At 42.9% G+C, this 72,089-nt stretch overlaps 2 protein-coding genes across 2 annotated transcripts; one reads left to right on the forward strand and one right to left on the reverse strand.

Moving 5' to 3' along the window:
• The first annotated feature begins 17,969 nt into the window (after positions 1–17,969).
• On the forward strand, positions 17,970–22,359 carry LOC123155867 (transmembrane protein 120 homolog). The gene is made up of 10 exons (XM_044574012.1): positions 17,970–18,416; positions 18,858–18,936; positions 19,054–19,145; positions 19,480–19,584; positions 19,684–19,763; positions 20,082–20,172; positions 20,243–20,350; positions 20,629–20,715; positions 21,640–21,708; positions 21,787–22,359. The coding sequence occupies exons 1-10, from the start codon at positions 18,213–18,215 to the stop codon at positions 21,967–21,969; spliced, it is 1,098 nt and encodes a 365-aa protein (XP_044429947.1). The 5' UTR covers positions 17,970–18,212; the 3' UTR covers positions 21,970–22,359.
• Positions 22,360–23,246: 887 nt separating this feature from the next.
• Positions 23,247–27,573, reverse strand: LOC123155866 (sphingoid long-chain bases kinase 1). The gene is made up of 8 exons (XM_044574011.1): positions 27,307–27,573; positions 26,134–26,505; positions 25,769–25,862; positions 25,651–25,688; positions 25,248–25,394; positions 25,016–25,115; positions 23,915–24,372; positions 23,247–23,679 (listed from the first exon to the last, which is right to left on the reverse strand). Exons 1-8 carry the CDS (start codon positions 27,334–27,336, stop codon positions 23,530–23,532), a joined length of 1,389 nt encoding a protein of 462 aa, XP_044429946.1. The 5' UTR covers positions 27,337–27,573; the 3' UTR covers positions 23,247–23,529.
• Positions 27,574–72,089: the final 44,516 nt, after the last annotated feature.

Consider the following 72,089-nt stretch of genomic DNA (forward strand, 5'->3'; position numbering starts at 1 on the left):
GTCGGTGTCAAAACCGGCGGATCTCGGGTAGGGGGTCCCGATCTGTGCGTCAAGGCTGATGACCTAAACGGGAGTGACACAAGTATATTGCACTATCATTATCAACTTTGCATCTTTTGGCATCAATATTATGAATATGTGTATCACTACGATCGAGATTCAATAAACCATCAACATTGGGTATATGACCATAGAAGGTTTTATTAATGTAAATAGAATAACAATTATTCTCTGTATTAAATGAATAACCGTATTGCAATAAACATAATCTAATCGTATTCATGCTTTAACGCAAACACCAAATAACATTTATTTAGGTTCAACTCTAATTCCAAAAGTATAGGGGTGTGCGATGATGATCATATCAATCTTGGAACCACTTCCAACATACATCGTCACTTCACCCTCAACTAGTCTCTATTTATTCTGCAACTCCTGTTTTGAATTACTAATCTTAGCAACTGAACAAGTATCAAATACCCAGGGGTTACTACGAGCACTAGTAAGGTACACATCAATAACATGTATATCAAATATACCTTTGTTCACTTTGCCATCCTTCTTATCCGCCAAATATTTGGGGTAACTCCGCTTCCAGTGACCATTTCCTTTGTAGTAGAAGCACTTAGTTTCAGGCTTACGTCCAGCTTTGGGCTTCTTCACGGGAGTGACAACTTGCTTGCCATTCTTCTTGAAGTTCCCTTTCTTTCCCTTTGCCCTTTTCTTGAAACTAGTGATCTTGTTTAATCATCAGCACTTGATGCTTTTTCTTGATTTCTACCTTCGTTGATTTCAGCATCACGAAGAGCTCGGGAATCGCTTTTGTCATCCCTTGCATATTATAGTTCATCACGAAGTTCCACTAACTTGGCGATGGTGACTAGAGAACTCTGTCAATCACTATCTTATCTGGAAGATTAACTCCCACTTGATTCAAGCGATTGTAGTACCCAGACATTCTGAGCACATGCTCACTAGCTGAGCTATTCTCCTCCACCCTTTTAGGCGAAGTAATTGTCAGAGGTCTCATACCTCTGGACACGGGCATGAGTCTGAAATACCAATTTCAACTCTTGGAACATCTCATATGCTCTGTGGCATTTCAAAATGTTTTTGAAGTTCCGGTTCTAAGCCATAAAGCATGGTGCACTAAACTATCAAGTAGTCATCATATTGAGCTAGCCAAACATTCATAATGTCTGCATCTGCTCCTGCAATAGGTCTGTCACTTAGCGGTGCATCAAGGACATAGTTCTTTTGTGGAGCAATGAGGATAAACCTCAGATCATGGACCCAGTCCGCATCATTGCTACTATAATCTTTCAACTTAGTTTTCTCTAGGAACATATCAAAAAACATAGGGAAGCTACAACGCGAGCTATTGATCTACAACATAATTTGCAAATACTATCAGGACTAAGTTCATGATAAATTAAAGTTCAATTAATCATATTACTAAAGAACTCCCACTTTGATAGACATCCCTCCAGTCATCTAAAATGATCACGTGATCCATATCAACTAAACCATGCCCGGTCATCACGTGAGATGGAGTAGTTTTCAATGGTGATCTATGTTGATCATATCTACTATATGATTCACGTTTGACCTTTCGGTCTCAGTGTTCTGAGGCCATATCTGCATATGCTAGGCTCGTCAAGTTTAACCCGAGCATTCTGCAAGTGCAAAACTGGCTTGCACCCATTGTATGTGAACGTAGAGCTTATCACACCCGATCATCACGTGGTGTCTCAGCACGATGAACTGTAGCAACGGTGCATACTCGGGAAGAACACTTATACCTTGAAATTTAGTGAGGGATCATCTTATAATGCTACCGCCGTACTAAGCAAAATAAGATGCATAAAGGATAAACATCACATGCAATCAAAATATGTGACATGATATGGCCATCATCATCTTGTGCCTTTGATCTCCATCTCCAAAGCACCGTCATGATCTCCATCGCCACCGGCTTGACACCTTGATCTCCATTGTAGCATCGTTGTCATCTCGCCAACTATTGCTTCTATAACTATCGCTATCGCTTATTGATAAAGTAAAACAATTACATGGTGATTGCATTTCATACAATAAAGCGACAACCATATGGCTCCTGCCAGTTGCCGATAACTCTGTTACAAAACATGATCATCTCATACAACAAATTATATCACATCATGTCATGACCATATCACATCACAACAAGCCCTGCAAAAACAAGTTAGACGTCCTCTACGTTGTTGTCACAAGTTTTACGTGGCTGTTACGGGCTTCTAGCAAGAACTGTTCTTACTTACGCATCAAAACCACAATGATTTTTCGTCAAGTGTGTTGTTTTAATCTTCAACAAGGACCGGCCGTAGTCAAACTCGATTCAACTAAAGTTGGAGAAATAGACACCCGCCAGCCACCTGTGTGCAAAGCACGTCGGTAGAACCAGTCTCATGAACGCGGTCATCTAATGTCGGTCTAGGCCGCTTCATCCAACAATACTGCCAAATCAAAGTAAGATGTTGGTGGTAAGCAGTATGACTATTATCGCCCACAACTCTTTGTGTTCTACTCGTGCATATCATCTACGCATAGACCTGGCTCGGATGCCACTATTGGGGAACGTAGCATGCAATTTCAAAAATTTCCTATGATCACGCAAGATCTATCTAGGAGATGCATAGCAACGAGAGGGGGGGGGAGTGTGTCCACGTACCCTCGTAGACCGAAAGCGAAAGCGTTATGTTAACGCGGTTGATGTAGTCGAACGTCTTCACGATCCAACCGATCTAGCACCGAACATACGGCACCTCCGAGTTCAACACACGTTCATCTCGATGATGTCCCTCGAGCTCTTGATCCAGCAGAGGCTCGAGGGAGAGTTTCGTCAGCACGACGGTGTGATGACAGTGTTGATGATGTGATCCGCGCAGGGCTTCGCCTAAGCACTATGATGATACTATCGCAGGAGTAAACAGTGGAGGGGGGCACCACACACGGCTAAGACAATATAGTGCCTTTGGAGTGCCCCCTGCCCCCATATATAAAGGAGGGAGGAGGAGGCTGGCCACCAGGGGCGCGCCAAGGGAGGGGGGAGTCCTACTAGGACTCCACTCCCAGTAGGACTCCCCCCCCCCCTCTTTTTTTCCTTCTTACGGAGGTGGAAAGGGGGAAGGAGAGGGAGTAGGAGAAGGAAAGGGCGGTGGCGCCCCCTTTCCCTAGTCCAATTTGGCCTCCTCCCTTGTGGGGGGCGCACCAGCCCCTTGTGGGCTGGTTAGCCTCCCTCCCATGGCCCACGTGGCCCATATCTTCCATCGGGGGTTCCAGTACTCTGGTTTGTACCCGATACACTCTGGAACCCTTCCGGTGTCTGAATACCACCTTCCAATATATCAATATTTACCTCTCGACCATTTCGAGACTCCTCGTCATGTTCGTGATCTTATCCGGGACACCGAACAAACTTCGGTCACCACAACACATAACTCATAATACAAATCGTCATCGAACGTTAAGCGTGCGGACCCTACGGGTTCGAGAACTATGTAGACATGATCGAGACACATCTCCGATCAATAACCAATAGAGGAACCTGGATGTTCATATTGGCTCCTACATATTCTATGAAGATCTTTATCGGACAAACCACACAACAACATACGTTGTTCCCTTTGTCATCGGTATGTTACTTGCCCGAGATTTGATAGTCGGTATCTTCATACCTAGTTCAGTGTCGTTACCAGCAAGTCTCTTTACTCATTCCGTAATGCTTCATCCCACAACTAACTCATTAGTCACATTGCTTGCAAGGCTTATAGTGATGAGCATTACCGAGAGGGCCCAGAGATACCTCTCTGATACACCGAGTGACAAATCCTAATCTTGATCTATGCCAACCCAACAAACACCTTCGGAGACACCTGTAGAGCATCTTAATAATCACCCAGTTACGTTGTGATGTTTGATAGCACACAAGGTGTTCCTCCGGTATTCGAGAGTTGCATAATCTCATAGTCAGAGGAACATGTATAAGCCATGAAGAAAGCAATAGCAATAAAACTTATCGATCGTTATGCTAAGCTAACTGATGGGTCTTGTCCATCACATCATTCTCTAATGATGTGATCCCGTTCATCAAATAACAACATGTCTATGGTTAGGAAACATAACCATCTTTGATTAACGAGCTAGTCAAGTAGAGGCATACTAGGGATACTTTGTTTTGTCTATGTATTCACACATGTACTAAGTTTCTGGTTAATACAATTCTAGCATGAATAATAAACATTTATCATGATATAGTAAAATATAAATAACAACTTTATTATTGCCTCTAGGGCAATATTTGCTTCAATTTTTGGGGTCAGTTTCACGCCAGGGGGGCACGAGGAAGTGAGAGCTCAATAGCCACTCCTTGGGGGGACCCGCGGCCTGTGAGCTTGTGTTCTCGTGGGTCTTATCCTCCTTCCACAAAGCTTCGAGGGTCTCTTTTTGTCCATAAAAATCACCATAAATTTTTAGCCCATTCCGAGAACTTTTATTTCTGCACAAAAAACAACACCACGGTAGTTCTATTGAAAACAGCGTCAGTATGGGTTAGTTCCATTTAAATCATATAAAAGTGCACTAAAACCATATAAAATTATTGTAAACATGGCATGAATACTTCATAAATTATAGATATACTGGAGATGTATCACTGCCTAAATTGGATACATTTGTTTTGCTTACAAATGAAGGGCCCAACATGGACAAGAAGGATGAACATTGGAGCATGATCAAGCATGGAGATGATGGCGCATGCAAAGGGAACCAGAACGGAGTTTCTAGTGGATTTTTCAGCACTTTGGAGCCACCATGATGACATACGAGTACATGGACGAAATATACAAGATGGCCTTCCATAAATCTCGTCCATAACTTAATATAGGTGTTGTGTCACCTTATTTTTGGGCCAGGCCCATGTAATTTTGAATACACTGAATATGTTGGTTTTAGACTCAGTATTAATAGGGAAAACGACTTAGGAAATAATTTAGTTCCACCTTGCCAAGGATGGATGAAATTCCTCTCAATCTCCCTATAAATATAGCCCTTAGGGCATCATTTTAGACTTGGGTTTCGTTTAGGTTAAAGTTCGCCATAGCTGCAACTCGCGCCCTTTGTTTGTGTGAAACGACCATACCAAGACGTCACATAACCCCACTTGATTAATAAAGCTTTCCTCTTATATTTGCAATATCCAGATTGCAATCTCAGTTTCTTGTTTGTTCTTCGTTTGCTTGTAGGAAATAGACCCTCGTGGTCAGGTTGATCGTGCTCCGGCATGGTCAATTACCTCTCGGAGATGGTTTAGCGATTGCTAAGGCGCGATGTCTTCGCACGTTCATAGTCGGATCTTTCAAAGTCGACTTCCACAGAAAATGATAGCTATCTCATCGAAACATCGGGACACCTTTGCACCTATCAATCTGAAACAAATTCACTCAACCAGAAAGCGAAAAGAGACAAATAGCTCTGAATGAGTTGTTCATGGAGAAAACATAAGAACCAATGAAAGGCACGAAGGGAAACAGAAAGAACTATAAACGAGAGAACAAACCAACACAGAAAGAAAACCGAACAAGGAAAACAAGCACCAACAATAAAGTCACGAGGCTAAGGATAGACATTAGATGTTCCTGAGACAGTTCCTACAAGAAGGATTAGTTGGATTTCACCACCCACACTTTTGTGGGAAGTGGAGACTCATTTGTCTCAGTCGAACAGGAGATGTTTTCTTTCGGTTTCCTCTGGAGTTCACCTATGTAGTGCGAGTGTAATCATATAAATATGCATTAAAGTTGTTTCCAAAAACATGAACATAATGATTTGAAGAAGTGCGCATTTAATCCTTCTGATGATAGTTCAACCAGTTCCCTTTTGAAGGATATGTGGCTTCGCTCTGTGAGTGATATTCATCACTTCGAAGAGAATTGCCCTGCATGATCAAGTTAGCAGAAACAGAGAGATTATCGATGATGGATTTCTTCAACCAGATTAGCTTCTTGGATGAACCTATTCCTCAGTTAGTTCTAACATACCGAGCAAATACCTTACCATTCTGTTGTTTGAAGAATTTGTAGTTTGAGTCGTTAGACTCATCAATGTCAACGGGAATGGAAGAATCATATCCCAAAAGTAGTGGAGGTTCGAGAGTTTTGATCTTGGAAAGAACCCAACTTGTTTGAGAATATTGCTCGGTGGTCTAGTATGTTCCATCTGCATGGAGTTTTCTCTTAAAATCCAATCCTTCCTTTCTGGGATTTTCGTGTGGAATAGACTTCTTGAGCACATCACATAGAGTTTGATGCCCCTTGAGGATTTTTAGCATGCCTATCTCAAGCAAGTTCTTCAACCTGGAATTTTCATCAGATATTGCAACAAATTCCTCCAAAGAGGAGTTAGATTCACCATTCATTGCAGTTACACCTCTTTTGGTGGTAGCAATAGATGTTTCAGCAGTGGAGTCAACATTGTTGCACTCTAAACACTTTAGGCACATAGACACAAAATCATCAGGAAGTTTTTTAGTTTTCTCGGTGAAGAGAGAAGCCTTTTCTTTCGCAAGCTCATCATAAGAAATTTTTAGTTATTTGAGTTCTTGATTCCTAGTTAGGAGATCATCCGATGAACTCTCATAATCGACTGAAAGAGAATTATAATGATTGTAAAGTTCATTGAGGGCTGAATAAAGAGCTTTGTGCTCTTCATTCAACTCTTGGTTCTTCTCCATCTCTTCGACCAACAAGGCTTCAGATTTCGTAAAGTTTTTATCAAGTCTCTCAAGAGCATCTTATTGAGATTTAGCCATTTTAACATTCTATGGAGAGAATGTATGCAGGTCAATGGATTTTTGGCGTTTTGATGATATCTAATCTCTTGAAGCTTTTTCCATGAGGCAGAGTGCAATAGGCTCATCACCACTTGACACATCGTAATTGATATCTAAATTGTTTGATGATTTAGGTGACTCATATGCTACAAATGCATTGCCTTGGCCTAGATTTTGGTAGAACTCATCTTCATCTGACTAGAACTCTGAGACTTCATCTTCGGAGTCCATTTTCATTCCAACATATACACCAGTCAGCTGAGATATCCTCTTCATGTTGGATTCGATCATAGCTTTGGCATGAATATCAGTGAATGGTCTCATTGAAGAAAATGTGGATGATTCGCTCTTCATCGAGAGCTTAGTATGACGGTTTGTGCGCACAAATCTTGAGCAGTTTAGTGCATGCCATCTTTTGCTGCGCTTGACATCCAACTCCTAGTTGGGAAAACAGACAATGTAATGATCATATAGTTTGCACTTATAACACTTCGTATTCTGAGGTGATAATCTTCTTGAAGATCTTGATGATCCATCCTCAAGTGCATTTGATAGGCACATATTCTGTATCCTGATGTTGTTGAGGCGCTCATTGAGCATTTCAAATTCTCTGTGATGAAGTGTTGATTTTCGACATCATCTACTTCTCTTGTGAACTACCATAGTTAGGAAGGATTTATCTTCTACTTTTGAAGAAGATTCAGATTCGCCTTTTTCCTTCTCCATCATTTCTTGATGTATAATTGCTACTTGTGGAATGCATTGGGATCTCCCTAAAGAAGACGGGGGAAGTAATATAGTAGGTAAAAGTATTTCCCTTAGTAAAGAACCAAGGTTTATCGATCCAGCATGATGATTATCCAAACAACCTTTAGCAGTACCTACACACAAAAGCAAATACTTGCACCCAACGCGGGCAAGAGGGTTGTCAATCCCCTTGTACTCATTAATTGCAAGGATCAAATATGATAGTAGGAGATATATAAATTGCAAAGTAAAATAAAAAGTAAATAAATTGTAGCAAGGTATTTAGGGTTTTAGTAATATGACTTAAATAGAACCGGGGGCATAGTTTTCACTAGAGGCGTCTCTCTCATAAGCATAATGATACGGTGGGATTTTTTTTACTGTTGGGCAATTGATAGAATACCGCATAGTTATGATGTTATTCACGGCATGATCAGTACATAGGCGTTACATCCGTGACAAGTAGACCGACATCCATCTGCATCTACTACTATTACTCCACCCCTCGGCCGCTTCCAGCATGCATCTTGAGGTATTAAGTTCGTAACAAATAGAGTAATGCTTGGAGCATGATGACATAATGTAGACAAATTAAGATTAACTAATATGATTGAACCCCATCGCTTTACCCTTAGTGACAAAAATACAAATATGTGCCTCGCTACCCCTTCTATCACGAGGTGAGGACACCATTTCCACTGAAGATTTAATCATTAACTTGGCCAAAGATAACTCATAAATCGGAAAGCATTACATAGTGATACGTCTCCAACATATCTATAATTTTTGATTGTTCCATGTTATTATATTATTTGTTTTGGATGTTTTATATGCATTAATATGATGTTTTATATAAATTTTTGGGACTAACCTATTAACATAGAGCCCAGTGCTAGTTCCTGTTTTTTTCCTTGCTTTGAGTTTCGCAGAAAAAAATACCAAACGGAATGAAACCTTCGTGATGATTTTTCTTGGACCAGAAGACAATCAGGAGACTTGGAGATGAAGTTGGAGGAGCCACAAGGCAGCCACAAGGACGGAGGGTGCGCCTCGGGGGTAGGGCACGCCCCCACCCTTGTGGGCCCCTCATGCACCTCCTGACCTAATTCTTTTGCCTATATATTCCCATATATCCCAAACCAACAGGGGCATCCACAAAAACACTTTTCCACCGCCGCAACCTTATGTACCTGTGAGATCCCATCTAGGGACCTTTCACAGCGTCCTACCAGAGGGGCATGCGACCATGAAGGGCTTCTACATCAACTCTATTGCCCTTTCGATGAAGCATGAGTAGTTTACCACAGACCTACGGGTCCATAGCTAGTAGCTAGATGGCTTCTTCTCTCTCTTTGATTCTCAATACCATGTTATCCTTGATGTTCTTGAAGATCTATTCTATGTAATACTTTATTATGGCGTGTTTGCCGAGATCCGATGAATTGTGGATTTATAGTCAGCTTATCTATGAATATTATTTGAATCTTCTCTGAATTCTTATAAGCATGATTTGATATATCTTTGTAATTCTCTTTGAACTATCGGTTTGGTTTGGCCAACTAGATTGGATTTTCTTGCAATGGAGAAGTGCTTAGCTTTGGGTTCAATCGTGTGGTGTCCTTTCCTAATGATAGTAGGGGCAGTAAGGCACGTATTGTATTATTGCCATCGAGGATAAAAAGATGGGGTTTTCATCATATTGCTTGAGTTAATTCCTCTACATCATGTCAACTTACTTAATGTGTTACTCCATTCTTTATGAACTTAATACTCTAGATGCATGTTGGATAGCGGTCGATGTGTGGAGTAATAGTATTACATGCAGGCAGGAGCCGATCTACTTGACACAGACGTGATGCCTATATTCATGAACATTGCCTTAAATATCGTCATAACTTTACGATTTTCTATCAATTGCTTGGCAGTAATTTGTTCACCCACCGTATTATTTTCTATCTTGAGAGAAGCTTCTAGTGAAACCTATGGCCCCCAGGTCTATTTTCCATCATACAAGTTTCCGGTCTACAATCTTAGTTCCTGATCTACTATTCTTGCAATCTTTTACTTTCAGATCTATAAACCAAAAATACCAAAAATATTTACTTTATTGTTTATCTATCTCTACTAGATCTCACTTTTGCAAGTAATCATGAAGGGACTGACAACCCCTTTATCGTGTTGGGTGCAAGTTCATTTCATTGTTTGTGCAGGTATTTGGTGATTTGTGCGTTGTCTCCTACTGGACTGATACCTTGGTTCTCAAACTGAGGGAAATACTTATCTCTACTTTGCTGCATCACCCTTTCCTCTTCAAGGGAAAAATCAACACAAGCTCGAGAAGTAGCACATAGCTATAACAATCACACATAATAAAGTTCAGAATACAACTCAATTAGTTTCAATGAATAATCTGATCATAAACCCACAATTCATCAGATCCCAACAAACACACCGCACAAAAGGATTACATCATATCGATCTCTGAAGAGAACATTGTATTGAAGATCATAATGAGAGAGAGAGATAGAGCGAGCGAGAGTCATCTAGCTAATCACTATGGACCCATAGGTCCTGTGGGGAACTACTCACAAATCATCGGAGGTGCAGCAAGGTTGATGTAGAGGCCTTCCGTGACAATTCCCCCTCCGCCAGAGTGTCGGCGGAGGCCTCCAGATGTGATTGTGGAAGAATAGAGGCTTGCGGCGGAGGAATAATTGTTTCGGGTCTTGCTCTGGTGGTTTCAGGAATTTAGGGAATTTATGAAGTTGGAATTACATCAATTGGAGTTACGAGGGGCCCACAAGCTCAGGTGTCGCCCCCTAGGGGTGCACCGTGTGAGCTTGTGGCCCTCTCGTACATCTTCTGGCCACCTCCTGAAGCTCCCAAGGTCTCTTCTGGTCCAGAAAAAATCACCGTAAAGTTTCATCGTGTTTGGACTTTGTTTGGTACTGTTTTTCTGCGAAACAATAAAAAATAGGCAAAAACATAACTGGCATGGGGCACTAGGTTAATAGGTTAGTTCCCAAAAATGAGACAAAATTGCATATAAAGCATACAAGATTTTTTTTTTGACACCTGAAACAGTAGGAGAGTCTCCTACTGTATATATTGAATTAAAGTATCAAAAAGTTTTTTACAAGGTCATAACCTTACATCCATAGCCATGTTAAAATAAAGGGTATAGAAAGGTAACCAATCTAAGTACTAGACTATGGTACAACAAAGGATTGGACAAAAGTGGAAAGAAATTGTTTGTGTTTCTCTTTAGCTCTATGTATGAGTAAAGAGAAGTCCTCTTTGAATCTTCTTGCCCATGAGCCAACCGTGGGGTCAATTCTTCGGAAGTGCTTGTTATTTCTTTCTATCCACAAACTCCTGGAGGCATATAGAAAGATCTCCATAAACATATGGTTGGTCCACACTGATTTGGCTTCCTTGATCCAGTTTAGGCGATCTCCATTAGTTGTCCAGTGGATGTTCAAAGTGTCCCAACAGGCCAAACTAAATTGGCAAGTAAAGATCATATGTTCGACCATTTCCTCCTCGGTGCTGCCACACAGAATGCAACCATGATTGTCTTTGATGTTATAATGTCTTCTCTTTAGCATGTTTCTGGTGTTGAGACGATCAGATAGAAGAAGCCAACCGAAAACTTTTATTTTCATTGTGGCTGAAGATTTCCAGAGCCATTTGTAACTATCATGTGCAGTGACCTCTCGAAAATAGAATTTGTAATATCTTTTGGCAGTGTATATCTCAGAGCCCCACTCGTATACCCAGGAGTCCATATCATCGCCCTCATCATTGCCAACATGTGTTGTGATCTCCTGGATATGACGTAGCTCATTGTGTGCTTGCATGGAGAGTGGTAGGTGAAAGGTTTCATTGAGGTTGGTGCACCCAAGAAAGTCCCTGACTGAAATATCTTCAAGTTTAGCATAAGAAAATGCATGGGGGTGTGAATCAGCAATAACCTCATCCAACCAAAGATCTTTTCACATAAGCGCAGTATCTCCTCTGCGAATGATCACATGTGATATGCCTCTATATATAGGTGTAAGTTTGAGCACATCTTTCCACCAGAACGACCCGCATGGGTCTGAAGTGTGTGGGATTTTGTCACCGTAGTGTGTGGACCAAATCAAGTCAACCCATGGCAGATCCCAATGGTTATAGAATTTGTGGAGATATTTCATGAGCAAAGCATCACTTTGGGTTTGTAAGTCAAGCATCCCGAGACCCCCACACTCTTTGGGTCTGCAAACCATTTGCCATGAAGCTAAGGAATTACATTTTTCCCCATCATCAGTTTTCTTGGTCCAGAGGCATTGTCTTCTGATTTTATCCAACAGATCAATAATCTTCGATGGCAGTTTGAGGCTGCAAAGGGCAAAGATTATAAGGAACGTGATTACCGAGTTGAGAAGCGATAACTTCCCTCCATAGGAGATCATTGACAGCGTCGCCGAAAGTCTCCATTGAACTCCACAGACCAAGGGCATGAGATATTGTACTGTAGGTTTAGAAGTGCCAATTGGCAACCCAAGGTAGGTAAAGGGTAACTTTCCCACTACGCAACCAAAATTTTGCGCGATATGCTGAGCGGTTGAGGCATCACAGTTCATGGGCACAAGAGTTGACTTGTGGAAATTAATCTTTAGACCAATCGAAGTGGCATAATCAGTGAGGATTTTTTTGACAAGAGTAGCTTGGTACGTACACGCAGGTAGGAGCATGATTGTGTCAAAAATTATAGATACGTTAGAGATGTATCAATAAGAAATATCTCCATGATTTCTGGTGACCGAAGATCTTCAAAATCAGGTCTTCTTTTAATCTCACCAACTATTGGGTCGAGGGATTCATCAAGTGATCAGAGTAGTTTGTTGACCACCTCTTTGTTAGTAATATCTCCAACTCCACGCTGATGTAGTCTATCGAAAATATTGCTCGAGCGACCAGTGAGTTCCATGACACTTTCCTTTCAAAGACTTTGGAAATGAGCGAACATGGCACGAAGCATATCAGCATGAGCATCCGTTCTTGCAACATATTCCTCATGAATGTTTTTTATGGCATCCCATATTTGTTTGGCTGTTTCTAGCTACTGAATCAAATGAAAATGTTTCTGGAGATGTTGTCACATACGATATCCTTTGCTTGTGCATCCAATCGAATTTTAGCTTCATCCTCAAGTGTAGGTGCTTCTGGATGCGGAATGACATAACCATTCTCCACAATCTGCCACAGTTCTTCGCTGATAGCTTGCATTTTGATCTTCATTCTACCTTGCCAATAGAGATAGTCATTTCCATCAAAGATGGGAGATCAATTAGAGTGTGGATCTACCTGCATGCAACATACTCAAAACTCCAAGGCGGTTAGACCTTTACTAAATATAGACAAGGAGGCCTTCCTCTGATACCAATTGCTAGGACCAAGAGTATATCGACCAGAGGAGGTGAACTAAACCCAAAAACAGCAAAAAAATAACTAGGTACATCAACCACTAAAGATAAATGCACTGAAAAGATCTGAAAGATACGATGCTACGATGGCTAAGCAAATCTTTCAAGGAAAGACAAAATGATCGAACGGGAATAGTAGCTCACTACTTTAACTATAATGATGGTAACACGGTATGCTGACAGACTGGACAACATGAGAGAGCGAACAATACACATACATATGGACTAAGATACATACGGACAAGTGGAAATACAAGAGAGATAAGAGGCAACACAGAACAACTGCAAACTATTGCGAGATGTTGCTCAGAATATAGCTAAGTTGAATGACCATGTAAAACCACATAATAAAGAGATGGGCATACAAGCAAACAACCTGGAGAACAATGAACTGAAATATACTGAACAACATGAAGAACACAAACGAAGAAAAATTACAACTCATATTAGATCACAGATATCTATCGAGAGACTAAGCACTGAATGTAAACCACAAAAAGGAATGTAGTAGTATAGAATGCACAAGTGGTGCTCGATGGCGACAGATGATTTGGTAGACCAATTCTCCCTTCTACAAAAGGACTGCGTCTAGTTGGAGGGACTGGTGATTGAACACAGGAGCAAACCTCTCTCCGTCCTATTCTCCTTCAACTCAAAGCTGACAAAACTCCGGTTGATTTCACTCGTGGTAGATACTTGTCAGTGATATCCAAACCTTCAACAGACTTCTTCATGAACCATAATTACTCTTGGTTGCTGAAGACTTTGTTTGGTGAAGACAATTACTCTTTGACACTCATGTCGACACCTATCCGTCTACAGAGTATGCAACCATCAAGAGTAATAGTTACAAGAACTCTAACTCAGATCTACTATGATGCTCAACCACTATCTAAGTTTTGGCTCTTGATTTTCTCTTGGTGGATCTTAAACTCAAATATCTCAAGAGGGGATGCTTAATCAATCTTCTCAAAATCTTAAGTGGAGCAACCAATGGACAACGTTGGTGCGGGGTGGCTATTTATAGTCGGATCCTTCCCTGATGGGAAATGACAAAATTGGACACGCGGATCAGCCAATGACCGAACGACATGTTCCCAACGGTCGGATTTTGAGCATAACCGTATCATTCCTTGCGGAGCAAGAAATGCTAAGTCCTCGGTCTGAAGGATATCTCATGTAGGACCGAAGAACGTCGTCTTCTACTGACAAGTAATCATTTGGAGAACAAAGATATTTCTCTCAATCTTTCATAGGTTTCGGCTAAGCATCATAGCGGACCTAAAATTCGAGAACCTATACCCCTCTTAATAATACAATGGTCCTATGACTCAAATAAGAGAGAGAAGAACAACAAAAAGAATGCTACATCTTCATTTCGCCTTCAATCTTCTCGATTGCAGTCATTCTTCCTCGGACAAACTGAACAAATATTGCTCTGCGTCAGCAATATTCTTAAGGGGTCAATTCCTTCACTACAATCTTCTCGCTCTCATTTCTTCTGGAAATGTAGATCTTCCTTCTCTGCCATGCAGATAATCTTCGGTGAACTTCTTTGAACTTTAACACTGGACATAGTATTCTCCTCAGACTTGCATGGACTATTTCTCTCTATGTGCGCTAGCGAAAAAAATCAGTCCATGCATGTTTCTGTCAACAATCTCCAAAACATACGGAGGCAAATTATTACACCAACAATTACTCTCTCCATCCGGGTTTATTGGGTCCCTAAGCCAAAGCAGCGGAACAAAGAGGCGTTTGATTTATTCTGCGGTAACTGCACACTCTCCCTCGAAACACGGCGAGCAGCTCCGCTTCTCACACTGCTATCTTTCTAACGCCTGCATGCACCAAGCTTGCCCAATCCCAGCCCACGCACGCATGCATGCATGCCTAGTGTAATTAGTGTGGCATTAAAGATCCTACTTTTTAGATGTTCTAGAGCTGTTTTCTAGGCGAGGGGCCTTATAAATCCAGATCGTACTTAGTTACTTAGGGGCCCAATAAATCCGAACGAAGGAAGTAGTTACTAATGCTTGCCTTACATTTGACACAAAATCGTACAAGTGATAAATAGAAATATGGTAAACCATAGAGCCTTTACTTTCCTAGCAACTGTGACAACCGTTTGTTGTGCTTCGTTTGAAAGTATCTATTTTTACACTTTTCTTGCTTGCATAGTTAATTTTTTATCTATTTTATTTTTGTTGATACAATGTGACCATTCCTCGTAGAGGAAATATCAAGGAGATCACAAACAAAATGGAAACATGTCTTGTTGGTGTGTGATGGAGGACGAAGATAGCGCATGACAACCCAAGTAAAGCAAAGCAAAAAACTATTGTGTCATGATTTCCATTTTCATCTGTAGATCTATCCATGATGTGCATGATTGCTCACATATGTATGACGTGAGGACATCGATAAGGATGAAATAACGTGTCACGGGCTTCTTTCCACGTCAATATCTGATGACGTGCACGGCTAATGATACAAACATGACAATCTCTTAAAAGGTAAACCGTCACGTGAGAGCATAAACGGCGTGAAAACATTGTTAATTACGCTTGCTTGCCTTACATTTAACACAACATCGTACAAGTGATAAACCTTACATTTTTTTTTTTGTTTTTAGGAAAATATAAACCTCATATGTCCTTCAGTAAACCATAGAGCCTTTACTTTCCTAGCAACCACGAGAACCATTGTTGTGGTGCGTTTGGAAGTAATTACTTTTTTCTTGCTTGCATAGTTAGTAAAAATATGTATCTATTTAATTTGGATTGGTGCAAATATGACCATTTCATAGAACAGAAATATCAAGGAGATCAAGGAGAAAATGAAAATGTCGAATTGGTGTTCAATGGGAGACGAAGATAGTGCATGACAACCCAAATAAGCAAAGAAAGAACCATTGCCTCATGATTTTAATTTTCATCTCTAGATCTGTCCGTGTTCACTTCAATGATGTGCGCGACTGCTGACACATGTATGGCGTGGGGATACCGATAAGGATGAAATATCGTGGCACGAGATTCTTTCCACATCGATATCCGATGACGTGCATGGCTAATGTCACAAACACGACAAACCATAAAAGGTAATCCGTCATGTAAAGACACAAGCATCATCGCACCACATCGACACAGCAAGGGCACGCGTATATTTCATGCGATCAAACCGCACATCCACACTCCACGCCATCCCACGATAAACACTAGCTCCTTCGAAAGAATATCTGAAAACAAACCAAACCCCTAAAAATAAAATAAAATAAAATCAGGTGCTAACCTTAGTCATTTGAAATTTGCATGTATGTTGGTCTCCTAAATATGAACCTCACATGTCTTTCAGTAAACCATAGAGCCTTTGCTTTTCTAGCAACCGCCAAAACTTTTTGTTGTAGTGCGTTTGGTAGTATCTATTTTTACATTTTCCTCGCTTGCATAGTTAAAAAAATATTTATCAATTTTTTATTTTGGGTTGATGCAAATGTGACCATCCCACATAGAGGAAATATCAAGAAGATCGCCGACAAAATAAAATCATGTTGGCGTGTGATGGGGGACGAAGATGGCGCATGACAACCCAAGTAAAGCAAAGCAAAAATCCGTTGCGCCACGATTTCCATTTTCATCTCTAGATTTGTCTATGTTCACTTCAGTGATGTGCATAACTGCTCACATTCATATGATGCGAGGACACCGGCAAGGTTGAAATATCATGGTGCAGGCTTCTTTCCACGTTGATATCCGATGACGTGCACAACTAATGACACAAACATGACAAACCGTAAAAGGTAATCCAGCACGTAAAGACACAAGCATCATCGCACCGCATCGACAGAGCAAGGGCACGCATGTATTTTATGCAATCAAGCCGCACATTCACACTCCACGCCATCCCACGATAAACACTAACTCCTTCAAAAGAATATCCGAAAACATACCAAACTCCTCAAAAATAAAACAAAATAAAATTAGGTGCTAACTCTTAGTCATTTGAAATTTGCATGTACGTTGGTCTCCTAAATATGAACCTTGCATGTCCTTCGGTAAACCATAGAGCCTTTGCTTTCCTAGCAACCGCCAAAACCGTTTGTTGTAGTGCGTTTGGTAGTATCTATTTTTACATTTTCCTTGCTTGCATAGTTTTTAAGAATATTTATATATTTTTATTCTGGGTTGATACAAATGTGACCATCCCACATAGAGGAAATATCAAGAAGATCACGGACAAAATAAAATCATGTCGTGCGATGGGGGACAAAGATAGCGCATGACAACCCAAATAAAGCAAAGCAAAAGACCATTCGTCACGATTTCCATTTTTATCTCTAGATCTGTTCGTGTTCAATTCAATGATCATATGATGTGAGAACACCAGTACGGATGAAATATCATGTCACGGGCTTCTTTCCACGTCGATATACGATGACGTGCACGGCTAATGGCACAAACACGACAAAACCTAAAAAACAAAAAACACTATCTCCTTCGAAAGAATAACAGAAAACATACCAAACCCCTAAAAAACAAAACAAAACAAAATCAGGTCCTAACTCTTGGCCATTTGAAATTTGCATGTACCTTCGCCCCCTAAATTTGGCAGTCAGGGGAGTGATATATTTTTTTTCTTGAGAATAAATGTTACCGTGATCTTACCGTAGAGATACTACTAGATAGTTTAGTATCCATCCACGTGTGCTTAGAAAGTGATTGAGATCGACTCTTTGCATCTGAGGGACAACTTTTGTCGACGATAGAAAAAGGAAAAGGAAAGTAGAAATCTAATCGCAACACCCTCCAAATCTACTCATCTCCACTGCCCCTATATAAACTGAAAAGGAAAGGAAAGAAAGGCAAAGGGGTCTATTTAAGAAGACCTGAAATGGGCAAATCGCATCTCGTCGCACCGCATTAATCTAACCGGATCACAAATCAAACCAACCCACACCTCTCTCTGCCTGCCCATTTCCTCTCTCCCTCTTCCTCCCCTCGCCGTGGGCCCCACCCGTCAGCCTACCGCGTAGTAGAGACTAGAGAGAGAGAGCGACAAGGGAGGGAGGGAGGGAGGGGGCTAGCAGCAGCTAGAGAGAGAAGAGAAGGAAAGGGCGCCGGAGGAAGGAGATGGGAGAGGAGAGAAAGGCAGGGGAGCAGGCGGCGGAGGCGGCGGCGCGCGCGGCGGAGCAGGCGCGGGAGCTGCAGGACGCCGCCGCCGCGCTGCTCTCGCGGACGTGGGCGGAGGAGGAGGCGCTGCGCCGCCGCGCCGCCGCGCTCAGGGAGGACGTCGCCCGCCTGCGCAAGGCCGCCGCCAACGCACAAACCGAAAAGGTAACCAACCTTGCTGCTCCCAGGCTGCCGCGCGGGTCATCCTCCTTCTCCAAGTGTGCGTGCGTGCGTTGCGTGCGCGTGGGTGTGTCGGCGGGTCGCCGAGGAGATCGCCGCGCGGGTGTTTGCTGCGCCTAGGATTCCTAGCGCCGCTAGCTCGGCTCCGCGCCGCTGCGCTGCGCTGCTTCCCCGCGCCGGATCACTCGCTGCGGAAGATCTACGTGCGTGCGTGGAACTGCAATTTGGTGGGCTGTGGAAATCTTGACTTCAGGCACTGCCAAGACGTACCAGTGGATGCCTGGGGAGCCTTTGGGACCCTGTCTCTCTGAATCACCGCGCCATTATAGGCGTCTGATGCTGCTGATTCATTGATCGTCACAATGTGCATGCAGCATGCTTTTCTGCTGGTGATGTGACTGTGGCCTCTTTGTGTGCTTGTGGCAGGTCCACGAGGACTTGGATCGAGCGTCATGCCTCATAAGTGATGGTGACATTGCGACGATTCTCCCTAGCAAGGCGCATGGTGATTGCTGCTCTTCTTCAGCTTGAGCTTGTTATTCATTTTTGTCATGTTCATATATACCTCTCTCTTTTCTGAGGTTTTGTTCTTCTAATATTTTTCTGTCTTGGGGGTTTACAGGCACTTTTTTGAAGCTGTTATTGGGACCAGTGAATCTCCGCGCGAGGAAGGAGGTACAGCTCAAGGTGAAGGAGGAATACAATAGCTACAGGGTATGTGTAAAATTGTGTTATCATTGGTGAAAATCTAGTCCGCTATTCGTATTTTGAAATGAGGGCTTAGCATGAAGCTGGCTGCAAGTGTGTTTGAGCCACCAATAGATAAACAGCTCTGAAATTTAGTTTTCCATTTGATCCGAGTACTCTTTTGGGGGGAATACTATCCTTTAAACCTTCTACAAAGTGAAAGATGTACCTGCTGAGCAATGTCTGAGTTGTTTTGCAGATATAGATGTTAGATTTGTGGAGAACCGTGTACTGATATAGATAATAATCATTAGCTGGAAATACTTTACACTTATTAATCTTTATTCCTCTCTTTTTTCAGGATAGGACTGCCATAGTGTTTCTTGGTTTTCCGATGATTCTGTTGTTTCTTCGGTCATGGCTATGGAATGGATGCTTTCCAGCATTGCCAGTTCAGCTATATCAGGTATGCTCTGATGCTCGTTCAGGTAATCTGGTAACAATATGAACTGATGCTATGTTCTGAAAGATAAACTGACAGGTCAACTTATCTTATGTTTAACAGGCCTGGCTGTTGTTGCTCTATACAACTTTAGCTTTGCGAGAGAACATATTGCGAGTTAATGGAAGTGATATCCGTCCTTGGTAAGGAACAATCTTTAACTACTGTGGATCCATTGTTTTTTCTTAATGGTGATTCATTGCATTTAGTATCGACCAGTATTTTCATCTCTCATTTGAAGGGGATATTATGTTGCTTTGCCTTACCTGACTAAAAGATAACAACAATTCTATTCTCCAATACCTGTTTATCCACCTCTGACATGTTGTTTGCTGGCCTTCACTTGTTATAATTTTGTCTGTTCTTTTCAAAGTCATTAACTCATTATGCATATAAGCACCAGTAAAGTTAGTTCTTTTTGGTGCATTTGGCACTTAACAAAAGTTCATTTTATTCTTAAGGTGGGTATGCCATCACTATTGTGCCATGCTGATGGCTCTGGTGAGCCTCACATGGGGGATTAAGGGACAACCTGATTGTGCCCGCAAACAGGTATGCTTATAAATCTTTCTCTTCTGTTCCAAACACGGAAGCATGTGCTTAGCCTGTGCTCTTTTTGCAGAGAGGTGTCGAGTTGTTTCTGTGCTGGGCTGTGATGCAAGGGTTTGCCATGATGTTGCAGAACAGATATCAACGTCAAAGACTATATACTCGAATTGCTTTGGGGAAGGTAATACATTTTGATAGAGAAGGGCAAAAAAACTGGTTCTTTCTGTATTTACTCTGGTAGTTCTAGCCTATTATTTTCCTTATCAGTAGCTCCTTTTGTGAATAACTTCACGATTTTTATGAACTTTATTCAACTGAAATTATCTTTGCACCATCTATCTTGTCGCATGGCATGTTTAGGCACCATATGACTTCTACTACATCCATTTACCGGTGCAATCATCTGCTGAAACTTTAGTCGAAGTAGTTTTCTTTAACTTGAATGTTTCTTTCCGTCAGGCTAAAAGGATGGACGTCGTGTGGGGCGAGACTGCTGGTGTTGAAGGCCAACTATTGCTGTTGTGTCCCATCCTCTTTCTCTTGCAGGTATGCTGTTATCTTTAAGCCTTTGACCAACAATTACTCTGTTAGTATATACTTTATGTGGCATAAAATGATGTCATTAGATTCGTACTCAAAAGTACTTGTGTGAGTTGTGGTTATGATTTTGTATCACATAAATCTCTTCTCTCCTACTTAAAAAACACATAAGGTTTTGTCGTACACTCGTCCTTCGTCCAACCTTACATACGTTCCCCCTCCTCTTCCTATTTTGATTTATCCCCTCCCATCTCATGGTTTTTCCATCCTATTTCTTAAAAATCGCCTCAACTGGCTTGCCAAATAAAAAACTGTTTTCTTGGGTAAGCTAATAAATACTCCCTCCGTCCCAAAATAAGTGACTCAACTTTGTACTAACTTTGTACTTACCAATAAGTGCTTATCAAATTAAATCCTATTTTTTCACACAATCACATTAATATGGACAGGTAAATCATAGGGTAACCTACTAGAATGTTTATGCTCCCACTATAACGCATGGGCAATTATCTAGTTACATACTAATAGTGTAAGTGCTGGTCAAATGCTCGTCTTAACGAAACAAAATACACCAAGGGGTGGGAGAAAAAAGGGAAGGAGCGAGTAATGTAATCTGGAATGGAGGGAGTATTAAATATGCAAATATCAGCCCAAGCTCATGAAGGATAGACTAGTTTTGTATTCATAGTTCACATTTGATCTTGGCATGATGTGCTAAATTTTCCTGTTTTACCTGTCTGAATAATAGTATCAGGTTATTTATCTAGATCCTTTTTTACCTGTTTGAATAATAGTATCAGGTCATTTATTTAGATTGGTTTTTCTGTGCGATCAAGTGAGCATTCTCGCCTCATAACATCAAGTTATAATATTTCTCTCACAAATGTACAATGCCAGAGGCAATTATCTTGACTTCCCTTCTATTTATAGGTCTTTGAGGGTTATGTTGGATTTTTACTTCTTCGGACAGCTCATAGAGGGATCATTCCTGAGTGGCAGGTAAGGAACTTCTAGCTATTGATGCAACCATGATTTATCATATTGGACCCATTTTATAACCTATGCATGCTGTCACAGGTTGTGGTGTGTGGGATCCTGCTTATTGCAATGGCAATTGGCAACTTTGCAAACACAGTGGACACATTGATGGTTAAGTCCAGATTCAAAGCAAAGATGAAGAAGTCCAAGAGCAAACGAGATCTTGCTGCATGCACGTCACCGACTCGCTCATCGCTGACAAATTCGGCAGCTGGAGCTTGAAATGGAGACGTTCTCATCATATGAACATTGCCCATATTCAATCAGGGGCTATCAAAAATGTAAAGTATTTAGTTTTTTGGCCACCAGCTCCTTGTGCTGACAGTCTCTGTCAAAGCTCATACCCATGTAATCATCAAACGACTCTGTTGCTGATGGTGTCAGGTTGAGGGTAACTAAGAATAAACTGTTCATGTTTGTTTATTTTTTTTATTATGGACATCGAGTGGGCTAGATGAACTTAGGATTGTAAGGGGTAGTTAAAAAAATTCCTGGTATAGGATAGTTATTTGCGAGACTTAGATTGTCTGAATCAAACATGCAAAGTTGTATACAAACTGTGACCCTGCCAATTTCTTTCTCGTGAGACTGAGGTTTTTTCGTTGTTGATAAGCTCTCGTATCGGTTTCTGGATTTAGTTGAATTGTCCGTTAATCCTGTGTCACGTTTGTCTAGGAGTTATGGGTTGCAATAGATAGCTCATGATGGCACTACCACTCTGAAAAATTATCCATGGGGGCATCTTCTCATTTCAAGCTGGTGATCAACTGAAATCAGAGAACAGGTTTGCTCAGAAGTCATGTGGTGGGTTCATGATAGCACAAATATAGGATTGAAGATGAACATCAGATATTTGGTGGATTCACCTCTCTGCTCGTAGGTATATATTACCTCCCTCCCAAAATTCTTGTCTTAGAATCTAAAACAAGAATTTTAGGACAGAGGGAGTATTAGATAGTGGTTCACTTTTGTCCTCTTTTAGTTGATTTCATTTATTTCTTTTTAGATGATTTCATTTCGTCTTTTAGTTGAGAGAATTGCAAGACGAGTTGTTTTAAATTTGAGATGTTGGAGCGAACCGATTGACAACATTATCCACATTTTGGTCTGAGGTTGCATGTATGTATTCAGCTTTACTAAAAGGTTATTATACACGAAAAAAAAGAGTTGGTTGAGGTCCCACAAAGTTGGAAGCTATGCAAACCCTAGCGTGCCACCGCTGCGACCAGACAAATTGATTACTATGGAATTTCATCTGTCAATGTTAACATAGCTGAGCTTTGTTATCTTTATCTTGGGAGTTTTAGTGAAATGTACATTAATGGTGCATAAAAACGAGAGTTTCTCATAGTCCACATTTAGTTGTGGTCCATTGAGCTAATAACATTGCTTATTTTGTAATGATGCCTAGATTATGCAATCAAACAAATTTTGTACATCTACATATAATATAATAAAAAACATGGTGTTCAAAGGCCACTTTAAACAGACAATCAGAATAATGAATAAAACTAAGCTTAACATTCCATCTGCATTGTACTTCCATGCAAAGAAGAGAAGGAAGCCTCACTTTTCCTGGAATATACACTTGCCCATCAATGGGGGCCTACAAACCTGGAGTTCATCTGCAGATCTACAACCTTAAGAGAATGGGTGAAAATAATGGAAGAAGACACATTTTTACAGTGCAACAATACTTTGTTAACCACTTAATTTAATGGGTACATTGTAGTATTGCTCGGAACTGTCAGCACGACTTCTGGATGAGTCACAAACCTACTTCTATGTTCTGGGATGCCGGCCAAGCAACCGGCCTTGTACTGGGAGCAGAGAGCACTGCCATTCTGGTTGGCCTTCCGCCTGAAGAAGCTCGCCGTCGACACCACAACCACTGTGGGTACTGCCCACTGGCCTAATCTTTACTTGTTTTACCTGCAAGAAATGGTCGCAAAATTGAGTGTCACAGACCGACAGAAGTAATTATTACTCAACTCAACAATCTACAAAGTGAGTCCGTAGAGTGAGAGGAGTCATGAGATGCAATTAATTTTAAGAACACAAAAGATAGCTCTAGGTCCAGATTCAAGATGCCTGCCTGAAACAGCCATCACAAGCCAAGTGAAAGAGGTGGTTAGATTTAATTGGGGGAGTACAAAAGTTTCAATACCTTGACATATTCCACAAAAGGGAGTAGAAGATGCCAGCAAAACTGATAGGCAACAAAGAAGCAAAATAATCTGAGTCTTCCACTTCCATGTACAAGAATCAAGTCCAGACTGCCATCATCATGCTGAGCTTTTGGTGCAACAACTGGAGAAAATAACCCCTGGGCAGGCTTGCAGAAGTGGTTGCAGACCAAAATGCCAAGAAACTCCCCTTTCCTCTTAACCCAATTATCTCCAGTGCTACTATCCATATAAGTACCACTCTTAACCTTGCTGTCATCAGAAAGCTGGCCATGGCATTTTTCAATCGGTGACTCCAAGTTAGGATTTTTCTCTGGTGATAAAGGCAGATAATCCACCTCAAATTTGTATTGGGGCAGGGACAAAAACTTAAGAATGCCAGCGATGACGTAACGGAAGGGCCCAAGCTGCAGGCGGAAGTTTTCAGATAATTGCAGAACTGTAAAAAAGAGAGAGAATAAATTCGAGATCATAAGGTGACTAAAAACATATCATAGCTATGGTTATGTAAAACAGAAGACGGGATGCATTAGTGCAGTAAAATCACACCAATCTGGAACTGTGGCCTAGTGGATATTATCGTCAACCAATAAGAGGTAACAAGCATGAGTGGATCTTTAAAGCAAATTAATCTGATATCTTCTTCAATGTCATCAAAATCATAAAGTAATTTAATCTTGTTCCTATTCTCAAGGATACAAACAGAAGTGTTCAGAAGAACATTTCAAGTTCTCAAATATCTAGATAAGAACCATGAGCATTTCTGTAATCCCAGATAGTTAGCAAGATCATAGTAGAAGTTCTGTCATTCCTTCTCGCTCTTGCTGTTGTTTTGTATTATGTATGATCTCCAAACATCACAAACAAAGTCTCTTCTATTCATAGTTTTTTACCAACAGCCAAACCAAATAAGAACAAAATATAACTTTGTTGCCGAAGACAATACCTTCCACAAGGTTGTCTAACTAGGTTATTATACCAAGTTTTAACACAGACTAGCATCATTCGAATCAGCTATGCAATAAGAGTCAATCATCACATGCACTACTACAGAGCTACACGTACAGAAGAAGTAAACTTACCATCAGCTACAAAACCACAGTAGGAAGCCGTCAAACCGAAATGAGTAACTCCAGCTTGGATCCATTTTACAGCAAACACATCAATCGGTGTGAAACCACCCTACAGAAATATGAACTTACATATTAATATGCAGAGTCACATGTAAAATATGACAACAACACACCATATGTCAAATTGTCAACAGAACTCATGAAGAAAATTATCACTTTCAACATAACATCACAAAATTACCTTAGCTAAAGCAGTTGCTGCTGACACAGGATCCCTGATGCCAAGAACACTCCATACTAATGAATTATCGGAACCAGCAGGAACTATACCAATAGGAAGTTGAAGCGCCTCTTTCAAATCGTCTCTACCAAGTAAACCATTCACAACCTGTTTAATGTATGGAAATATGTAGTTAGCAGAATGGGTACTGATGCTTCTATTTGTATATTAATAATTTGACAGGCCTGCAATACATGACAGTGGTGTGTTGTTGTCCAAAACAAGTACAAGGTGTGGACAAGTATGAGTGCTACGCAGTTCAAAGTTCAAACTTCAAATAATAACCGATGGAGATCAGCAGAAAGTGAAACAGGTTACCAGTTCAGTCCAGTGAGAAACATATGGAAGGAGATGAAAACAATACCTCATTTACGACTCCATCACCCCCAACACAGATAATGCCTGTAACGAATGGAAACATCAGTGAATTGAGCAATGAAACGAAAGCACAATTGCAAAAACAGATACGCGGTTGATATTACCATCAGGGCATGTACTGAGGTCAACAGTAGAAGCAAGCACCTTTGCATGACCAGCATATGCTGTTTCAACAACCTCCATCGCGAAGCCTGAAAGCTGCACCAGATCAAAATTCAAACTCAAAAGCACTCAGGTAGCAATATATATATATTAACAGGCATATGCGGCCAATTAAAAACAGAAGGAATTTTTCGCTGCTGTCTTGTGTAAATTAAGTATTTCACAGAACTAAGTAGAGGGCAATACACTCTCAATGGATAATGACAGAAACTAAGACGATCAGTACCATGAAACTGAAAGGGATGTTTTTTGGTAGTTGAAACCAACATAAACATTTTCACTTATAGCAAATCTAGAAACATCTTACCTTCAGTGTTGATTGCACTTTCTTGTAGAAAACCTCACGAGAGCTACGGAATCCAGAATTAGGATTCAGGATGACAAGGACTTTACGAATATTGTTTTGTTTCGCATTTGATTGGTCTTGCAAAACATTAAGTGCTAAATAGCTGGGAAGTTGCTCTGTGTAAGTGGTACTAAGGTCAGAGCAACAGTTTGATACAGTCCGCCTCTGGATGAGAAGGGTGGTCTGCAATCGAGTAGATTTCCATAATTTGCGAGGCAAAAGCATCTGGCCAGCTTGCGGTGTCTGTAGCTTCATGGTATTAGAATACTGATAGTAGCTTCTTGGGCGGCGTGAATTGTAGGAAAAGCATTCGTTTACAGCACTACAGGATACCTGCAATATGATGAATACATAATATGAGAGCAAGATCTAAAGTCAACTAACATGCTCAAAAAGGAGTATTTCCGTGCCCATGTTAAGATGAAAACTTAATGTAGTACTCACGTGCAACAATATAGCAGTACCCTAATATCTCTCAATAAGATGCTACATTAGTCTTAGGGAAGTATTTCCCACCGCAGCACTATGAATCAATACTCCCTCCGATCCAAATTAATTGACGCCACTTTAGTACAACTTTGCACTAAAATTATTCTAAAGCTGTGTCAATTAATTTGGATCGGAGATAGTACTATACTTGCTTAGAAAGGAAAACAATGTAATACTACGATGCATAGAAAAACAATGTAAAATTCAGCAGGAGAAAAGTTTGTGACCATAGAAAACTCTCCATTTGTAATGAAAACTTGAAAATTCGTGATTACACGACAATGATCCAGCTCCATTAAAGATTTAGCCCACGGAGAGGAAGGAAAGCCAGCAACTAGACACAAGAAACAGATCTCAGAGCTAGTGGTAGAAAGTCTGGGAAAAGGATCACATTCCACATGCAAAATCAAGAGTTAACTACCCAAAATGCAGAGCAGAAGAGGAAGAGAGGAGAAAATTTTAAAAGAAAACTTGAACAACCCCTCCGTTTCTTCCCCCGTTCTTGGAAGCCTCGAGAAAGCAAGGACATTTTCACTCATCTGCACGCTCCAGTTCCCACTCGGAAACTAAATAAATTCTAAAAGACAGCTACGCCTAGGAGATACAACAAGGAACAGGCTTAGTGAAGCGGGAGGAAGGTTTTACCGGGGATCGGACGAGGCTTCTGGAGCTCATGATCAATCTGGACGCGAGGCAACCGCCCACAGCTCCAGATCAAGAAGCACCTCCCAAGTCTCAAGTTAACAGAGGGAGGGGCCGCGGCGGTGCTGGGGACTCAGCGGCGAGCGGCGGCGACGGAGAGGAGAGGGGAGAGGGGGATCGCGGAGGAGAGGGGAAGCACGGGGTGTTTATTTCGTGCCCCTTTCCTTTTGTTCGTTTGTTTTCTCCTGCCGACGATTAGCGGCCGTTGGATGAGGAAGATGGATGAATAAGACTACGATGGTTTGATTCTTTGGATGAGTGGATGTACTGTGTAGGAGAGCGATTTGGTTCATGTGGGTTTGGACTCCTGCACGTTGTCCAACGCTTAATCAGTGAGAACATATCTTCTCTTTTTTTTTCGAGAACTTCCAATCTGCTCGTCAACCTCGTGGTAGTACAAAGAACACCATAAATAATAATTATTACATCGGGTCCATTGACCACCTAGCGACAATTACAAGCACTGAAGCGAGCAGAAATCGCACCGCCGTCATGGCCTCTTCTTCATCGAAGCCTGACAAAACTTGTTGTAGTAGACAGTCGGAAAGTCGTCATGCTCATGCCCCATAGGACCAGCGCATCAAAACAGCAACCTTCACCGATGAACAGAAATGTAGATCGGAAAAATTCAACCTGTAAACGCACGAACGTAGATGCACCAAGACTGGATCCATGGAGATCCACTGAAGATCATCACCGACTGAATCCCACGAGATCCGTTGGAGAGACACCTCCACACGCCTTCCGACGACGTTGTACGGATCGCCGGAACGAAGACTAGGCGGGGAAACTTTATTTCAACTATAGGGAGCCACCATTGTCTCGCTTTCCTAAGCATGACACAAATTCTAATCAACCCTACAAAAAACCTAAAAACGGAGCAGGAGCCCTCTCACCGGCAGAGGCTGTGGTCCACCGTGCCTCCATGGACCTAAGGCCACCAGAGACAAGGCGAAGACCCTTGTCTTGGGACGAGTCGCTCATTATTTTATTATAAAATACATGCTAGGCTTTTTTGAAGAACTTGAAATAGGGCACTGGTTCGAACTATCTCAATATGTGAACTATCTCAATGTGTGTGCTTTTGCATCATCAAAATTATTGTAGTCCTTAGATTCTAGTTTGATCCACTATCATTGCTACTTTTTGAGTTTGCGTTGGTTTTTTCCTTGAAGAGGAAAAAGTGATGCAGCAAAGTAAAGATAAGTATTTCCCTCAGTTAAAAACCTAAGGTATCAATTCAGTAGGAGGGACACACAAGTCTCCAATGATAGCACCTACACAAACAAAAACAAATACTTGCACCCAACGCGATAAAGGGGTTGTCAATCCCTTCATGGTTACTTGCAAGTATGAGATCTGATAGAGGTAGATATAAAAGGAAAATAAAAGTGCAAAATAAAGTAAAGATAAATAAATTGCAGCAAGTATATTTGGGGTTTTGGTTTTTATAGATTTGAAAATAATATGATAAATAGACCAGGGGCCATAATTTTCACTAGAGGCTTCTCTATAGAAAAAACGCATACGATGGGTAAACAAATTACTATTAAGCAATTGATAGAAAAGCGCATAGTTATGATGACATCTAAGGCAATGATCATGAATGTAGGTATCACGTGTGTGACAAGTAGACCGGCTCCTGCCTGCATCTATGTGACGCCCGGGTAATTAAGCTACAGTAATCCCCACTAATGATGCCACATCACCTCGGTTACTGTGGATAAACTCGCGTTAGTTCGGAACCTAGTTCGAATTTCAAATTCAAAATCGAGCAAACAATAAAAGTTTTCAAATATTAAGATTTAAATGTTCGGAGTGAACCAAATAATACGTAGGTAATTATGGTGGAGAAACCAAACTTTGATAAAATGTTTATAGGCCCTAAAACAATTAAAACAATAGTGAAAACAATTATTTAAATACCTTTTGTAATTAATAAAATGTCAAACTAATTTATTTGAGGATTAGACTTTTTGTGACTATGGACTAAGTTGAAATACTAAATTAGATGCTACGTGTGTATTTTAATAAAACTAAAACAATAGGAAACAAAACTAAAACAGAAAAGGAAAATAAAATAAAAACAAAAACTTAAACAAAAGAGAAAAGGGAAGAACCCCCCACCCCCACCGGGCCGAATGGCCCAGCTAGCCAGCAGGCCACCAGCCCAAAAGGCCCAACCGGCCACCCCACTCCCCTTATCCCCCCATCCCAGAAACCCTAACTCCCGACCGCACCCATCCCCACTCCCCACGCCGCTCTCCCCCCTCTCGATCCGATCTGGATCGAGGGAGCATTCCCGAGCCCCCTTCGACACCAATCGCCGCCGCCTGGAGGTCCAGTCGCCGGAGCCGCCCCCCCCGATCCCCTCGCCCCGATCCCCTCCTCTCCGCTCATTCTGGATCGGGGCACGAACCCGCCGACGCCATGACGCCGTCGCCGACCATGGTCGCCGGAGCCGCCCCCTCGTCTACCTCCACCTCGTCGGGCGCCTCGTCACCCCCCTCCCCTCGAGCATCGTCGCCGCCCTGGCTTCGCGGGACGCCGCGCCCGAGGACCCTGCGCCCGCCCCCGACGCGTCCTCGCTGGCGCCCTTCCCCACCGGCCTGCCTCCTCAACCTCCCTCCTACGTGGATCCGGTCGGGGGTAATCGATGCCCCCGACGCCCTGCATCGACGCCGGAGCTACCCACCGTCGTCAGCGCCGCCTCCCCGTCTACGCCGCCCCGTCCACGGTCTCCTCCTCACCGGCCGACCCCGCGCCCACTGCCCCGGCCCCCACGAACCCCCCCTGTGAGGCCTCGCCCCGCTCCACTCCCCTCTGCCCCTCTCCACGAACCCGTCGTCGCGCCCCCCCCTCACGTGTCCTGGCCGCCCGGTGCGCGCGTTCGGTCGCGCCCGTCGCCGCGCCGACCCGTTGCTCCTCGCCCCGTTCGCGCTCACCCCATCTACCGTGGCCGGCACGTTCCCGGCCGCCTCCGCTCGCGACCACCGAGAACCCCAGGCGCGCTCACCCTCGCCTCTCTTGGTGTCGGCTGCGAGCCCCCCCCCCGCACCAGTTAGTCGCGGCCCTCCCCGTGCTCTGCCCGGTCGCAGCCGCCGGAGCTCAACGCCGGCGTGCTGGCGCCCGCGCCCTCCAGCCGCCCCTTGTTGCCCGATTGGGGGCGCCCCCGCGGGCTAGCACCCGTTCGGGCTGAGCCCCTGCGCCCGATCCGCTAAGGCCCCCGGGGCCAATGACAAGGGGGCCCCAGCCCCAGAACGTTTTGAAAAAAAAAGGAATTAAAAAAATATATATATATTAAATAAATAAATAATAATTAAAATAGTAATTAATTAATTAAATAATTAATTAAGTTAATTAATCCTGATTAGATTAACCTAATCACTAATTAAACTAATTAATCTGTTTTAGTTAATCTTAGTCAATGACAGTGTGACCCACATGTCAGGTTGACCAAGTCAACTCTGTTGACTGATGATGTCAGCATGACATCATGCTGATGTCATAAAAGCATTTTCGAAATTAATTAAATAATTAATTAAATTCCTAAAATTAATAAAATCTTTTAAAAATCATATCTTTTAATCCGTAATCCGGATTAAAATATTTTCAAAATGAAAGTTGCTCAGAACGACGAGACGAACCCGGATACGCAGCCCGTTCGTCCATCACCCATCCCTAACCTATCGAACTCGCAACTTTCCCCCTCCGGCTCCTCTGCCCAAAAACACGAAACACCGGGGATATTTTCCCAGATGTTTCCTCCTTCACCGTTATCGCCTATCCCTACGTTAGGTCACCCCTAGCACAACGTATTGCCGCGTCTTGCTTTGTGTTACATTTGATTGCTCTATTATTTATTGTGTTCCCCCTCCGTTACTCCTTTCCGGTAGACTCCGAGACCGATGCTGATGCCCCTGTGGTCGACTACGTCACCGACGACCCCTCCTTGTCTGAGCAACCAGGCAAGCCCCCCCCCCTTGATCACCAGATATCGCCTATTCTACTCTATACTACTTGCATTAGAGTAGTGTAGCATGTTACTGCTTTCGTTAATCCTATTCTGATGCATAGCCTGACATTGTCGCTACATCTGTTGATACATTACCTGCAATCCTATATGCTTAGTATAGGATGCTAGTTTATCATCATTGGCCCTACATTCTTGTCAGTCTGCCTTGCTATACTATCGGGCCGTGATCACTTGGGAGGTGATCACGGGTATATACTATACATACATACATACTATACAGATGGTGACTAAAGTCGGGTCAGCTCATTGAGTACCCGAAAGTGATTCTGACGAGGGGGCTGAAAGGACAGGTGGCTCCATCCCGGTAGAGGTGGGCCTGGGTTCCCGACGGCCCCCGACTGTTACTTGTGGCGGAGCGACAGGGCAGGTTGAGACCACCTAGGCGACAGGTGGGCCTGGCCCTGTTCGACGTTCGCGGATACTTAACACGCTTAACGAGATCTTGGTATTTGATCTGAGTCTGGCTACGAGCCTATACGCACTAACCATCTACGTGGGAGTAGTTATGGGTATCCCGACGTCGTGGTATCAGCCGAAGCACTTCAGACGTCAGCGACGGAGCGGCGCGCGCCGAATTGGACTGGAACGCCACTAGGCTAGGTCTGCTTTCGGCCGCCCACGCAACGTGCAGGTGTGCTCAGGGCGATGGGCCCAGACCCCTGCGCGCTTAGGTTTAGACCGGCGTGCTGGCCTCTCTGTTTTTCCTAGGTGGGGCTGCGACGTGTTGATCTTCCGAGGCCGGGCATGACCCAGGAAAGTGTGTCCGGCCAAATGGGATCGAGCGTGTTGGGCTATGTGGTGCACCCCTGCAGGGAAGTTAATCTATTCGAATAGCCGTGATCTTCGGTAACAGGACGACTTGGAGTTGTACCTTGACCTTATGACAACTATAACCGGATATTTAATAAAACACACCCTTCCAAGTGCCAGATACAACCGGTGGTCGCTCTACCTCAGGGATATGAGGAGGGGATCGCCGGGTAGGATTATGCTATGCGATGCTATTGGAGATACTACTTGGAGGACTTCAATCTACTCTCTTATACTTGATGCAAGACGAAGGTGACCAGAAGCATAGTCTTCGACAGGATTAGTTATCCCCCTCTTATTCTGGCATTCTGCAGTTCAGTCCACTGATATGGCCTCCTTACACATATACCCATGCATATGTAGTGTAGTTCCTTGCTTGCGAGTACTTTGGATGAGTACTCACGGTTGCTTTCTCCCCCCTTTTTCCCCTTTCCTTCTTCCTGGTTGTCGCAACCAGATGCTGGAGTCCAGGAGCCAGACGCCACCGTCGACGACGACCCCTACTACACCGGAGGTGCCTACTACTACGTGCTGCCCGCTGACGACGACCTGGAGTAGTTTAGGAGGATCCCAGGCAGGAGGCCTGCGCCTCTTTCGATCTGTATCTCAGTTTGTGCTAGCCTTCTTAAGGCAACTTGTTTAACTTATGTCTGTACTCAGATATTGTTGCTTCCGCTGACTCGTCTATGATCGAGCACTTGTATTCGAGCCCTCGAGGCCCCTGGCTTGTATTATGATGCTTGTATGACTTATTTATGTTTCAGAGTTGTGTTGTGATATCTTCCCGTGAGTCCCTGATCTTGATCGTACACATTTGCGTGCATGATTAGTGTACGATTGAATCGGGGGCGTCACAAGTTGGTATCAGAGCCGACTGCCTGTAGGAATCCCCCTTCCACACTCCTTGGCCGAAGTCGAGTCTAGACATTACAAAAACTTTTACTAACTTGGCTGTGTGCCTTACGGGTCCACGTCGCCATTGGGTAGTATTAGGATCTTTTACTCCTCGACCTTTACTCTGGGACTCTGAACTCTCTTCTACTCGGGTTAAACGATTTCTACTAAAATCTGACTTTAGGTTCTCGAAAATACTTTCTCCCGGAGAGCCCCTTCAGTCCAGGTGATCGCCGACTGCACCAGAAGATTTCGAAGTTACTCGCGGAAACTCTTTTGAGACTTTGTGTCCGTTGCTTTTGCAATTCCCTACCATCGAAATATCCCTATGGATAAATACATACACTTGACGTTCTTACTTTTATTCCCAGTTGATCTTGTTATTACAAGATACCCCGAAATTCTCTCTATTGATCCGAGAATATCTTGTGCCTACTGTCTTGCAATTCCTTGTCACCTGAATACCCCTATGGATAATTCTCGCACTTGTCGAGTATCCGCTTATCCCCAGTTGTTCATGTGTTTCACAAAAGTCTTCAAATACTATTCGATCTTCCGAAAATTCTCTGGAGCCTTTGGCTCTTGAAATTCTTGCTTGCTTGCATTATGATTAATCCCATAAGTCTCGTAGTCATATTGACATTCCTTGTCATTATCATTTGAGTCTGTTGACACAATATGTTTGTGAATACCCGCAATCATCTTTGATCCTTATAGATTACCTTTCTCACTGAGCTGCCATTCTTTTAACTGGAATTGGTTCTCAACAAATCCAATTGTCATTGATTGTACCCCTAAGTCTATTCAGCTTATCCATTCTTGATCAGAGCATTTTCTCCTGATCCCTTGATTTGAAAATCATAATTACTTTGCTAATTAAGCGTTGAACTATTCAGCTGTTCTATAAATCGATGCATTTGCAATCTTTCTTCCTCTGATTGGGTATCGATACTCATATCAGCCCCATTGTGGATCGCCATATCCACTGTTGGATTATTATCCGACAGTGTCCTTCATAATTAGTCGCTTTGTGAGTTCTTTCTCCGATACATAATGCCTTTGGTAGATTGTATCCTTTCCTCTTGTCAACCATGCTCTGCTTTTGAGCTGGTGATATCTACTCTTGAAGATTGTGGTATATGTTTCCACGATACCCTAACGGGTTGAACCTAGGCCTTCCTTAATATGTGTGAACTCGGAAGTTTTCACGAGTCATACTCTTCTGGTATTTCACCAGGTAAAACTTTCAACACTAATGCTTTTATCAAAGCGAGAAGTGAATGGAAGGTTATACATTGAAGAAGTGGGAGTCGACCTTGAACCTTGCGTTCATGCCCATGGACACGATGTATAACTTATCATGGAAGCTGCTCGTAAAAATAGTTACCCCCTTGTTATAAGTTCATCTTGTATCCGTGGTTCGATCATTTATGATCATGGTTTCCGACCATGTTCTCCTTTAAATACCATTTCTCGTGCAAGATTAAGCACTTGCCTTCTACAGAGTAATACCCCAGTCCAACCTCTACTTTGATCTGTCATTGAGTGTTGCCCCCGGTATCTCGAGATTATCATGGAACTGCATAACATCTTATGAGTTCTTCATCAAGTGCTACCTTTCCACTGATTCCAATTTTTCACGGGCCCTGAGTTACTGAACACTCAAAGACCCCGATAACTGAACCGAGTCCGCTCTACGGTTCAACAACTCTTCAGTAAGCTTCTATAAGTACGAGTTTGTACCCGATCACAGCATTCCTAGCCTGTTTGGCTATATCATTGTCTTGATGATTTTAACTGTGCTACCCGGTCCTTCTTCTCGGAGCACAATTTTCGACGATGAACTAACCTTACGTCGATTTTCCTCGTCATACCCTTTCACCTTAAACAACAAGCTTGAGTTCGAGTTTGTGTCGTAACTGTGGTTCCAATAACCTCTTGCTTCATCATTCCTTTGACTTGATGTCGTCGCTGATTGACTACATCTGCATGAAATCTCTCGACAATTGTGTCGTGATCATCTTCAACCTTATGAGCTCTTCCAGGAATTCAATTGAATTCATGATGTGTAATATCATCCTTGTCCCTCGATGATTCCTGTTCTCATCGACCACTTTATTGCCTTCCGTTCAACACAACTTGTTCGCGTTTTGTGTAAACCTTGAGATCACTGCTACCCAGCAGTTGATCTTCCTTACCTCGGAAGTATTACCATCACTTTTTGTCAAGAATGTGGTGAGAATTTCACCACCTCTTAATAATTCTTGATATCTTAATACTTCTTGCCATCTTCGTTCATTCCTTGGTCCCCGTATTGTTTTCAACCGGAATACCGACAATGGAGCTAAGACGTGTGAATTCAAAACTTCTAGCAACCCTATTGCTTTGAAGTGAATGGGCGATAGTTCATTCTAAGTCCTTCGCTAATTGAATCACCATTCTGACATTGGCCGTGCAACCCAACCCATATTTCGGGCGCACCTTTCAACCAATGTTTAATTGTGTATGTTTTCCTCGAGCATACTTCCTTATATCTTTTGATCTGACAAATGTTATCTCCTTGTTCACTTAATTGTGGACATCCATCTTTTGGGAATCTCGGTGAATTGCCGTTGAGTTCACCAGACACCTCCTTGTCCTCTCCTTGGGTTAATGATGAACTCTTGATAACGGAAATCACTTCATAGTTCATTTCCCGAGAATCTTACAATGTCATTTCGTTGATATGTGCCGCAACTTTTCTTCTCGGACATCCTGAGTCTGAGGTATCATGACACCGATCGGATCTGAATCTTGGTCGGATATGATGGTTGGGACAACTTTCCAAGAGTTATGATGTTGATCCTTTGATGACCCGGTAACATGATGTCATGCCTAGCACCCCCCCCGGCTGGAGGACCTATCATTATAGATTCCTTTTCAGCAAGGTTATCCATCCACCCATGAGGAAATTGTAAGACTTATTCTATAAGTTCTTCCTGATGGACCCTTTTTGTTTCCAAAGCCTTAACTTGCTTGAAGACCATGTAATGCTATCTCGAAGCATGTTTGTGGTACTTCGATTTTCAACAAGGACATTTGAAGCCAATGCTAAATGTTTCCTGCTAAATTATCCAAACACCGCTGTATGGGTAATGTCATGAAATTTCTCTCCCCTACCTAAGGAGTTTTCTATATTATATCCTGTCGTGGATATCATGCACTGCTTGTCCTTGGGAAGGATATACCCTGAAATATGTGTTTAAACACATTTTCCTTTCCATTGTTCTGCTTAATCTGATAACCATATTTTCCTTTCCATTAATTGGTTTAACCTTTCTTGTGATCTATATGATCTAGGTAGTAATATTCTCCTGCTTATGAATATACCTCGGTGTATAATTCTGTCAGCAAGACCCTGTTACTATTGTTGAAAACATTCCGGTAACCACCGATGGACGAGAACTTTGCCTATTGGCCCGCCTCGTTCAACGAGCAGGAAAATGGTTCTCTTCGTCCCTCGCCCTTGGTATCGATGTTGTTGCCGACATATCTGACAGGCTACCCTTTGACACACCTTACTATCATACCGTGCAAAATGTCGGCCCCCTTCCTACTTTCAACCACATGGTGGGCCCATAACCCACAGGTCCCAGGATCGAAACCTGACTCTCCTGCACCCCTGTTACTAAAGCTAATCCTCACGCTTGGCTTCGTATGAAAGATCACGGGCCACCGTCATAGTGATCTATTATGGTATCAGGCGCAATACTTATTCCCATTGCACTGAACCCCTTTCACACCCTGTTTCAGGCAACGAACGATTGTCTATCTGCTCGAAACTTCTCAGGATACCTCCTCACTTTGTCCTCAATAATGTCTAAGGGTTTTTAATTCGAGAGTTACTTCCCCCACCGTCCCCGATGTTATCAACAAGTTAGTCAACATTGTAGAGGTCTGTTCTCCCAGCCCCTTTATTCTTTCGTAAGTACGGTGAAAGTTCCTGAAGAAAGGATGACAACTTGATCATGGTGGCTTGAAACAGAGAAATGAAGATATCAACGAAAGGGATCAACCTCTTCGAAAGGGAAGCCAAGACCGAGAAGACTCGTTAGGTTTTTCGCTACCAACACCTTCGCCCCTTACTCCACCGCTTAAATCTCGGGACGAGATTTCTTGTAGTGGAGGAGAATTGTGACGCCCGGGTAATTAAGCTACAGTAATCCCCACTAATGATGCCACATCACCTCGGTTACTGTGGATAAACTCGCGTTAGTTCGGAACCTAGTTCGAATTTCAAATTCAAAATCGAGCAAACAATAAAAGTTTTCAAATATTAAGATTTAAATGTTCGGAGTGAACCAAATAATACGTAGGTAATTATGGTGGAGAAACCAAACTTTGATAAAATGTTTATAGGCCCTAAAACAATTAAAACAATAGTGAAAACAATTATTTAAATACCTTTTGTAATTAATAAAATGTCAAACTAATTTATTTGAGGATTAGACTTTTTGTGACTATGGACTAAGTTGAAATACTAAATTAGATGCTACGTGTGTATTTTAATAAAACTAAAACAATAGGAAACAAAACTAAAACAGAAAAGGAAAATAAAATAAAAACAAAAACTTAAACAAAAGAGAAAAGGGAAGAACCCCCCCCCCCCCACCGGGCCGAATGGCCCAGCTAGCCAGCAGGCCACCAGCCCAAAAGGCCCAACCGGCCACCCCACTCCCCTTATCCCCCCATCCCAGAAACCCTAACTCCCGACCGCACCCATCCCCACTCCCCACGCCGCTCTCCCCCCTCTCGATCCGATCTAGATCGAGGGAGCATTCCCGAGCCCCCTTCGACACCAATCGCCGCCGCCTGGAGGTCCAGTCGCCGGAGCCGCCCCCCCGATCCCCTCGCCCCGATCCCCTCCTCTCCGCTCATTCTGGATCGGGGCACGAACCCGCCGACGCCATGACGCCGTCGCCGACCATGGTCGCCGGAGCCGCCCCCTCGTCTACCTCCACCTCGTCGGGCGCCTCGTCACCCCCCTCTCCTCGAGCATCGTCGCCGCCCTGGCTTCGCGGGACGCCGCGCCCGAGGACCCTGCGCCCGCCCCCGACGCGTCCTCGCTGGCGCCCTTCCCCACCGGCCTGCCTCCTCAACCTCCCTCCTACGTGGATCCGGTCGGGGGTAATCGATGCCCCCGACGCCCTGCATCGACGCCGGAGCTACCCACCGTCGTCAGCGCCGCCTCCCCGTCTACGCCGCCCCGTCCACGGTCTCCTCCTCACCGGCCGACCCCGCGCCCACTGCCCCGGCCCCCACGAACCCCCCCTGTGAGGCCTCGCCCCGCTCCACTCCCCTCTGCCCCTCTCCACGAACCCGTCGTCGCGCCCCCCCCTCACGTGTCCTGGCCGCCCGGTGCGCGCGCTCGGTCGCGCCCGTCGCCGCGCCGACCCGTTGCTCCTCGCCCCGTTCGCGCTCACCCCATCTACCGTGGCCGGCACGTTCCCGGCCGCCTCCGCTCGCGACCACCGAGAACCCCAGGCGCGCTCACCCTCGCCTCTCTTGGTGTCGGCTGCGAGCCCCCCCCCCCCCCGCACCAGTTAGTCGCGGCCCTCCCCGTGCTCTGCCCGGTCGCAGCCGCCGGAGCTCAACGCCGGCGTGCTGGCGCCCGCGCCCTCCAGCCGCCCCTTGTTGCCCGATTGGGGGCGCCCCCGCGGGCTAGCACCCGTTCGGGCTGAGCCCCTGCGCCCGATCCGCTAAGGCCCCCGGGGCCAATGACAAGGGGGCCCCAGCCCCAGAACGTTTTGAAAAAAAAAGGAATTAAAAAAAATATATATTAAATAAATAAATAATAATTAAAATAACTAAAATAGTAATTAATTAATTAAATAATTAATTAAGTTAATTAATCCTGATTAGATTAACCTAATCACTAATTAAACTAATTAATCTGTTTTAGTTAATCTTAGTCAATGACAGTGTGACCCACATGTCAGGTTGACCAAGTCAACTCTGTTGACTGATGATGTCAGCATGACATCATGCTGATGTCATAAAAGCATTTTCGAAATTAATTAAATAATTAATTAAATTCCTGAAATTAATAAAATCTTTTAAAAATCATATCTTTTAATCCGTAATCCGGATTAAAATATTTTCAACATGAAAGTTGCTCAGAACGATGAGACGAACCCGGATACGCAGCCCGTTCATCCATCACCCATCCCTAACCTATCGAACTCGCAACTTTCCCCCTCCGGCTCCTCTGCCCAAAAACACGAAACACCGGGGATATTTTCCCAGATGTTTCCTCCTTCACCGTTATCGCCTATCCCTACGTTAGGTCACCCCTAGCACAACGTATTGCCGCGTCTTGCTTTGTGTTACATTTGATTGCTCTATTATTTATTGTGTTGCCCCTCCGTTACTCCTTTCCGGTAGACTCCGAGACCGATGCTGATGCCCCTGTGGTCGACTACGTCACCGACGACCCCTCCTTGTCTGAGCAACCAGGCAAGCCCCCCCCCTTGATCACCAGATATCGCCTATTCTACTCTATACTGCTTGCATTAGAGTAGTGTAGCATGTTACTGCTTTCGTTAATCCTATTCTGATGCATAGCCTGACATTGTCGCTACATCTGTTGATACATTACCTGCAATCCTATATGCTTAGTATAGGATGCTAGTTTATCATCATTGGCCCTACATTCTTGTCAGTCTGCCTTGCTATACTATCGGGCCGTGATCACTTGGGAGGTGATCACGGGTATATACTATACATACATACATACTATACAGATGGTGACTAAAGTCGGGTCAGCTCATTGAGTACCCGAAAGTGATTCTGACGAGGGGGCTGAAAGGACAGGTGGCTCCATCCCGGTAGAGGTGGGCCTGGGTTCCCGACGGCCCCCGACTGTTACTTGTGGCGGAGCGACAGGGCAGGTTGAGACCACCTAGGCGACAGGTGGGCCTGGCCCTGTTCGACGTTCGCGGATACTTAACACGCTTAACGAGATCTTGGTATTTGATCTGAGTCTGGCTACGAGCCTATACGCACTAACCATCTACGTGGGAGTAGTTATGGGTATCCCGACGTCGTGGTATCAGCCGAAGCACTTCAGACGTCAGCGACGGAGCGGCGCGCGCCGAATTGGACTGGAACGCCACTAGGCTAGGTCTGCTTTCGGCCGCCCCCGCAACGTGCAGGTGTGCTCAGGGCGATGGGCCCAGACCCCTGCGCGCTTAGGTTTAGACCGGCGTGTGCTGGCCTCTCTGTTTTGCCTAGGTGGGGCTGCGACGTGTTGATCTTCCGAGGCCGGGCATGACCCAGGAAAGTGTGTCCGGCCAAATGGGATCGAGCGTGTTGGGCTATGTGGTGCACCCCTGCAGGGAAGTTAATCTATTCGAATAGCCGTGATCTTCGGTAACATGACGACTTGGAGTTGTACCTTGACCTTATGACAACTAGAACCGGATATTTAATAAAACACACCCTTCCAAGTGCCAGATACAACCGGTGGTCGCTCTACCTCAGGGATATGAGGAGGGGATCGCCGGGTAGGATTATGCTATGCGATGCTATTGGAGATACTACTTGGAGGACTTCAATCTACTCTCTTATACTTGATGCAAGACGAAGGTGACCAGAAGCATAGTCTTCGACAGGATTAGTTATCCCCCTCTTATTCTGGCATTCTGCAGTTCAGTCCACTGATATGGCCTCCTTACACATATACCCATGCATATGTAGTGTAGTTCCTTGCTTGCGAGTACTTTGGATGAGTACTCACGGTTGCTTTCTCCCCCCTTTTTCCCCTTTCCTTCTTCCTGGTTGTCGCAACCAGATGCTGGAGTCCAGGAGCCAGACGCCACCGTCGACGACGACCCCTACTACACCGGAGGTGCCTACTACTACGTGCTGCCCGCTGACGACGACCTGGAGTAGTTTAGGAGGATCCCAGGCAGGAGGCCTGCGCCTCTTTCGATCTGTATCCCAGTTTGTGCTAGCCTTCTTAAGGCAACTTGTTTAACTTATGTCTGTACTCAGATATTGTTGCTTCCGCTGACTCGTCTATGATCGAGCACTTGTATTCGAGCCCTCGAGGCCCCTGGCTTGTATTATGATGCTTGTATGACTTATTTATGTTTCAGAGTTGTGTTATGATATCTTCCCGTGAGTCCCTGATCTTGATCGTACACATTTGCGTGCATGATTAGTGTACGATTGAATCGGGGGCGTCACAATCTACTACTATTACTCCACATATCGACCGCTATCCACCATACATCTAGTGTATTAGTTAACAAGAACGTAGTAATGCCTTAAGCAAGATGACATGATGTAGAGGGATAGATCCAATCAATATGAATAAACCCCACCTTTTTATCCTTAATGGCAACAATACAAACATGTGCCTCGCTACTCCTTCTCCCATTACAAAGCACCTCTCCCATTGCAAGAAAACTCAATCTAGTTGGCCAAACCAAATCAATAGATCGGAGAGAAATACAAAGCTATCTTAATCATGCATAAAAGAGTTCAGAGAAGACTCAAATATTATTCATATATAATCTGATCATAAATCCACAATTCATCGGATCTCAACAAACACACCGCAAAAGAAGATCACATCGAATAAATCTCCAAGAACATCGAGGAGAACATTGTATTGAAGATCAAAGAGAGAAAAGAAGTCATCTAGCTACTAGCTATGGACCCGTAGGTCTATGGTAAACTACTCACACATCATCGGAAGGGCGTAAAGGTTGATGTAGAAGCCCTCCGTGATCGATCCCCCTCCGGCGGAGTACCAGAACAGGCCTACAGATGGGATCTCATGAGGACAGAAACTTGCGGCAGCGGAAAAGTATTTTTGGTGTGCCCTCTGATATATTGGGAATATTTGAGTATTTATAGACCTGAGATTAGGGTTAGAGGTGCCACGGTGGGCCCACAAGCTCGGGGGGCGCCCCCCTAGGGTGCGCCTCGTGAGCTTGTGGCCCATCCGTGGCTTTTTTGGCCTCCTCCCAAAGCTTTCTAGGTGTCTTCTGGTCCAAGAAAAATTGTCAAAAAGTTTTGTTCCGTTTGGACTTCGTTTGGTATTGATTTTTTGTAAAAGATAAAAACAAGGGGAAAACAACAACTGTCACTGGGCACTAGGTTAGTCCCAAAAAATGACACAAAATAGCATAATAATGCATATACATCCAGGATGGATAATATAATAGCATGGAACAATAAAAAATTATAGATACATTGAAGACATATCAAGCATCCATCTGATCTACGCACGAGAATCCTCTACCATTGAACATGCATGAGTGCATTCTAAGTGATTTTTAACTCACTCTAGATGAATCTGTAAGGACTGAAAGTATACCAACCAGAGGAGGGGTGAATAGGAGATTTAAAATTTCGTTTGAAACTTCAAATCCCTCAGACCCAATAGTGGAAGAAAATACAGGAGCATGTACACAGAAGGTAAATAGGAGCGGCTACTAGGAAGAGAAATGAGTTAGCTGCAAATGACTAAGCGAAACTACTAATGAAGGCAATGCTGATCTGCTTAGCATAGTAACTGTGAACGTTCACGTAAACAATAGTGACACAGAAAGAAAATATCTCAAGCAGCATGATAGACTAGATGCAAAAGGAAATCAAACAATAATGACAGAGTGCTGCTAGAGATATTTTTCAAAGCATAACTCGGTTGAATGACAAAGTAACACCAAAGGATCAACAGTCGAGCATCCACGCATATGAATTTAAGCACAACAAACTGAAATACACTAAACAATATGCCCATGAGACAGAATATAAGTAGATGCAGATAGGTGATCAAAGATATCTATCAAAACATGTTGCACTAAAGATAAACTACTGAAAGTATTACAGTAGAATAGAATGACCCAGAGGTGCTCGATGGCGACAGATGATTTGGTAAACCAGTTCACTCTTCTGTAAAAGAGCTACATCCGGTGGGAGGGACTTGTGATTGAACACATGAGCAAACATCTCTTCATCCTATTCTCCTTCAATACGAATATGGCCAGAGTTCAGTTGATTTCAATCGGGGTAGATACTTGTCGGTGATCTCCAAACCTTTGATAGACTTACTTCATGAACCACAATTACTCTTGGTTGCTGGAGACTTTGACTTGGTGAGGACAATTACTCTTCGTCACTCAAGTCGACACCTATCTGTCTACAGAGTATGCAGCTCTCAAGAGTAATAGATACAAGACCTCTCCACTCAGATATACTGTGATGCTCAACCACTACCTAAATTTCGGCTCTTGATTTTCTCTCAGTGGATCTTAAACTCAAATATCTTGAGAGGGATGCTCAATCAATCTTCTCAGAATCTTAAGCGGAGAAGCCAACCAAAAGAATATTGGAGCGGGGTGGCTATTTATAGCCGCAGCCTTCCCTGATGGGAAATGACCATTTAGGACACGCAGTCCAAACAATGGCCAACCAACACATTACCAACGGTTTGCTTTTGAGCACATGGCAACTCTACTTGAGGAACAAGAAAAACTGACTCCTTAGTCCGGAAGATATCTTTCGTAGCTTGGTTGGCAAGTAAACTTTCGATGCACAAAGAGATTTCTGTTAGTCTTTCATAGTATTCAACTAAGCATCACAACATACCTAAGCTTTGAACACATATACTGTAACACCCCCAATGTCATGCTACAGTGATCTCACACTAATGGTGTCATGTCATCAAGTTTAACTAAGCCTAATTGCCACTTGATACAAATCTAAGCCAATTTCAAATTTAAGATAAAGTCAAATAAATTATTTCTTCAAATAGTAAAACTAAAATGTTCACATATTCTATAAATTCTCTTGATCATTGTCATGTTGAAACCAACATTATTTGACTCACCAGTTAAACCCTAGTAATTTACGAAGTGGACCAACACCGTCTTAATGCAGCATTTAAATTCAAACATGTTTTTAAACTTTCAAAATAACCCCAAACTTTTTGTGGCAGTGTCTAAAATTGCAACACTAATTATGGACCAAGTTCCCTATTTTATAAAAACCATTTACTATTAGAAATAAAAGCAAACAAATTAAATAAAAAGAAAGTAGAAAAGTAAAAGAAAAAGGAAAGAGAAAAGACTAAATCTACTGTGCACTTACCGGCCTGCCACTACAGTGTCCGCCCAACCCAGCCCCCTCCCCCCCCACGGTCGTCTTCCTTCCCTCTTCACCGATCACGGTGGATGTCTGTGTGACGTCCATGGCTGGATCAGCCACGAGGCAGGCATCCCTCGGGCCCCATGCTGGTTAAGAGCGCCCCCTTGCACCCCCTAGATCCCCAGAACACCTCCTTCCCCCCTCGTTCCCACTCTAGAAGGAGAGCCACCACCGCGCCATCATCGTCGTCATGGCCAGAGTTGTCCCAGAGCTGCGCAGGGATGTCCACCAGCTTCCCCATGCTCGTCATCATCCACCACGCCCATCAGATCAAGCATAACCACGCCGGACCGCCACAATCACCAGTCGTCTGCCCCGTTCACCGCCGTCGATCCGCTGCCACTTCTGCCTCCCCGGCTCCATCGACCACCATGCCAGCCCTGCTGTGAGCCCCCGCTCCTCCTCGACCTCCCCTTGCTCCTTCCCGTGCCTCGTATGTTGGGGAATGTTGCATGGAAAAAGAAAAAAAACTACGCACACACAAGATCCATCCACGGAGATGCATAGCAATGAGAAGGGTGAAGGAAATATGCCCTAGAGGCAATAATAAAGTTGTTATTTATATTTCCTTATATCATGATAAATTTTTATTATTCATGCTAGAATTGTATTAACCGGAAACTTAGTACATGTGTGAATACATAGACAAACAGAGTGTCCCTAGTATGCCTCTACTTGACTAGCTCGTTTATCAAAGATGGTTATGTTTCCTAGCCATAGACATGTGTTGTCATTTGATGAACAGGATCACATCATTAGATAATGATGTGATGGACAAGACCCATCTGTTAGCTTAGTTTGTTGCTATTGCTTTCTTCATGACTTATACATGTTCCTCTGACTATGAGATTATGCAACTCCCGAATACTGGAGGAACACTTAGTGTGCTATCAAACGTCACAACGTGACTGGGTGATTATAAAGATGCTCTACATGTGTCTTTGATGATGTTTGTTGAGTTGGCATAGATCAAGATTAGGATTTGTCACACCAATTGTTGAAGAGGTATCTCTGGGCCCTCTCGGCAATGGACATCTCTATAAGCCTTGCAAGCAATGCAACTAATGAGTTAGTTGTGGGATGATGCATTACAGAACGAGTAAAGAGACTTGCCGGTAACGAGATTAAACAAGGTATGGTGATACCGACTATCGAATCTCGGGCAAGTAACATACCGATGACAAAGGGAACAACGTATGTTGTTATGCGGTTTGACCGATAAAGATCTTCGTAGAATATGTAGGAGCCAATATGAGCATCCAGGTTCCGCTATTGGTTATTGGCCGGAGAGGTGTCCCGGTCATGTCTACATAGTTCTCGAAACCCGTAGGGTCCGCACGCTTAACGTTCAATGACGATTCATATTATGAGTTTATGTGATTTGATGTACTGAAGGTTGTTCGGAGTCCCGGATGAGATCACAGACATGATGAGGAGTCTTGAAATGGTCGAGACATAAAGATTGATATATTGGAAGGTTATATTCGAACACCGGAATGGTTCCAATGTGTATCGGGTATTTTTGGAGTACCGAGGGGGGGGGGGGGTTACCGGAACCCCCCGGGGGATTAATGGCTCACAATGGGCCTTAGTGAAGAAGAGAGAGGGCCAGCCAGAGGTGGCGTGCGCCCCCTTGCCCAGCCCGAATAGGACAAGGGGAGGGGCGGCGCCCCCCTCCTTCCTTCTCTTCTCTTCTCTTTCCCCTTCTTCTCCTACTTGGACTAGGAAAGGGGGGCGGTTCCTACTTGGAGTAGGACTCCCCTCCTTGGGCGTGCCCCCTAGGGCTGGCCGGCCTCCTCCTCCCCTCCTTTATATATGGGGGAGGGGGGCACCCCATAGACACACAAGTTGATCTTTAGCCATGTGCAGTGCCCCTCCACATTTTTACACCTCGGTCATATCGTCGTAGTGCTTAGGCAAAGCCCTGCGCTGGTAACTTCATCATCACCATCACCATGCCATCGTGCTAACGAAACTCTCCCTCGGCCTCAACTGGATCAAGAGTACGAGGGACATCACCGAGCTGAACGTGTGCAGATCGTGGAGGGGCCGTGTGTTCGGTACTTCGATCGGTTGGATCGCGAAGACGTTCGACTACATCAACCGTGTTACTAAACGCTCCCACTTTCGGTCTACGAGGGTACATGGACACACTCTCCCCGCTCATTGCTATGCTTTTCCTAGATAGATCTTGCGTGATCGTAGGAAATGTTTTGAAATACTACGTTCCCCAACAGTGGCATCAGAGCCAAGTCTATGCGTAGATGTTATATGCACGAGTAGAACACAAAGAGTTGTGGGTGATAATAGTCATACTGCTTACCAGCATGTCATACTTTGATTCGGCAGTATTGTTGGATGAAGCGGCCCAGACCGACATTACATGATCACGTTCATGAGACTGGTTCTACCGCCGTGCTTCGCACATAGGTGTCTAGTGGGTGTCTGTTTCTCCAACTTCAGTTGAATCGAATGTGACTATGCCCGGTCCTTGTTGAAGGTTAAAATGGCACACTTGATGAAAAATCGTTGTGGTTTTGATGCGTAGGTAAGAATGGTTCTTGCTAAGACCATAGCAGCCACGTAAGACTTGCAACAACAAAGTAGGGGATGTCTAACTTGTTTTTGCAGGGCTTGCTGTGATGTGATATGGTCAAGACGTGATGATATATAAATTGTTGTATGAGATGATCATGTTTTGTAACAGTTATTGGCAACTGGCAGGAGCCATATGGTTGTCGCTTTATTGTATGAAATGCAACCGCCATGTAATTGCTTTACTTTATCACTAAGCGATAGTGATAGTCGTAGAAGCAATAGTTGGCGAGACGACAATGATGCTTCGATGGAGATCAAGGTGTCAAGCCGATGATGATGGTGATCATAACGGTGCTTTGGAGATGGAGATCAAAGGCACAAGATGATGATGACCATATCATATCACTTATATTGATTGCATGTGATGTTTATCCTTTATGCATCCTATTTTGTTTAGTACGGCGGTAGCATTATAAGATGGTCTCTCACTAAATTTCAAGGTACAAGTGTTCTCCCTGAGTATGCACCGTTGCGACAGTTTGTCGTGCCGAGACACCATGTGATGATCATGTGTGATAAGCTCTACGTTCACATACAACGGGTGCAAGCTGGTTCTGCACACGCAGAATACTCGGGTTAAACTTGACGAGCCTAGCATATGCAGATATGGCCTCAAAACACTGAGATCGAAATGTCGAGCGTGAATCATATAGTAGATATGATCAACATAGTGATGTTCACCATTGAAAACTACTCCATCTCACGTGATGATCGGACATGGTTTAGTTGATATGGATCTTGTGATCACTTAGTTGATTAGAGGGATGTCTATCTAAGTGGGAGTTCTTAAGTAATATGATTAATTGAACTTTAATTTATCATGAACTTAGTACCTGATAGTATTTTGCATGTCTATGTTGTTGTATATAAATGGCATGTGCTACTGTTTCGTTGAATTTTAATGCGTTCCTAGAGAAAGCTAAGTTTCAAGATGATGGTACCAACTACACGGACTGGGTCCATAACTTGAGGATTATCCTCATTGCTGCACAGAAGAATTACATCCTAGAAGCACCGCTAGATGCAAGACCCGCTGCAGGAGCAACGCCGGACGTTATGAACGCCTGGCAGAGTAAAGCTGATGACTACTCGATAGTTCAGTGTGCCATGCTTTACGGCTTAGAACCGGGACTTCGACGATGTTTTGAACGTCATGGAGCATATGAGATGTTCCAGGAGTTGAAGTTAATATTTCAAGCAAATGCCCGGATTGAGAGATATGAAGTCTCCAATAAGTTCTACAGCTGCAAAATGGAGGAGAATAGTTCTGTCAGTGAACATATACTCAAAATGTCTAGGTATCATAATCACTTGACTCAACTGGGAGTTAATCTTCCGGTTGATAGTGTCATTGACAGAGTTCTTCAATCACTGCCACCAAGCTACAAAAGCTTCACGATGAACTATAATATGCAAGGGATGGATAAGACAATTCCCAAGCTCTTCGTAATGCTAAAGGCTGCGGAGGTAGAAATCAAGAAGGAGCATCAAGTTTTGATGGTTAACAAGACCACTATTTTCAAGAAAAAGGGCAAAGGGAAGAAGGGGAACTTCAAGAAGAACAGCAAGAAAGTTTCTACTCAAGTGAAGAATCCCAAGTCTGGACTTAAGCCCGAGACTGAGTGCTTCTACTGCAAAGGGACTGGTCAATGAAAGCGGAACTGCCCCAAGTATTTGGTGGATAAGAAGGATGGCAAAGTGAAAGGTTTATTTGATATACATGTTATTTATGTGTACCTTACTAATGCTCGTAGTAGCGCCTGGGTATTTGATACTGGTTATGTTGCTCATATTTGCAACTCGAAACAGGGGCTACGGATTAAGCGAAGATTGGCTAAGGACGAGGTGACGATGCACGTGGGAAATGGTTCCAAAGTCGATGTGATCGCCGTCGGCACTCTACCTCTACATCTACCTTCGGGATTAGTTTTAGACCTGAATAATTGTTATTTGGTTCCAGCGTTAAGCATGAACATTATATCTGGATCTTGTTTGATGCGAGACGGTTATTCGTTTAAATCAGAGAATAATGGTAGTTCTATTTATATGAGTAATATCTTTTATGGTCGTGCACCCTTGATGAGTGGTCTATTTTTACTGAATCTTGATAGTAGTGATACACATATTCATAGTGTTGAAGCCAAAAGATATAAGTTTAATAATGATAGTGCAACTTATTTGTGGCACTGCCATTTAGGTCATATTGGTGTAAAGCGCATGAAGAAACTCCATGTTGATGGGCTGTTGGAATCACTTGATTATGAATCACTTGATGTTTGTGAACCATGCCTCATGGGAAAGATGACTAAGACTCCGTTCTCCAGAACAATGGATCGAGCAACAGACTTGTTGGAAATAATACATACTGATGTATGCGGTCCGATGAGTATTGAGACTTGCGGCGGGTATCGTTATTTGCTAACCTTCAAAGATGATTTGAGCAGATATGGGTATATCTACTTAATGAAACATAAGTCTAAAACATTTGAAAACTTCAAAGAATTTCAGAGTGAAGTAGAAAATCATCGTAACAAGAAAAAAAAAGTTTCTACGATCTGATCATGGAGGTGAATATTTGAGTTACGAGTTTGGTCTTCATTTGAAACAATGCGGAATAGTTTTGCAACTCACGCCACCCAGAACACCAGAGCGTAATGGTGTGTCCAAATGTCGTAACCACACTTTATTAGATATGGTGTGATCTATGATGTCTCTTACTAATTTACCGCTATCGTTTTGGGGTTATGCTTTAGAGACGGCTACATTCACGTTAAATAGGGCACCATCTAAATCCGTTGAGACGGCACCATATGAACTGTGGTTTGGCAAGAAACTCAAGTTGTCATTTCTTAGAGTTTGGGGCTGCGATGCTTATGTGAAAAAGCTTCAACCTGATAAGCTTGAACCCAAATCGAAGAAATGTGTCTTCATAGGATACCCAAAGGAGACTGTTGGGTACACCTTCTATCACAGATCCGAAGGCAAAATATTCGTTGCTAAGAATGGACCCTTTCTAGAGAAGGAGTTTCTCTCGAAAGAAGTGAGTGGGAGGAAAGTAGAACTTGATGAGGTAATTGTACCTGCTCCCTTAGTGGAAAGTAGTTCATCGCAGAAAACAGTTCCGGTGATTCCTACACCAATTAGTGAGGAAGTTAATGATGATGATCATGAAGCTTCTGATCAAGTTATTACTGAACCTCGTAGGTCAACCAGAGTAAGATCCGCACCAGAGTGGTACAGTAATCCTGTTCTGGACATCATGTTACTTGACCATGACGAACCTACGAACTATGAGGAAGCGATGATGAGCCTAGATTCCGCAAAATGGCTTGAGGCCATGAAATCTGAGATGGGATCCATGTATGAGAACAAAGTGTGGACTTTGGTTGACTTGCCCGATGATCGACAAGCCATAGAAAATAAAATGATCTTCAAGAAGAAGATCGACTCTTATGGTAATGTTACTATCTACAAAGCTCGACTTGTTGCAAAAGGTTTTCAACAAGTTAAAGGAGTTGACTACGATGAGACTTTCTCACCCGTAGCGATGCCTAAGTCTGTCTGAATCATGTCAGCAATTGCCACATTTTATGATTATGAAATTTGGCAAATGAACGTCAAAACTGCATTCCTAAATGGATTTCTAGAAGAAGATTTGTATATGATGCAACCATAAGGTTTTGTCGATCCAAAGGGTGCTAACAAAGTGTGCAAGCTCCAGCGATCCATTTATGGACTAGTGCAAGCCTCTCGGAGTTGGAATAAATGTTTTGATAGTGTGATCAAAGCATATAGTTTTATACAGACTTTTGGAGAAGCCTGTATTTACAAGAAAGTGAGTGGGAGCTCTGTAGCATTTCTAATATTATATGTAGATGGCATGTTATTGATGGGAAATGATATAGAATTTCTAGATAGCATAAAAGGATACTTGAATAAGAGTTTTTCTATGAAAGACCTCGGTGAAGCTGCTTACATATTGGGCATCAAGATCTATAGAGATAGATCAAGACACTTAATTGGACTTTCACAAAGCACATACCTTGATAAGATTTTGAAGAAGTTCAAAATGGATCAGTCAAAGAAAGGGTTCTTGCCTGTGTTACAAGGTGTGAAGTTGAGTGAGACTCAATTAGCGACCACTGCAGAAGATAGAGAGAAAATGAAAGTCATTCCCTATGCCTCAGCCATAGGTTCTATCATGTATGCAATGTTGTGTACCAGACCTGATGTGTGCCTTGCTATAAGTATAGTAGGGAGGTACCAAAGTAATCTAGGAGCGGATCACTGGACAATGGTCAAGAACATCCTGAAATACCTGAAAAGGACTAAGGATGTGTTTCTCGTTTATGGAGGTGACAAAGAGCTCGTCGTAAATGGTTACGTCGATGCAAGCTTTGACACTGATCCGGATGACTCTAAGTCACAAACCGGATACGTATTTATATTGAATGGTGGAGCTGTCAGTTGGTGCAGTTCCAAACAGAGCGTCGTGGCGAGATCTACATGTGAAGAAGAGTACATAGCTACTTCGGAAGCAGCGATTGAAGGAGTTCATATCTGATCTAGGTGTCATACCTAGCGCATCAGGTCCAATGAAAATCTTTTGTGACAATACTGGTGTAATTGCCTTGGCAAAGGAATCCAGATTTCACAAGAAAACCAAGCACATCAAGAGACGCTTCAATTCCATCCGTCATCAAGTGTTGGAACGGGACATAGAGATTTGCAAGATACATATAGATCTAAATGTTGCTGACCCGTTTACTAAGCCTCTTTCACGAGCAAAACATGATCAACACCAAGACTCCATGGGTGTTAGAATCATTACTATCTAATCTAGATTATTGACTATAGTGCAAGTGGGAGACTAAAGGAAGTATGCCCTAGAGGCAATAATAAAGTTGTTATTTATATTTCCTTATATCATGATAAATTTTTATTATTCATGCTAGAATTGTATTAACCGGAAACTTAGTACATGTGTGAATACATAGACAAACAGAGTGTCCCTAGTATGCCTCTACTTGACTAGCTCGTTTATCAAAGATGGTTATGTTTCCTAGCCATAGACATGTATTGTCATTTGATGAACGGGATCACATCATTAGAGAATGATGTGATGGACAAGAACCATCCGTTGGCTTAGCACTATGATCGTTTAGTTTGTTGCTATTGCTTTCTTCATGACTTATACATGTTCATCTGACTATGAGCTTATGCAACTCCAGAATACCGGAGGAACACTTAGTGTGCAATCAAACGTCACAACGTTACTGGGTGATTATAAAGATGCTCTACAGGTGTCTCCGATGGTGTCTGTTGAGTTGGCATAGATCGAGATTAGGATTTGTCACTCCGATTGTCGGAGAGGTATCTCTGGGCCCTCTCAGTAATGCACATCACTATAAGCCTTGCAAGGAATGTGACTAATGAGTTAGTTGCGGGATTATGCATTACGGAACGAGTAAAGAGACTTGCTGGTAACGATATTGAACTAGGTATGGTGATACCGACGATCGAATCTCGGGCAAGTAACATACCGATGACAAAGAGAACAACGTATGTCGTTATGCGGTTTGACCGATAATGATCTTAGTAGAATATGTAGGAGCCAATATGAGCATCCAGGTTCCGCTATTGGTTATTGACCAGAGAGGTGTCTCGGTCATGTCTACATAGTTCTCGAACCCATAGGGTCCGCACGCTTAACATTCGATGACGATTCGTATTATGAGTTTATGTGATTTGATGTACCAAAGGTTGTTCGGAGTCCCGGATAAGATCACGGACATGACGAGGAGTCTCGAAATGGTCGAGACATAAATATTGATATATTGGAAGCTTACATTTGGACACCGAAATGGTTCCGATGTGTATCGGGTATTTTCCAGAGTACCGGGGGGTTACCGGAACCCCCCGGGGGATTAATGGGCCACAATGGGCCTTAGTGGAGAAGAGACATGGCCGGCCAGAGGTGGCGCGCGCCCCTCCTTGCCCAGTCCGAATAGGACAAGGGGAGCGGGCGGCGCCCCCCTCCTTCCTTCTCTTCTCTCCTCTTTCCCCTTCTTCTCCTACTTGGACTAGGAAAGGGGCGGGTTCCTACTTGGAGTAGGACTCCCCCCCCTGTCGGCGTTCTGGGAACAGGGGTCCCCAGACTTGCCTGCCCGCGGCCCGCGACGTGGCTCCACCAGTGGCCCAGTGCGGCCCATGTTCATCAACCAACACTCAAGACCCTCGCGAGGGGCCAAGCCCCGCGGGACGGACGACACAAGGCCTCCTCAGGAGCGGCCTTACCAGGCAGGCTCATGAGGGAGGCGGAGAGATCAAGGCAAGGGGTACCTCGCGAGGTTCCCGTGACGCAAGCCATGACGACCAAGGCCAGGTGGGCACCAGTGCGTGCAGTTTCCTCGTTTCCCCTTTGGTGCTAAGGGGGAAAGCGCAGGCGCGGAGTATCGAGGCGTCAAGCAAAGGTTTCCATATCAGTGCAACAATACCAAGACCAGCAGGACGGCAGGATGGAGGTCATTGTGGAGCCCAAGACTGCCTCACCCCCAGCGCCTTTGACAGGCGAAGACCACCTTTAGTCAGGATAGCTTGTACTAGTTGTCCCCTTTCAAAATGGCCGTTGTTGGATCCCTTCTTGCTCGATATTTGGGGAGAGGACCAGGGCCTCTATAAATAGGGCAAGCCACCACAGTAGGAGGGGCATCTCATCTAGACACGGGTAAAATCCTTCCCAAGCAGAACACATCACTAGCTCAAGAACACCTCTCCTCATGAGGCGGTTCTTCCCTTGTACTATTTATCATCAGCCCAAGAGGCAATCCACCACCACCACACAAGAGTAGGGTATTACACCACAACGGTGGCCCGAACCTGTATAAATCTTGTGTCCCTTGTTGAAAGTACATGTAGTCCCCATGTGTGGTTTTGGTAATTAATGACAATCCTTGTGGACTAATGTTTGCATTGAGATATATATTTGAAGGTTAGTCCCATTGGAATATGATCGAAGAATAATGGAAGACAACTCCTTTGAAGCAACAATTACATTGAGATGATCAAAATGAAGTTCATTGGAGTATCTTAAGGAGTGGCTCAGAGATATGATCATAATGGACTCACGTGTGAGTCATGATTGATCAAGTATTCAAGCAAGCTATTCAAGTGAAGAATTCAATATACCCTTCAAGACGTCAAGATTAAACATGGAGTAGAGATATAGGTTGACCAAGATGAAGCTCAAAGATCGAACTCTAAATGGTCAACACACGAGCGAAAGGTTAGGTGATTCTCATGGGCTCGCATCGAGAAAGAGATTTCAAGTGTCCATGAGAGGATGACATCAAGTATTGGTGATCATGGTTGACAAGGGCAAGTTCAAGATAACCATCCCAAAGGATTACATGCTTGAAGCTTGTGGATGATCACATGATGGACAAGTGAAGATGAATACAAAGCAAAGCTTCCCCACATTGTGTATGGGGGAGAGACTTGAAGACTTCACCAATGTCTTGCCTTCATATTGAGCCAAGAATAAACATCAACATCAAGCTCAAGTGACCGGCTCGTGTCAAAGGTATTAGTTCCTTTGACGTTAGTGTTGTGGAGTGATGACCACCAAAAAGAAATATATACACTTAAGAATGGATTCTCGATAGCTATGTAGTGTAGCTCTTTTATGATTCTCCCGCACTATTAAAATGGGATCAAAGGGGTTTGTGATGGATTTTCTCAAGTCAACATCTTCTTTACACAATTCCACTCCTATCCTATATACCAAACAAAATCCAAAGCCAAATAGGTTTCCCAAATATATGATAACACCTTTGCATATTTGGCATCCTCCATTTTGGTTGATCTTGGATGGTTCTCTATGTGAGGACCTAGGGTTTTTCCATAGCTTCAAAACAAGCCCAAGATCATCAAAATCGGAGTTCGTATGAAAAAGTTATGCATGTTTTACTTTCGGTATGCTGGCTGTTTTCTGCAGGGACGGAAGTTCCGGGCAGCCCGGAAGTTCCGGGGGCCGGAAGTTCCGGGCAAGTTCCGGGGAAAGTTCCGGGTTAACCAGAGAGTTTGCACAGATCTGGTCCAAAAGGAGCCCGGAAGTTCCGGGACTCCCGGAAGTTTCGGGGGCCAGAAGTTCCGGACAAATTCCGGGCCAAGTTCTGGGCTAACCAGAAAGTTTGCACATATGTGTCTAATAGGGGGCCCGGAAGTTCCGGGCCTGCCCAGAAGTTCCGCACTGCGTTTCTCTGTGCGTAACGGGCAGATTTGGTGGGGCACTATATAAGGCACCCTTCTTCCCCATCGAGGAGGAGCTTTTGCATCTGAGATTTCCCCATTCTTTTGAGCTCTATCCTCATCCCCCAAGCCTCAAAACTCCAATCCATTTGGGGGAAAACTATCCCATGGATCTAGGGTTCATTGGTTGACCACCTCCATTGTTCCTCTCCTCTCCCATCCCTCCATATCATTAGTTGCTTTTGGTGGGATTTGAGAGAGAGGGATTTGAGCCTTCTCGTGCTACACCCCGAAGAGATTTGTGAGAGTTCTTGAGAGAGATTTCATCCAAGCATACAACCACTTCTCTCTCTTTTTTGACCAAAGCAATTTGTGATTTGAGCAAGTCTTGAGCATTTCCCCCTTGATCTTGTTACTCTTGGAGGTTGGAGACTCCTATGCGGTAGGAGTGCTCCGGTGAGGAATCAACTTGTGATTTGTCCCCCGGAAAGTTTGTGATGGTTTGGAGGCCGCCTCAAGGTCTACCACTAGTGGTTGGGAATCGCCTTCGTGGTGATATCTCAAGGAGAATAGGGTGAGCCTTCGTGGCGTTGGTGTGCCTTCGTGGTAACATCCACCTCTCTAACGGTGACTAGCTTCCCTCCAAGGAAGTGAACATCGGGATACATCGTCGTCTCCGTGACTTTGGTTATCCCTAACCCTAACTCCTTACTTGTGGTTTACTTTGGTCATTTGACCGTGCATTCACTATATCTTGTTGTCCTCATTATATTGTGGTGGTTCATTATATTGTGTTGGCCATTTCCTTGTAGAGATTATTTAGGCCTACACTTCATATTCCACAATTCATACTTGCTACTATTGATATACTTTGTGATTAGTGTGAATTGATAACTTGTGTCATACACTTCCATATATTGTGATATTGCTCAAGTAAGTTTGTGTAACTTACTTGAGTTTTCTTGTATCATTCAATCCCATATACTGTGATACAATTTGTGTAAGCTTGTATTGCTTACTTGTGGTTGTGTGTATTATTCATTTCCATATCTCGTGATATACATTGAGTAAGTTTGTGTGACTTACTTGTGCTTACTCATATCCTCGTTGTTCCCATCTTGTTTATGCTAAGTTGTTGGTGCACTTAGTGAGCCTAGTATATTTAGGATTTGTGATTGAAAAGTATCCGCTTAGTTTATTTCCGTATTAGGATATAGCCAAATCCGTAAAAGATTTTAAAACGCCTATTCACCCCCCTCTAGGCGACATCATGGTCCTTTCAATTGGTATCAGAGCTAGGTCTCTCCTTATTAGGCTGAACCGCCTAGAGAGTAACGATGTCGACTAGTGAACTAGTGCACGATGACACATTTTGTTTTAATGGCACAAATTACATTATATGGAGATTACGCATGCTTTGTCACTTTCGGGCCATGGGTCCAAATGCTTTGCAGATTGTGGTTGTAGGGAATTCAAATCTAAAGGATGGACAATCTCCATCACTTGATGATATGCATCTTGATTGTGAAACTTTAAGTGTCATTCACCAAGCTATAACCTTCGAGGTGTTCAAGTCAATCTTGTCTTGTTCGTTGGCTCATGGGGCTTGGACCAAAATTGAAGATATATATGGTGGGTCCAATCTTGATGAAGACAATATTATTTTTGGGGAGTTAATGGAGGAGTTGTCCACATTTCTAAATCATGAAGAGCTCTCTATTGCTTCCACCTCCGATTACTTGCATAGCTCAACATCTTTCACTTCACCAACATGTGGCTTACCACAAGGTAATGACATGGTAAGTGAAGAAATATCTCGTGATGATGGTATTAAGATCTTCATTGATGATCTTGCTTATGTTGATAAGTGTGATGTATCTTCTATGGACACAAGCATATCTAACACCGAAAACATCATACATTCTTGTGTAGAGAGTCCTTGCATATCATCTAATGATGCACTCATAAATTCGTGTGATGATATGCTTGGTCGTTTGTGTTGCCATATTCAAAATGCCGTGATTCCCTCTAGTTCTCTTTGTGAAACTAACCATGTAGAGGAAATCAAGAAAAATGAGGCACGCTTGGTTGATGAAGAACCCTCCTCTCCAAAAGAATCATCATCAACCCCTTGTGTTCACATGCGCCTCATGGCAAGAGGTAATGACGAGGTATCATCTTCTCTTAGTGATAATGATGATAGTTGTAATGAGGAAGATGATGAAGTCTTGACTCAAAATCTCTATGAGATTGGGAAAACTCTTCGTAGAGCTAAAAATAACACTTATAAAAGGCTCCAAGATGTTCTTGCTTGCTTTCAAAAACATAACGACTTATTCCTTTACGAGCAAGCAAAAAGTGAACAACTTGAACATGATCTTGCTATGGCTCATCAATGTCTTAGTGACTTGAGGTCTTTAAAAGAAGAGATTGAAGTTACTCATTGCAAACTTAAAGAGGATTTTGAGCACCTTGACCTTCACTACAAGAAGGTCAAAGGAGAGCTCACCAAACTCTCTAAGTCTCATGAGGAACTTCAAGCTACTCATGCGGAGTCTCTAGCCTCTACATGCTCCTCTCATATTAATAATGATGCTTGTGCTACTAACTCTATCTTGTGTGAAGCATCGATATTAAAAGAAAATGTTGAGCTAAGGACTCAACTTGATTTGCTAACTTGCAATTATGGGAAATTGGGAGAAAGTCATAAAAAGCTCTCAGGCACTCATGAGGATCTTCTAATCTCTCATGATGAGTTAAAGTTAGCTCATGAGGCTATGGTCACCAAGGTAAAATCATGTGAGTCTCATGTGGATATTAGCACATCTTCTACTCGAAATGCCTTATTGTCATGTGCCAGTCCTTGCAATTCCTCTCTACATGATATTGGTACATCTTGTAATGAATTGCTCACCATGCCTTGTTGCTCTAACAATGAAGCTTCTACTTCCTCTAGTTCTTTTGTTAATACTAACCTTGTAAAGGAAAATAAAGAGCTCAAGGCCCAAGTCACTAGTTTGAAGAAAGACTTGGAAAAATGTTGTGATAACATCTTGAGTGTGCAAAAGGACCCTCAAGACAAAATAGGACTTGATTTCATCTCCAACAAGAAGAAGTCCAAGAACAAGAAGAAGGGACAAGATCAAGTCAAGAATTCGGCCAACATTACTTGCTTCAAGTGCAAGAATGTTGGACACCATGTGAGATCTTGTCCATTGAAGAAGAAGGCTGCAAATGTGAAGCATCAAGGGAAGTGGCTTCAAGTTCAATATCAAGATAATGAAAGGCCTCTTCCCATGCCTAACCAATATAATGCTCTCCAAGTTGAAAAGGTAAAGAAGAAGAGAAAGGGGAGCACATGTTGCTATATTTGCCGTAAGAAGGGACACATAGCTTCATCTTGTCCCAACGGTAACATATCTAAGCCTCCTATAGTCAATAATCATTATTCTCTAAGGAAGGATATTGTTGGCAATGTGTTTGCCAAGTTTGTGGGTTCCCAAAGAAGTTTGAAAGTGGACAAGACCATTTGGGTTGCCAAGCCTATTGTTACTAACTTCTTAGGACCCAACTTGGTTGGGGACCATCAAACTCAAACTTGATCAATAGGTGTGTGGAGGGCATTGGAGACTTGGCTACTTCAGGAAGAAAAACTATTTTCACCATATGTTATGGTTAATGCCAAGTCAAGTGGATTATCATCATATCTATCAATCCAATACTCCTCTTTGCGGTAACTAGTACTTGCATTGTTTACATTGAAAGTCACTATGTCCCTTGCATGTTTAGGTTTTGTACCTAGCATGTGCTTGGATAGTTGTGCTTCCTAGTATGCTTGATTTGTGTTATCTAGCATTTGTAGGTTGCAATGCACTTCATATATTTGTGTGTGTGGTTTCAAGCCTTTATTGCTTCATTAGTTGAATCTTCCTTGGCTCTTTTGAGATACTTACGGATATCGCAAACCTTAAATGTGTATGTATGTGGGATACCACCTAGTATTGTTAGTGCAATATTATCTAGTTACTATGTGGTATGTAAAGCTCATTTGAAACTCAAATTCTCTCCATTAATTATCCTTAGTTGGGTTTTATTTGCTTCTTGTGGATAATACATGGATCATCATATTATGGGGGAGTGATATGCTTTGTGCATATCCCAATCCTTGTTAATATGAACAATTGAGGGATGCCACTTAGAATTTATATTTGAGATTATCTTATATCTTCGTGGCACGCAATGTCTTGTTTACGTATGGCATTCTTGTGCAGTTTTGCCCATGGTCATCTTTAAAATCATATTTGGAAAATCATTTGATTAAAGCTATTCCAATTATTGCTTTGCATGATGATCTATCTAGTTGGAATGTTAATATTATGCTATCCAAGCATTATGTTTATTTCTAAACTCTCATGTTATGCTTGTGTTAGTATAGATGATCATGTACTTATTTGGTTTCTACACCGGATGATAACCCGAAATACCATTTTGTTTGAATTCATCTTATTGCTCTATAGAGAGTTTGTTATCTCATTGTTTATAGTGTCCTATATCTACTTGAGTGAGATATTCCTATGAGTATGTGTGCAATGCATATCTTATATGCTCATTGTTTTTTTTGCTTGGTTCATATGTTGAACTTTGTGTGCTATCGTATGTTGATTTGTGACTTTGATTCATTTTGGACAACATAAATGACTAGTAATGTTATTGTAAGTATTAACGGTTATGTGGTCATTTGCCCAATTTGTATCTCCCTGGATTTTGGTAGGCTTGTACATGCATATTTACTATGTGTAAATTCACATGCCTTGTTTGCCTTATTTGATAATATATATATATGGTAAATCCATCAAATTCTTAATAGCTAAGATGTGCATGAAATTCAAATTCATATCAATATGCACATATTTAAGTGGTTTTACCCTATGTGTTGTAGTTATGCTAACTACTTCGGACCCAATAAGTTTGGGGACCATATTGTACTTAAAATGCGTTAGGTACATTTGAGAAGCATTGGGTGCTTGGCTTATTCATGAAGGTGGTGGCACTACGAGGAAATTAGAGCCAAGCTTGGACATTTTATTGATCTACGACTTCATACCAATGCTATCTCGGTAACAAGTATTTACTTCATGCATATATATAGAGATGGGGTCAACCTTGTGTAGGTTGCATCATGGCATGAATTTCTTGACTCGATCCTGTGATACTTGTTTCCTTTCTCAAAGCATCCCAACATGATCTCTTGTTGCTAGTTATGATGTCTTTGATGGTTGTGTGTTTGGAGTTCATTAATATACAATAAGATTATATTAAGCCACATGCTATGCTTTCAAGCAAAGATCTCATTGGTATATTTTATGACTCCCGTTTGGATACCTTATTCTTTCCTTTTGTAACTATTTTATGTGTACATCCTTCTTTGTGGATATCATCTACCTAGAATCTTATACACGTGAGAGAAGTTACATCTCTAGTTGATATCCCTATTCTGTCATGTCCACCATTTAATTCAATTTTTATATCTTTTTGGTGGCTCCATGGAAGCATTTGTTGTATGAGTGCATGTCTTACCTCTTTGCATCTTAGTGCACTCATGTTTGGTGAAGATTGTTGTCCTCATGCTTGTCTTAACAAGCCTATTATTTCCTATCTTCATCATGGGTTGTCACAAGCTTTGATTTTTAGTTTGCTATTAGTGAGCTTGTGAACTCATTTTCTTGATGTGTGTGTGTGACCTTCTTAACTTCATTTGTGTGGGAAGGACATGTCTTGCACCTTGGATCTCATTTACTCAAGGCTATGTTGATGCTTAATTCTCATCCTTATACTAGTCTTCTCAAGTGCTTTGACGTGACTCACACACATCATTTTGGTTGTGCTATTCTTAGGTTGCCTCATTTACATGTTACTCAACCATATGTTTGTTGCAAATGCTAGGCTTCTTTTCTTATCTATGCCCGCTTGAAATTGTTTTGTGTTTCTATTGATTTTGGGGGAGTGATGATCCTATTTTGTGCACTTGCATCCAAATACAAAAAAAATTAAATAGTGCACAAATCATGGGGAGCTTCTCTATTTTCCTTAGAACACTCCTTTGCCCAAATCATAATATTCTTTTATCCTTTTGGCTTATCGGATCTTTTGATTGCTTGCTTCACTTTGTGTTATGCAAATGAGATCAATTTGTGCCATGTGCTTTGTGCCATGTGCCTTGCTATTATGACTAGGTTTTAGTTGTATAATAATGGATTCACTTGTGTATATCATGTTCTTATCAATTGCATCTATTTTGTGTATGCAAAGTTTCTTTGTGGATACATATCATGATTATGATTGGACACTCAGAAATTTTTCTACATGAGAAAGTTCATATCTTTCCTTGATATCATTTATTCCTTGCCGGCCACTTTTTTTGTTTCCTCTTATTCTTATGGTAGCTTCGGTAAGAGGTTGTGTCGTGAGTGCTTGTATGTTTGACATATAATCTTGCGCACTCATGTGTTTTGATTGTTTTCCTCTCATGTCTAATGCTTGTTTTCATATCTTCATATCTGGTTGCATTCTATAGATTCTGAGCTCCTCAAATTTTTAATTATTCTATATGTGCAGTTGCGTTCACTCACATTTTGTGATATGCACACATCAAGGAGGAACTCATACTATATGGGTCTTCTAGATGTTTTGTCTTCCATTTTGGCATTTGTTGCCAATGGGGGAGAAGTTTAGAGGGTTTAAGATAAATATCTTTTGAAGTTCTTGCTGTCATTCATGCATATCCACCCTAGTTATATATGCTTGTTGCATGAATGAATATATATAAAAAAACTCCAACTAGACACATGCATATATTGCGGGGGAGCTTGCTCTATATATTGAGGTCTTAATAACATCAAATGCTTGTGTAGTGTTTTGATGTTAGTACAACCGGTTTTGATAAACATCAAGTTTGTTTGTGGTAATTAATGCTATCAAAGTCACTGCAAGTATACAATTTATTCTAGAAAAAGTGTGTGCTTGTGTAAAAATTCATTATATAAACCCTCTTGTTGAGATTGTCATCAATTACCAAAATGGGGGAGATTGAAAGTACATGTAGTCCCCATGTGTGGTTTTGGTAATTAATGACAATCCTTATGGACTAATGTTTGCATTGAGATATATATTTGAAGGTTAGTCCCATTGGAATATGATTGAAGAATAATGGAAGATAACTCCTTTGAAGCAACAATTACATTGAGATGATCAAAATGAAGTTCATTGGAGTATCTTAAGGAGTGGCTCAGAGATATGATCATAATGGACTCATGTGCGAGTCATGATTGATCAAGTATTCAAGCAAGCTATTCAAGTGAAGAATTCAATATACCCTTCAAGACGTCAAGATTAAACATGGAGTAGAGATATAGGTTGACCAAGATGAAGCTCAAAGATCGAACTCTAAATGGTCAACACACGAGCGAAAGGTTAGGTGATTCTCATGGGCTTGCATCGAGAAAGAGATTTCAAGTGTCCATGAGAGGATGCCATCAAGTATTGGTGATCATGGTTGACAAGGGCAAGTTCAAGATAACCATTCCAAAGGATTACATGCTTGAAGCTTGTGGATGATCACATGATGGACAAGTGAAGATGAATACAAAGCAAAGCTTCCCCACATTGTGTATGGGGGAGAGACTTGAAGACTTCACCAATGTCTTGCCTTCATATTGAGCCAAGAAGAAACATCAACATCAAGCTCAAGTGACCGGCTCGTGTCAAAGGTATTAGTTCCTTTGACGTTAGTGTTGTGGAGTGATGACCACCAAAAAGAAACATATACACTCAAGAATGGATTCTTGATAGCTATGTAGTATAGCTCTTTTATGATTCTTGAGTTATAGGGATCCCGCACTATTAAGAGGGGATCAAAGGGGTTTGTGATGGATTTGCTCAAGTCAACATCTTCTTTACACAATTCCACTCCTATCCTATATACCAAACAAAATCCAAAGCCAAATAGGTTTCCCAAATATATGATAACACCTTTGCATATTTGGCATCCTCCATTTTGGTTGATCTTGGATGGTTCTCTATGTGAGGACCTGGGGTTTTTTCATAGCTTCAAAACGAGCCCAAGATCATCAAAATCGGAGTTCGTATGAAAAAGTTATGCATGTTTTACTTTCGGTATGCTCGCTGTTTTCTGCGGGGACGGAAGTTCCGGGCAGCCCGGAAGTTCCGGGGGCCGGAAGTTCTGGGAAAGTTCCGGGGAAAGTTTCGGGTTAACCAGAGAGTTTGCACAGATCTGGTCCAAAAGGAGCCCGGAAGTTCCGGGACTCCCGGAAGTTCCGGGGGCCAGAAGTTCCGGACAAATTCCGGGCCAAGTTCCGGGCTAACCAGAAAGTTTGCACATATGTGTCTAATAGGGGGCCCGGAAGTTCCGGGCCTGCCCAGAAGTTCCGGGCTGCGTTTCTCTGTGCGTAACGGGCAGATTTGGTGGGGCACTATATAAGGCACCCTTCTTCCCCATCGAGGAGGAGCTTTTGCATCTGAGATTTCCCCATTCTTTTGAGCTCTATCCTCATCCCCCAAGCCTCAAAACTCCAATCCATTTGGGGGAAAACTATCCCATGGATCTAGGGTTCATTGGTTGACCTCCTCCATTGTTCCTCTCCTCTCCCATCCCTCCATAGCATTAGTTGCTTTTGGTGGGATTTGAGAGAGAGGGATTTGAGCCTTCTCGTGCTACACCCCGAAGAGATTTGTGAGAGTTCTTGAGAGAGATTTCATCCAAGCATACAACCACTTCTCCTCTCTCTTTTGACCAAAGCAATTTGTGATTTGAGCAAGTCTTGTGCATTTCCCCCTTGATCTTGTTACTCTTGGAGGTTGGAGACTCCTAGGCAGTAGGAGTGCTCCGGTGAGGAATCAACTTGTGATTTGTCCCCCGGAAAGTTTGTGAAGGTTTGGAGGCCGCCTCAAGGTCTACCACTAGTGGTTGGGAATCGCCTTCGTGGTGATATCTCAAGGAGAATAGGGTGAGCCTTCGTGGCGTTGGTGTGCCTTCGTGGTACCATCCACCTCTCTAACGGTGACTAGCTTCCCTCCAAGGAAGTGAACATCGGGTTACATCCTCGTCTCCGTGACTTTGGTTATCCCTAACCCTAACTCCTTACTTGTGGTTTACTTTGGTCATTTGACCGTGCATTCACTATATCTTGTTGTCCTCATTATATTGTGGTGGTTCATTATATTGTGTTGGCCATTTCCTTGTAGAGATTATTTAGGCCCACACTTCATATTCCATAATTCATACTTGCTACTATTGATATACTTTGTGATTAGTGTGAATTGATAACTTGTGTCATACACTTCCATATATTGCGATATTGCTCAAGTAAGTTTGTGTAACTTACTTGAGTTTGCTTGTATCATTCAATCCCATATACTGTGATACAATTTGTGTAAGCTTGTATTGCTTACTTGTGGTTGTGTGTATTATTCATTTCCATATCTCGTGATATACATTGAGTAAGTTTGTGTGACTTACTTGTGCTTACTCATATCCTCGTTGTTCCCATCTTGTTTATGCTAAGTTGTTGGTGCACTTAGTGAGCCTAGTATATTTAGGATTTGTGATTGAAAAGTATCCGCTTAGTTTATTTCCGCATTAGGATATAGCCAAATCCGTAAAAGATTTTAAAACGCCTATTCACCCCCCCTCTAGGCGACATCGTGGTCCTTTCACTTGTGTTGTGAGTTCATCGAGCTAGCTAAAGATCGTGGCGAGGCTGAGGGCATGTTTCGACAGGGGGAAATCTTCGTGCGCACCCCAGTGTTTGAACCTTAAGGGTTTTGCCGGAACCCTATATCCGACATTTGGCGCGCCAGGTAGGGGTGCGCCGAAATCTTCCTTCTGCTGATCCACATCCCATCGCTTCATCTCATCCATGTCTGACACCCGCCGAGCTCGCGCCGAGCGCCGCCTTTTCTTTGCCACTCTTCCGTTCGTCTTCTTCGCTCTCATGGCTAGTCCTCCCATTATTGTGAACACTCCCGATAATGAAGTCCTCAGTTTTAAACAAAGGGAGGGAGAAAATTTAAAAGATGCTTGGTATAGAATTTGCAATGCTCAAAATAGATCTACTCGAAAGCAATCTATTGTTGTTCTTCTTTGCAATTTTTATGTGGGCATTACTACTTGGAATAGATATGTTCTAGATACCATCACTTGGGGGACTTTCTTGGGGAGCCATAATTTTGATTCTTACAATGCTATGATAGATTTGCTAGGCCCACCACCTCTTTTGATCAATGGAACTGTTTTAACCTTGGAACATGTGATGCAAAGACTTGATATTATTGAGAATAAAATTGCTACCGTAGAGTTGATTGGAAATTTGGAAAAAAGATCCATAATTAGATTACTCAATATGGATCTAAGGTAGGAGTTACTTTAAAGAATCTTAGAGAAAAGGAACCCATAGTTAATGAAAAGATAGATCAAGATTCAACTAGAATTGGCAAGTGCTACCTCTTGAGCATGCGTTGGTTTTCCCCTGAAGAGGAAAGGGTGATGCAGCAATGTAGCGTAAGTATTTCCCTCCGTTTTTGAGAACCAAGGTATCAATCCAATAGGAGGCTACACGCAAATCCCTTGTACCTACACAAACAAATAAGAACCTTGCAACCAACGCGATAAAGGGGTTGTCAATCCCTTCATGGCCACTTGCAAAAGTGAGATCTGATAGAGATAATAATAAGATACATATTTTTGGTATTTTTATGATGAAGATTGGAAAGTAAAGATTGCAAAATAAAATAGATCGGAAACTTATATGATGGAAAATAGACCCGGGGGCCATAGGTTTCACTAGTGGCTTCTCTTAAGATAGCATAAGTATTACGGTGGGTGAACAAATTACTGTCGAGCAATTGATAGAAAAGTGCATAGTTATGAGAATATCTAGGCATGATCATGTATATAGGCATCATGTCCGCCACAAGTAGATCGAAATGATTCTACATCTACTACTATTACTCCACACATCGACCGCTATCTAGCATGCATCTAGAGTATTAAGTTCATAAGAACAGAGTAACACATTAGGCAAGATGACATGATGTAGAGGGATAAACTCAAGCAATATGATATAAACCCCATCTTTTTATCCTCGATGGCAACAATACAATACGTGCCTTGCTGCCCCTGCTGTCACTGGGAAAGGACACCGCAAGATTGAACCCAAAGCTAAGCACTTCTCCCATTGCAAGAAAGATCAATCTAGTAGGCCAAACCAAACTGATAATTCGAAGAGACTTGCAAAGATAACCAATCATACATAAAAGAATTTAGAGGAGATTCAAATATTGTTCATACATAATCTTTATCATAAACCCACAATTCATCGGATCTCGACAAACACACCTCAAAAAGAATTACATCAAATAGATCTCCAAGAAGATCGAGGAGAACTTTGTATTGAGAATCAAAGAGAGAGAAGAAGCCATCTAGCTAATAACTATGGACCCGAAGGTCTGTGGTAAACTACTCACACTTCATCAGAGAGGCTATGGTGTTGATGTAGAAGCCCTCCGTGATCAATTCCCCCTCTGGCGGAGCGCCGGAAAAGGCGCCAAGATAGGATCTCACGGGTACAAAAGGTTGCGGCGGTGGAAATAGGGTTTCGTGGTTCTCCTGGATGTTTTCAAAGTATAAGAGTATATATAGGCGAAGGAAGTCGGTCAGGGGAGCCACGAGGGGCCGACGAGGGTGGGGGCGCGCCTCCCTGCCTCGTGGCCGCCTCGTTTCTTTCTTGACGTCCACTCAAATTCTCCTGGATTGCGTTTTTTTCCAAAAATAACGTATGTGCGAAACACTGAAATAGGCAAAAACAACAATTTGGACTGGGCCTCTGGTTAATAGGTTAGTCCGAAAAATAATATAAAAGTGCTTAGTAAAGCCCATTAAACATCCAAAACAGGTAATATAATAGCATGGAACAATCAAAAATTATAGATACGTTGGAGACGTATCAAGCATCCCCAAGCTTAATTCCTGCTCGTCCTCGAGTAGGTAAATGATAAAAACAGAATTTTTGATGTAGAATGCTACCTAGCATATTTCTCAATGTAATTTTCTTTATTGTGGCATGAATGTTCAGATCCAAAAGACTCAAGGTAAAAGTTTAGTATTGGCATAAAAATAGTAAGACTTCAAGCATACTAACAAAGTAATCATGTCTTATCAAAATAACATAGCCAAAGAAAGCTTACCCCTACAAAATCATATAGTTAGGCCATGCTTCATTTTCGTCACACAAAAATGCTCCCATCATGCACAACCCCTATTTCAGCCAAGCAATTGGTTCATACTTTTTAACGCGCTTCAGCTTTTTCAACCCTCACGCAATACATGAGTGTAAGCCATGGATATAACACTATGGGTGGAGTAGAGTATGATGATAGGGATTGTGTGAGAAGACAAAAAAGGAGAAAGTCTCACATTGACGCGACTAATCAACGGGCTATGGAGATTCCCATCAATTGATGTCAATGCGAGGAGTAGGGATTGCCATGCAACGGATGCACTAGAGCTATAAATATATGAAAGCTCAAAAAGAAACTAAGTGGGTGTGCATCCAACTTGCTTGCTCACGAAGACCTAGGGCATTTTGAGGAAGCCCATCATTGGAATATACAAGCCAAGTTCTATAATGAAAAATTCCCACTAGTATATGAAAGTGACAACATAGGAGACTCTCTATCATGAAGATCATGGTGCTATTTTGAAGCACAAGTGTGGAAAAAGGATAGTAGCATTGTCCCTTCACTCCTTTTCTCTCATTTTTTTTATTTTTTTCCCTTTCTTTTTTTATTTTGGTGGGATTCTTTGGCCTCTTTTTTTTATTTGGGATTCTTTGGCCTCTTTTATTTTTCATAAATTCCGGAGTCTCATCCCGACTTGTGGGGGAATCATAGTCTCCATCATGTTTTCCTCACTTGGGACAATGCTCTAATAATGAAGATCGTCACACTTTTATTTATTTACAACTCAAGAATTACAACTCAATACTTAGAACAAAATATGACTCTATGTGAATGCCTCCGACGGTGTACCGGGATATGCAATGAATCAAGAGTGACATGTATGAAAGAATTATCAAGGTGGCTTTGCCACAAATACGATGTCAACTACACGATCATGCAAAAGCAATATGACAATGATGGAGCGTGTCATAATAAACGGAACGGTGGAAAGTTGCATGGCAATATATCTTAGAATGGCTATGGAAATGCCATAATAGGTAGGTATGGTGGCTGTTTTGAGGAAGATATAAGGAGGTTTATGTGTGATAGAGCGTATCGTATCACGGGGTTTGGATGCACCGGCGAAGTTTGCACCAACTCTCAAGGTGAGAAAGGGCAATGCACGGTACCGTAGAGGCTAGCAATGATGGAAGGGTAAGAGTGTGTATAATCCATGGACTCACATTAGTCATAAAGAACTCATGTACTTATTGCTAGCCCTCGAAGAAAAGTACTACTACGCATGCTCCTAGGGGAAGGGTTGGTAGGAGTTAACCATCGTGCGGTCCCGACCTCCACTGAAAAGGAAGGCAATCAAAGAACACCCCATGCTTCAAATTTGTCACACAACGTTTACCATACGTGCATGCTACAGGACTTGCCAACTTTAACACAAGTATTTCTCAATTTCGTAATTACCCAACTAGCATGACTCTAACATTACCACCTTTATATCTCAAAACAATTATCAAGTATCAAATTGATCATAGTGTTCAATGCACTTTATATGATAGTTTTTATTATACCCAACTCGGATGCCCATCATATTAGGACTAATTTTATAACCAAAGCAAATACCATGCTGTTCTAAAAGACTCTCAAAATAATATAAGTGAAGCATGAGAGATCAATAATTTCTACAAAATAAAATCACCGCCATGCTCTAAAAAGATATAAGTGAAGCACTAGAGCAAAATTATCTAGCTCAAAATATATAAGTAGCAACAACAATACAAGCGAACCTGGCACTTCTGAAACCAGAAACAGCAACGACAAGCCCCAATGCAATAGACATAAGCGTGGAAACAACAGTGATAACATCGAAGACACGTCGGTCAACGCCGGATTCAGTGGCTCTAAGTCCGGTCAGCAGAAGAGGCCATTTAAGAGAAATAATCCAGGCCCGTCCAGTTTGGACCGCATACTCGATCGTCCATGTCAAATCCACGGCACTCCTGATAAACCAACCAATCATACCAACAGAGAGTGTTGGGTCTTCAAACAGGCCGGCAAGTTAAATGCCGAGAACAAGGAAAAGGAGTCGCAAAGCGATAACGATGACGAGGAGCCTCGGCCACCGAACACAAGGGGATAGGAGAAGTCCCCCCTCCCCAAGTTAAAACGGTAAACATGATATACGCCACCCATATCCCCAAGAGGGAGCACAAGCGTGCACTCAGGGACGTCTACGCGATGGAGCCAGTCGCCCCAAATTCAACCCATGGTCGTCCTGTCCGATCACCTTTGATCGCAGGGACCATCCGACCAGTATCCGTCATGGCAGTTCAACCGCATTGGTCCTTGACCCAATTATTGGTGGATTCCACCTTAAGCGAGTCCTCATGGATGGTGGCAGCAGCCTGAACCTACTCTATCAGGATACAGTGCGTAAAATGGGTATCGATCCCTCAAGGATCAAGCCCACAAAAACCACCTTTAAAGGTGTCATACCAGGTGTAGAGGCCTGCTGTACGGGCTCAATCACACTGGAAGTGGTCTTCGGATCCCCGGATAATTTCCGAAGCGAAGAGTTGATCTTCGACATCGTCCCCTTCCGTAGTGGCTATCATGCACTGCTCGGACGAACCGCATACGCTCGATTCAATGCGGTGCCGCACTACGCCTACCTCAAGCTCAAGATGTCCGGACCATGAGGTGTTATAACAATCAATGGAAACACGGAATGCTCCCTCCGTACTAAGGAGCACACCGCTGCCCTTGCAGCAGAAGTACAGATCAGCCTTTTTAGGCAGAACCTCAATTCGGCAGTAAAGTTCCCGGACACCGTCAAGCGAGTTTGAACTACTTTGCAACATGACAGTCCAGCCCGTCCAGAGCTCGACTAGCAATTCGGCCTCTGTACTAGTCCCAATCAAGCGGTGACAGTTGTGTCGCGCGTACATAACTATGCACTCAAAATACCATGGGCATGGACGGAGGCACAACTAGACCGTGGTCAATAATGCGGATCAACCGCCCTGGATCCGCATACCTTCACTTTTTCTTTTTCAATTCAGGTTCTTCTCTTCCCGAGGCTTTTTCTGATAACCTGATCATCGGACCTATCATGGGGCAGATACACCAAGAAGGCAAGGAGCTTTGACGTACAAGGGAACCCCCAGGTGGTCTCTGCTAACGATTGTTATACCTGTTTTAAAAACCCGCACGCAGCTCGCCCTTGGTCGTGGTATGTCAAATAGCCTTATTTGCTTATCGCATTACTTGTACAAGTAAGCCTTGACGTATTAATCAAATTATAATGGAAAATAATTTGCGGCTCAATATTTGCAGCGTCAGCTTATTACTTGACTTTTTCCTTTTCTTTATATATTCTTATCAATTGCGCCCGTACACTCTGGTACGACTTAATTCGCCAGGGGCTTCATCATACCCCATAACACGGCAATAAAGTCCGAACACTTTTATAGTACAGTTCGGCACCCCGAACTTATAACATTACATGCATCAACTCCGAATCATGTCTTTGGTCAATAGTTGGGTTGCCCGTCTCCTGTGCTTACTACCTTACGTTCCACTATATCGGCTAGGGTAGTAAAGGCAGAACTACTGCGATTGTGTCCCGGTTCTTCCGGATGAGCACCTCAGTAGAGAAAGCCGGAAACTGACTGTCATGATGTGGCGAGAGTTGGTCAGCTGTTCGAGAGGTTTCAAATCCTTAGAGATTTTTTCCGCATTATGCGATGAGTCGGTTTTTATCCGATTAGGCGTGTATAGCGCCCCAAGTCCGGACTTCCGAGCACTAGGGGCTGCGCCAAAAAATTTCTTGTCAAACTCCTATGGCTAAGTGAGGGTGATAAAGCCGCATAGTCCGATTGCCTTGTTCGTTGCGCTAAACACCTCCTTTAAGGACCAAAATTTGGAGTAAAGAGTGTTTAGATTTATCCTAAACACCCCCGTACTATCTACATGGGGGCAGAAGCCGACGACTAACCAACTCTCAGTTTTCATAAACGGCCGCACAGGAGGTAAAATTTTAAATAAACAAGCATTATATTACATAACGATTTTGTTTCGTATTACAGGATAACATGAATGTATTCATGGGAATATTATATCCTTAGCACATTGCTCCACCACAAGGCGGGATCCCTCCAGGACACTTTCAAAATACAGTTCGGGCCGGCGGTGCTCCTAGCCCTCAGGTGGCCCTTCGGTCATCAGCTTCATGGCGTCCATCTTCGCCCAATGCATCTTGGCGCGGGCAAAGGCCATTCGCGCACCTTCAATACAGACCGACCGCTTGATGGCTTCAAGCCAAGGGCAGGGGCTGACAAGCCACTTCACGAGTCTGAAGTAGCTGCTAGGCATGTCTTCGGCAGGCCATATCCGGATTATCAAATCCTTCATGGCTAGTTCGGGCGCCTTATGCAGCTCGACAAGATGTTTTAGCTGATCGCTAAAGGGCACCAGATGTTCTGGTCCAAGGTATTGCGACCAGAACAGCTTCTCTGTTGAGCTCCCCTCTTCGGCTCGATAGAATTCCGCAGCGTCTGACATGCTGCACGGCAGATCCACAAACGCCCCTGGATAGCTCCAAATCCGAGTAAGTAAAAGGAACCTTTCCTTCACATATCTGCTTTGCATAATGAAAGCCTTACCCGCCGTAATCTTCTTGGCCGCCTGG

This window comes from Triticum aestivum, chromosome 7B (genome assembly GCF_018294505.1).
Source record: "Triticum aestivum cultivar Chinese Spring chromosome 7B, IWGSC CS RefSeq v2.1, whole genome shotgun sequence".
Taxonomy (NCBI): Eukaryota; Viridiplantae; Streptophyta; class Magnoliopsida; order Poales; family Poaceae; genus Triticum; species Triticum aestivum.

Bases quoted from the DNA above. Each gene is read 5' to 3' on its own strand.
- LOC123155867 (XM_044574012.1), top strand. From the start codon at position 18,213: ATGGGAGAGGAGAGAAAGGCAGGGGAGCAGGCGGCGGAGGCGGCGGCG. The intron at 19,585-19,683 runs GTATGCTCTGAT...TATGTTTAACAG, and splicing joins TGCCAGTTCAGCTATATCAG to GCCTGGCTGTTGTTGCTCTA. The intron at 21,709-21,786 runs GTAAGGAACTTC...ATGCTGTCACAG, and splicing joins GGATCATTCCTGAGTGGCAG to GTTGTGGTGTGTGGGATCCT.
- LOC123155866 (XM_044574011.1), bottom strand. From the start codon at position 27,336: ATGAGCTCCAGAAGCCTCGTCCGATCCCCG. The intron at 25,863-26,133 runs GTAAGATGTTTC...GATCTGGTGCAG, and splicing joins AAGTGCAATCAACACTGAAG to CTTTCAGGCTTCGCGATGGA. The intron at 25,689-25,768 runs GTAATATCAACC...CATTCGTTACAG, and splicing joins CCTCAGTACATGCCCTGATG to GCATTATCTGTGTTGGGGGT.